This window comes from Pinus tabuliformis, chromosome 1_2 (genome assembly GCF_031772625.1).
Source record: "Pinus tabuliformis cultivar Carrire ecotype Pingquan chromosome 1_2, CPIR1, whole genome shotgun sequence".
Classification (NCBI taxonomy): Eukaryota; Viridiplantae; Streptophyta; class Pinopsida; order Pinales; family Pinaceae; genus Pinus; species Pinus tabuliformis.
In genome coordinates, this window is record NC_142298.1 from 371,131,457 (window position 1) to 371,203,545 (window position 72,089).

Here is a 72,089-nt window from a genome sequence, read left to right on the forward strand (position 1 = left end):
TGGGACTTTTAAATATCAGAATATTTGTATCAGGAGCCTCTCTTTTTTATAGGAAGGAAGGAGGTGAGGTGGAGTGGGGTTCACTTGGAGTGGAATTAAAAATTCTACAAAATGAACTACAACCACTTTGCAATTTCAAGATTTTAGATCTCATAATTTCTTTTAAATTTACGAATTGGAGTAAATTACCAAGATCCCAAAAGCACATTTTTAACTGTTCTACAATTTGGCTGGGCGATTTTGTAGGATTATTAGTGAAAAATAAAAAAAAATAGTGAAAATTGACTAGGAATTAATATCTACAATGAATTATTAATTTATTTACAAAAATTAAAATAATATGCATTTTGTAAATTTTTTAATCTAGGCAGTAGAAAGTATCAAACTTCGGATGAGCACCATTTACAAAACGTGTAACCAAATGAGATGAAACAAGTACTGAGGCATATATACATGTTCCAAAGGAGAAATGAACCAAGTTGGATAGTAAATCTGAAAAGTGCATCTTTATTGGGTATAAGGATGGTTTAAAGGGTTATAAGCTTTGGAACCCAGTCATAGGAAAGGTTGTGTACAGTCGAGAGGAGGAAGAATCAGACTCTACAGTAGAGGAGGAATCAGAAGATGAAGAGCCACAAACTCTGAGTGTGAGAAGATCAGTTCGAGAAAGAAGGTAGCTAGAAAGGTATAGTCCATCTGCTTTCTGTTCAAATTTTGCTTTATCTATTACTAATGATGATCCTAGAACTGTGAAGGAAGCAGTAGATTAAGAGGATGACAAACTTTGGAAAGAGGCCATGGTTGATGAAATGGAATATTTGCACAAAAATGAGGCTTGGGATCTGCAGGAGTTTCCAGCTGGAAACAAAACCCATTGGCAGCAAATAGGTGTTCAAGAAGAAGATAAATGCACAAGGAAAGGTGGAGAAATACAAAGCTTGGTTGGTAGCAAAAGGTTATTCCCAAGTGCTGGGAATTGATTTTAGTGATATTTTTTCTCTTGTTTCTACGGTAACTTCTATTAGATTACTTTTATTTGTTCCTACTACTTTTGATTTTGAGGTAGAACAGATGGATGTGGAGAAAACATTTCCTCACGGGGATCTGGTAGAGGAAATATACATGAAGCAACATGAATGCTTTGCAGCGAAGGGTAAGAAAGAACTAGTATGCAAGTTAAAGAAGTCTTTGTATGGGTTAAAACAGTCACCAAGAATGTGGTATCAAAAATTTGATACATTTATACTGGGACTTGGCTTCACCAGAAGCAAAGCAGATCACTGTGCGTATTTTAAATTAATTGGTGATCGTGTTATTTATCTGGCCTTGTATGTGGATGATGTGTTGCTGGTTGGAAATGACAAAGAAATTATCTAGGATTTGAAGACGCAATTGTCTTTCAAATTCAACATGAAATATCTTGCTGCTGCAAACTATATGTTGGGCATGGAAATTAAAAGAGATCAGGCAAAGAGGAAGCTGGTTAAACGAGAGGAAGTATGTCAAGACAATATTGCATAGGTTTAATATGGAGGATAGTAAACCGGTGAAGGTTCCTATTCCTATAGGTGTGAGGTTATCTGTTGAATAGTATCCCAAGACATAAGAAGAGGAATAGGACATGTCCCGTGTTCCATATGCAAGTGTAGTCAGTATCCTAATGTATGCAATGGTTTGTACTAGACCAGACATTGCACATGCAGTGGGAGTATTGAGCAGGTTTATGTCAAAACCAGGGAAGGAGCACTGGATGGAAGTGAAGCGGGTTTTCAGGTATTTGCGTGGCACTAGTGATTATGGTTTATGCTATCAAGGAAGATCAGGATTGGATAGAATGTTGGATATTCATGGCCTTTTTGATGCAGACTGGGCTGGAGATCTGGATGAGAGAAGATCTACAATTGGGTATGTGTTTAACCTATTTGGAGGTGCAATCAGTTGGATGAGTAAGAAATAATCTATAGTGGCACTATCAACTATAGAGGCAGAATACATGGCAACCACTCATGCAAACAAGGAAGCAGTTTGGTTGCAGAGATTGTGTTCAAGTATGGGGTTAGTACAGGGAGCTATAAGGATAGACTGTGACAGCCAAAGTGCATTTTTCTTGGCAAAGAACCTCGCATATCATTCAAATACAAAGCACATTGATGTTCAGTATCACTTTGTGAGGGATTTGATAGAAGACAAAAAGGTGTTGCTGGTAAAGGTGGACACTTTGAAGAATGCTGTAGATGCATTGAAAAAATCTTTGATCTCTGAGAAGTTCTCTTGGTGTAGAGAGACAATGGGCATCTCAGGGCTCGAAAAATGACTAAGCTCTCTTGTGGCCGCCTATGGAAAGAAAACAACAAGTGGGAGAATGTTGGGTTGTGTTATATTCCTTCCACAACTAGCCCATGTAGTTAACCAGGGGCTTAGAGGGGGGGCGGAGCCCCCCTTTGTTGCGCAAAATGTGTAGCGGGGAAGGGGGGGGGGGGGGCGGCGGGGGGTTGAGGTGTACCCATAACCCCACTTTATGGGTTCTGAGGCAGCGCCCCGGAAAATTTTGGTTTTGGACCCTATGTTAGGATGGGCAGACCCACCTATTGTTTTGTGCATGATTTTCACACATGTTTTTGGACGCAATGGTTTTCGGTTCATGGTATTGGACGTGATGGTTTTTGGTCCATGGTATTGGATGCTTTGGCATGTATAAATATGCATTATAACATTGAAAGGAACATAATAAAAAATCAAGTTGGTAGTCCTAGTTTTGGGATCCAGGGGAAAATCTCTTTGTATATGTGTTTTATGTGTTATGCTCTCGCATTGTTTATTTTCTATGTCTTAGAATTCATATGTAGGTAATTTTTGTATGGGTTAAAACCTACAAAAATGAGAGGAAAAAGCACTATCCACCTCACCTGAAGCGTACCTACTACCTCTCCATCTTTATTTACACCTCTGGCATCATCCTCGAGCTCCAAGCACAGAAAGAAGATGAAATTTCAAGGGTAGAAGCAGCTATAGGAGCTCTTGTAGGAATTCCTGTAGCAGCTGATCCCATAGAAATCTAGCACCAATAGTAAAAGAGTGCAAACATGAAGGTTGAACAAGCACCTGAAGCTCAAATCTAGCAAGAGAAGAACCTGCACAAGCACACAATCACACATTAGCAAGCAGAGACAACATGCGAAAAGGGAAATAAAATCATGCAACAGAGAAAGACACAACACCTCATAGCAAATACATTCGGATCACAGGTAAGTAACTAAGTCATTCCTATATTTGCGATTATGTAATTATAAGTCATGCAAAAGTAATAAGATGGTTGAGGTTGAACGAGGGAAACATGGCCAGTTAATTTGGCCACCTTCATCTAGTTGACTCCACTCATCTGAGATGTCACCCACACGTGCGCACAGTCAACTCGAGCACAAGATGCTAAGGACAGGTAGTGGAGGAAGTGTGAACTCCGATGCAATAATGGGGGATGATTACGAGGAAGGGCCATGATGACAAGGCAAGTGGGGACCAACAGTCTGAATATGGCCAACGTATACCTTGCCAGCTCAGCACTCATCACCGAAAATATCCATAAAGGGTAATAAGTACTCCTACCCGAGCGTTCTCACCACCTTTTCCTTCATTCTCTCCTCGTAACTCAGCTACAGAAGTCTCCTTGTGCCCCCACAGCCTCGCAACCACCATCCTCCATCGATCTCTCCCATATTCTTGCTCTCGGAGTTTTCTATAGGAGCACCTACAGGAAATCTACAGGAGGGAAAGAAGGCTTCTATAGGAGGGCAGTGAGTCATTTTGAAGGGAGAAAACATGATTTTTAGCACGATTTTTGGCCTGAAGAGGTAGGATTCATGCATGCCCCCTGTTGAATATCAATATATGAAAGAAGTGGTCTCAATTTGAGGAGGAAATAAGTTTTTAGGAGAGGAGAAAATACATAAAAAAATCTCACTTATTTAAAAAAAACGCAGTCTCCTCTGTTTCTATGTTTTTCTCAAAATTCTTTATCTCCACCTCCATAGTTGGTTTTACAAATGATTATAGACAATATAATAGGAGGGTTTATAAGGAAGGAGCCCACTAACTCCACTAGGCTCCAAGCACATCCTCAAGTGGTGGACCTCTTCACAAGGGCAAACTGGATAGATTTCTTTGAGAAATTTCAAGGATTTGATGAGGAAATTGCCCAAGATTTTTCTCTCTCTCTGGTCCCTCACACAAGAACTCATGCCACTGTCACCATTAGAGCTCTTTCCATGGAGATAACCCCTGAATTTATTAGTAGGGTCACTACCCTTCCTCTTGGGCTACCTTGGAGTAAAGATGAGAAACCAATTGGCTAGGCTACCAAGAAGAACTTTTTCGAAACTAATGAAACCCATGTTGAAGATAAAAATGGCATTAGAAGGGATAGCATACCATATCCCTAGGATGAGGTTAGCTATCAAATAATCAAATACATTTCCTGTGAGGGGAGTACAACATTGTTTATGGTTATCACTTTAGAATCCTCCAAGAATTAAGGTATGGGATGGACACTTCAACACCTCAGAAGCTCAGTATACCTTACTTCCTCCTTCAGTCCCTCATTGAATCTAGAACCAAGGTACAAGCAGGAAATTCAAAACAGCTAGCTCACCATGGCTTAATCAAAATCCTAGTAGAGGAAGCCCTCCATACCTTTACACTACCTATAGCATGGGAAGTTTTTCGAAACATGACAGTTGAGGATGACATAAAGGCCTTAACCTATGATGTCAGCCCTACTGGCAGTGAGGAGGAAGAAAAGCAAGGGGGAGAAGGTGGAGCCAGGGGTGACATAGTAGAACAAGAAAGGAAGGAAGAAGGAACTGAAATAGAGGAGGAGAGAGCTGAAGAGACGGAGCAGAAAGAGACAGAAAAGGAGGCAGAGAAGGCAGAACAAGGAGAAGAGTCCCCTGAGACTTTGGAAAGGGAGGTAGCAGCTGCCCTCACTACCCTCATTACACCAATCAAACCAAAGACAAAGAGGAAAAGACAAACCTCCATGTATTTTAGTGCTAGGAAGAGCACAAGAATTAAACCAGGCAAACCTCAACCCTCTTCAAAAGTGCCAATTACCATTGAATATTCACTCTCTGCTAAGGGGAAATAATCTCCTTCCAAGACACATGTAACATATGAAAGGGGGACTCCTAGATCTTCCACATGGAAGGAAAAGGAAGTACTACAGGACCCAGAAACAATCCTACAAGAGGCTCAGACTGTTCTACAGGAGACACTGTCAAAACTACAGGAGACCCAAAAGCTTGAGAAAAGGATAGAAGGACAGCCACAAGTGAAGGAGGAAGCAACAAAGATACAAGAACCTGATCACCAGCCTAGTCTTGCCTCCTATTACAATCTATGTGAGGGAGGAAGGATAATCCCACAAAAATTTGGAATTCCACTATTTTTTGAATTGGAGAAAGAAAGAGTAAGAACACATAGGTGGATGCAAATAGCCAAATACAATGGAGTTGAGGATGTTGGCCATATGGAAAACAAACTCAGGGAAATGGGTAGAGATTTGAGTGCTCTCAGAGACAGGGAAGCAATTACAAGAAGCCACCTTGAAACTGAAAATGAATTGCTAAGGAGGTAGCTGCAAGAGAAAGAGACCCATCTGGCATGCATGGCCAGCTTATCCATGGAGGCATTGCAATGCAGAACACTAGCCAAATGCTATGGCCTCTATCTGAAGGACCAATGGTAACAATTCCAAATAAATATTTTGGCACAAAGAGGCACAATGCCTTCCAAATACTACAGGAAGTTCATGGACCTATGTGACCAAAGCACCTCAGAGGATAAGGCAAATATGGTAGAATTCTACTTACACATCATGGCCCTCATAGACATGAATGTGTGGAATCCCAATGCCAAGCTAGGGGACCTACAATTAATGGCCATGGCCTCATGGATGAACCATGAAGAAATGAGGGCAACATAAATAAAAAGATTGATGATAACGAAGAAAAATGAGCCATCAATGATAAGAGCTGAGCCATCAGATCCTATGGCACTCATCAGCACACACAACCTGCTTGCTAATGACCCTCAAATTGCCCCTAGATATCTCACCAATCAGGCCCAAGCCATTACACACTTTGAGGATATGCAAAGGCTAATTGTGGATGATTGTGTGCGTGCATGCATGATGAGATGGAACACATTACCACACAGTTTGCAGATCAGGGAATTTCATTCCTCCATGAGGCTAAAGGAGGCATTGAAAAGAGTGCCAATGTACAAGCGCTCCATGCAGAGGCTGAAAGTCAACTGGATTGGCCTCAAACTAAGTCCCCCACTGCTATTAGGCATGCTAGAAGGCAGAAGAGAAGAAGAGGAGGAGGAGTAGTGGAAGGACATAGACAGGAAGGAAGGATTCTATGGCAAAGAAGCACTGACCACATCAGAAGCTTGGGATGCTAGGGAGGCCACCGGGGCTATAAAAGATGAGGAGATTGATTAGGTTGCTCAAAGGATGAGCAATACCTTTAGTAGGGGGTTGATGATGAGCCTCATAAATGGGTAATTATATGGGCTCATTTACCTACTAACCTAGTAAAATAAACCATTCTCTTAGCTTATTACGTGATTTTCTTATTATATTTATGCTTATAGAGTGAGTTGAGTTAGTTATTGTGCCATGTGGTCTAACATGTAATTAATGCAGATTATTGATGGATTTCGAGGTCAAAGTCAAGGATCCAGTGGACAAATGGCAGCAATAACTTGAAGTGGGTAGAGGAGAGGACTTATAGGAGGGAATACCCTTCATTTATTACTCCTCACTTCGAATTCCCCTTCATTTAGATCGGAGTACAAGCAGCTGAATCATGCACTAGAAGGCAACCAAGCAAGTGGAGGATGACTGACGATTATCTCGAGTTTTGGGAGCCAAGCCTCCCTGATTTTAAGGAAGTTGTCAGTAGATTCATTTGTATAAGTAGAGAGGCCTAGGGCCTCACTAGGGTCGGATTTTTGCTGATGTAAACTCTGCTCAAATTTTGAGCTTATAATTTTGTGACAGTTTCATGTAATCTTGCTATTGTTTTGAAAATAAAGATGGAATCCTTTTTGAGCCAGCACTGAGTTACCTTAGAGGGTTGAAACTCTTGGTTTAGGGCCCAATCCAAGCAGCCAAGCTCCTCTTTACTTGCATTTGTATGCTTTGTTTCAATTTGTAGATTAGTTTGCTATTAGATGTATTTCTCTTATGGTTAATAATAGGTTGCTTTTCATGATTTAGTAGTTTGCGTCCATTTGTGATTTTTGTAGTAGGTTAAGAAATGATCAAAAAAGATTTAAAAGGCTAGCAATAGTGACTTGGCCTCTCTTCCTCCCTCTGGGACCATTATTTGTGGAAAAACTCTCTTGTTGCCCTAAAGCCACAGATTTTCCTCCTTCATAGGACTTCTAGTGTTTGCAGCTTTTTAGTGGGTTAATAGTCCAGCTTTGCTTTGCTTTAGATCTTCTTCATCATGCTCATTTCTTGATTTGCAATAGTCTTCTTTCATTCTTTCCTTTCCTACAACATTTCTCAACATTTCCTTTCATAGATCATCGTTTAGATCATTTTTATGCAAAACTCTGTTTTCCCTAAATGCACTCATTTCACTTGTTGCTTAATTTCCTTGGTTGACTGTCAGTTTCTATGCAGCAGATCTCTTCCAAAAGTAGGCCAGCTTATAAACAGTCACACCCTCCATCTGATCCATGCCTTATAGATCTCCCAAATCTCACCTCAATTCTACCCTAGTTTCTTTCATTTTTCCATAGAACTTCTTCCTCTCTCCTTGACAAAAGTCAATCATATTTCTCTCTGCTGGTGGTTCATGGTAGACTATAGTCACCCTAACACCTCCTTCCAACCTTAATCCACCTTTTTCACCCACTCTCACACCCTCAAAACAGTGAAAACGTCTCTCGGCCTCCTCCTATAGGCCTCTTGTAGTTTCCCTGTTTTCCTCTTGTAGATTTCCTACGTCCTCCTGTAGATTTTACTGTAGGCTTTCTCTTGAAGGTCGAGTGTGGGAAAAGCCTACAGAAGGCCACCTGAGACCTCCTAGGACCCATCCACATCATCCTACATCCTCTCAATTCCAAAAACCGCATTTAAATGCCACTTATTCGCTGCCACACTCACACATAATAAATTACATGCATGTCAAATTCACATAAAAATACATAAAAATCCAAAAATATGTTTTTATGTTTAATTACTTCCAGAAATAGCATAGTTAGATGTTGTTTACTTCCTTGAGTAGGTAATGGCATTTCTTTCATGGTTTTCATAGTGCTTTCTACAAAAGTAGAATTAGTTGGTTAATTAGGGTTTACTAGGTTGCTTTACATTTCAGTCTTTCTCCTTTCTACAATTAGAATAGCATATGTAGAGTAATATTTCATTCCTCTCATCACATATAGAGCTTCTTCTCGAATCCATAGAAGTTGGCTTGAGCTCCTAGTGATCTTGCATCGACTGAACAAGTGACAACCTGCAGTGAGAACTAGTACTTGTACATACAACACTGACGCTTCTAAGTTTGTTACAAATTACCGGGTTGATAAGAGTAAAGTAGGCAGCCCATGAGTTGCATCATTATTGCTGCAATAGTGGTGCTCACCACTTGGGCTAGTGGCTCTTTCTGTGTTAATTCCTTCTCCAACTTTTGTATCCTTTCATTCAACCTATTTGTCTTTTGAACTTCATTCTTATGCATAATTTGAGCCAGTTTCTTCTCATCCTATAGATTTTTCATTTGTTCCTTAAACCTATTTATTTCAGTGGTTTGGATGGACATATCCTACATGGCCTTGACTAGTTTAGTTGCTTCGTCACTAGGATGAGTTGCTGCTTTTGTTAAACTTGTTGCTGAAGTAGTTGTTGATGTAGTTGGAAGTGTTGTAACTAGTGGAGCTGCTGGGGCTAATGAAGCTGCCAAAGTAGAAGGAACTGTTGTAGTAACTGTAGGAATAGTAGTAGCAATAGCTGTCTCAATGCTGGCCCATTTCAATTATATTAAATTGTCCAATTCATTCTCCATTTCTTTTAATTGAGAATTTAGTTGGAGAATGAGATCCATCATCTCATCTTTCTGGTTTTTGCTCTCTAGGACCTCCTTGGTCTGTGGATGTTCAGAAGAAAGTAACTTCAGTTGTTTCTTCAAAGCAACAATATCTTCATTTTTCTTATTTATTATTTTTTCTGCAGCCTTGATATCCTTTGGATTATATCCAATTTCAATAACCAAGTCTTCTAGTGACTTGATTCTATTATCCTTTCCCTGTGATGATGCTTTCTCTAGCTTAAACTGTGTTGTGATGTTGTCTAGAGAGTTTTGAAGTTTCTGAACACTCATGGCCTTATTGTTCGTTGTTGAGTATATCATTTCACCTGCCTGCTTATGAAATTCAATTTGATCAATAGGGTGAACATCCATAGCCAAAAATTCAAATTTCGTCTTCCTACAATCTGCTAATGATTTAGGCTGTTGGATTGTAGGTTGCAAAAAGGTCATTTTCATTTTACTAGTTTTAATGTCAAAAGCTGACATCAATAAATTCTGATTGCTAGGAGTCTATTTGAAGTATTGGACATATGTTTCAACTTTTAATGCCTCATTTATTAATTTGATCTCCTTATACTTCTCCTTTATGTCTTTTTCATTATCTATTGGTTTTCTTGATGATGAAACCTCTATGCTAAGTTGTTTCTGAATGCTCTGAGTATTAGAGGTGGACGGTTCATGAGTTTCCTCTGAAACTAATGGAGTTGTATTTTCTCTAACTCCTGTATATGTATCCATTATTTGAAGTGTATTTAGTGTCTCAATGACCTCTTCTTGCTATTTTTGTTCGTTTACAGGATTTAGCTTGGGATTTTTCCTGTATATGATTTCAAATATGTCATTTGTTGTATCTATGCTTGAGCATCAACCTTCTTCCCTGGTCCTTTTTATACTTTTGTCCTACAGGGTTGGAGTATGCAGAATGGAACTAGTATCCATCTGTTTCTCCATATATATCAATGTATTTTCCAACCACTCTGACTCGTTGGCATATTTTGTCAATGTCCACCCTGGACTCATGCATAAAACGGCTTAATTTGAATTTGAGCCTTAGTTTGTTTATGACTCCTAAAGGGTCATACTGCCATTTAAAACTGCTACTGAACTTCATTTCCTGTAAACACTTCTCTGCTTCTTCTCCAGCCTCCCTATTATTACAGATAAAAGGACCAAGCTAGTTTTTTATCTTGAATTGTGTTTTCTTCCTAGCTAATAGGAAATTCACATCATCTGAGTTTATAATTTGCCTGATATATTCTAATGAAAATATCCTCATGGGAAGATATTTGGGAAGCTTATAGGGAGTGAGCTGGCATCCATATATTCTAATTTTAGTCTGATCCTGGTATAGATATCAGTCTCCTATTCTAATGTTATTTGACAACTACAAAACTCTCTTTATCTCATCACCGATCTTGGGTTGATTGCTACTACTTAGCATATTTATAACTGGATGAAAAAAGGAATCAATGAACTCTTTGTAACTGAAAATAGTGGAGTACTTTTGGATTAAGGGTTTCCAAAAGATGACTGAACTGGGATGGCCCTTAGTTTCCAACTTCTGGATATTGACTGGAAACTTATCTGACTAGATATATAAGAAGATGTGGAACAATACTGAAGATAATTTAAATACTCTTTCATTTGGTAATCTGATCATTGATCATGGATTCTGTCTGCCAAGAACTGGCCAAAATTGAAGACTGTTGCTAGAGGCTTTCCTGGGAAAACGATGGAGAGGAAAGAAAGTATAGGCTCATACACATGCTCATCAGTGGTATATTCTAGAATTCAAGAGAGCATGGTCACAATTTGTCTAGCCCTCGGAGTGAAAATGGTAGCAGAGTATGCAGGACTATCTGTAGGGGTATGAGACTCTTCTAGGATGAATGTCTAAAAGATTTGAGCCCTATTTGGAAGGTCCATCTTCAAATAGAGTTCAAGTAGGTTTTCAATGGAAAATGGGGTTTCGTTTGGGTTTGGTTGGATCTACAACATTTTCTTTATTGAATATGCAGTGATTGTAAACAATATCTAGTGATTGGGAGAGACTATGGCTCTTTGGTTTTGGATATAATAGTTTTGGCATAGATGGATGATTTTAGGGGACTGGTATACCTGTGGGAACAAGTATTTGGGAAAATTTGATTCCCATAGATGAATGTCATCATTTTGGTTCAGGAATTTGTCTTTACTCCAGCAATGGATTTTCAATAGATCGCTGGGGGAAACTATGTCTTTGATTTGGAAATCTCTGTCAACCAATGGGAGTTGGTCAACATCTAGGTGACAGGTTTGCAGAGGTTTCTCATTTAGAATGTTTGGGAAACCATAATTTGGTTTATTCTATTGAATTACTCTTTCTCTGGCTTTAGGAGTAGGTTAGGAGCTCTGGAATAGTGGGAAGGGTGAATATATTCTGCAGAAAAGGGTTTCTTCAGATGCACAGTGGGTTTGTTCGGATTGGCAAAGTTTTTAATTAATTCAATTAATTAACCTTTTAAAATTATCGTGCAAAGCTTAAGTAGAGGGTCATTCTGGTTCCTTCAGGAATACCTGGAAAAATAGTGATTTGGTGTGCAGACAGGGTTCTGTGATAGCAGCAGAGGTTTCTGAGGCTTCAATTGTTTGTGTGCTGCTTCAATTTGGAGTCTACAGGGTCTTCTGGTTGTAAAATTGGTTAGAATGGTTGAGCTGAGCTTTGGGGTTTAGAGTTTGTCTGCAGAGGTCGCTTGGTAGCAGGATAATAGTGCAAAGGGTAAAAGGGTGGATTTTTGGCTTTTAACTAACAATGATTAAAGGGTAAAAGAGTGGCTTTTTGGCATGAGATGATTAAAGTATGAATAGTGAGCAGTTTCATGCTATGCGGGGAGGCATTTTTATAGCATATTGCATCACTCTTGAGTGGAGGGCATTATTTTTTAAGAGCACACGATAAAACATGGGGCTGCCATGTAGCAAAAGGGCGCTCGGGCAAAACCATGAATCTCACTTGCTTTTGGGATTTTAATTGTCAGACAATGGTGGCACGTGATATGAGTATGGGCTATTAGATCTGGAGGTGAGCGATCAGAGGGCTATCACATGATGGAGTTGCGAGGGCAGAGTCAGGGTGTGGCTGGCGGGGCCCGGGGAATAATAATGCAGCAAGTTACATATAATCTAAGGTTTAGTGAGGGTCGTGGATTTATGCAATGGGGGGTTAATATACATAAAGCAGGACTATAGGTTAGGAAATAACTGAGGATAAGGGGGTTTAATTGGTTTTTAAGGGAAAAGGGGAAATTAATAAGGGGAAAATGGTTTTTCAAAGGGTAATGTCTAGGGAAAAGTGTGAAATCAAGGGGGGAAATGGTTAAAATGAAGGGAAAGGGTTTTTCCAATAGGAATGTCTTAAAATAAGAGGAAGTGAAAGGGAAGGGTCCTTTGGAATCAGGAAGGGGAAATTAATGAATGAAAAGTAATGAAGGGTTAATGGATGGAAATTAATAAATTTGACATGTAAGGTGTTTAGTGAAATGAGAGGACATTAGTGAATGAGCTTTAGTACTTAGGCCTAAAATCATATAAAAGTTTTTAGGGTAAATATCGAAAGTAATATACAACTTTTGTGAATGTCCTCTTTCCTTTGATAGTTCCTCCTGCACATGAAACATATGATCAAGCATGATAAAGGTGCATTTGAGCTTGCAACCTTGTGCACTCCAAAACCTCTTATACCTACCCTTTATTTACCCTAGCATTTTCTCTTCATTTATTGGGTGCATTTGAGCTTGCTGACCCTTTATTTCTTTTTATTTGATAAGAAAACTATCTAATTCTAACCTTATAACTTTTTAGGGCTCAGATTAAACTGATGAGCTCCTTATTATTCTCTACCTAACTAGTGATCTGCCAAGATTAAACAGTTTCACTAGATCTTTCTTCTCTATCTATCAACATGAAATTTAAAGCATGAATGAATCAAGATTAAACTATTTGACCATCATGGATTGTGACATTTTTGACAAGCTGCACATAATCTTATTCTTGCAAGGCAAAGTAAAAAGTAGTGGCATTTGAATTTGCATTACTTTCAGAATCTACTTTTTATCTCTTTTTGGTGGGGTTCATATCTTATTTTCTTTCAGATCCTTTTCTTTTAGTCCTTTGATTTTTCTTTTAGGACTTACCCTCTTTACACTTTTTATTTTTAATATGGGAAAACATTTTGCAAAAAGAAAAAGTATGTACAATATTACAAGACTAATCATAGCCAGGTCAAAATTATGAATCCTATTATTATAGGACCCTAACGGAAGGATCCTTCTAATTTCAAGAGAAATTCTATGGATTAGATCACTATTAAGTAAACAGGAAATTGTGTGTAAAAACTTATCTGTGTAGTCACTGAAAGAGAATTCATTTGTATATTCCCTAACTAGTGAGGTCTAACGAATCAAAGATTGTGGGTTTCCCTATTCATCTAACTTTTTCATTGGAATTGAAAACCTATCTGACTAATAGAAAAAAACAAATATACAAGGATTGATGCATGTTTGAGGGCCCCTTCTGTAGAAAACTTCATGAACTGATCATGGATATTATGTGCTAAGAACTCACTATAATTGAAGATAATAGAAGGTTTCTCATCTTTAGAAAATACTGACAAAACCCTAAGATGATGTCATTGTTGAGTTACGAAATGGGTATGTATTTACTATTAAGTTCATCATCGTTTTCCTTGATTCTTATCTTTTTCATATCTTAATACGCTAATATATTGAGGAATTATAGTAAGAAATGAAGGAATTATTTGTAGTTACGATTTAGCTAACTTTTACCCTTCTTTGTGCAGGAAAGCGACAAAAGGAACGACTGTTGTTCCCTAATGTTGGAACAGCAGAATCCGACAAGCAAAGGAAGGAATGCATTGTTTGCGGACAAGGCTGAGAGCAAATTAGAGGGATCAGCGTGGAATAGGAAAGTTGTTTGAAGTTAGAAATCAATTGCAAATCCCTCAGGATCGGGAGATCCTGAAGGATCACATTTACCATTTATTCTTTACCCCTTTCTGATTATAAAAGAAAACGATTGTAGGAAGAAAGGGGAGGAATCTCTATTATTTTTCACGTGTAAATTTAATTACAGACTTGCACTTTTGGAGAACGTGATTATATTGTAATGCTACTTAAGTTCGATGATTAATATATAATAGAAGTTGTCGTTCCCTTGCATTATCTGAAGTAGCTTGGCAGTGTTCGTTGGTGGCTAAGGGCCTGGCCTCTGGTGGATTTAACTACTTTCTTGTGTTATATTCTAGTTTTTCTAAAGTTTGGTTGGTTTTATAATTTCTTGTTTCTGTGAGTTTACTTTATTATTTGTTCATTACTTTCTTGTATTGAAATAATGTATGTTTTGTTTATAATTTACGGCACTATCATTTGATTTGAGTTTTTTTATTACAGCGTGAGTTATCTAGATAGTGAATTGCATTGATTTAATCATTTGTAAGAGTTTGCTTATTGCTATTAGACTCTCAGAATTGATATCATTCCTATCTTTCTTGCTTTATAGAGATTGAGTATAGTTTATATTGAATCAACTAAGAAGAGGTGAGTTATTGTTACTGTGCTCTCAGCTAATGATGTTGTTACTTGAATTGTTGTAAGATTTGATTTCAGTGGAGGATTGAGCTTTTATATTTCATTTAATAATTACAATTGGAGTTTATTAGATGCATCCATTTATTCTTGTGTCAAGATCTATACTAAAACCTAGGAAACATTACTCTCTAAATTAATAGTAGCCACATATTGTGTACACTCTTGAAATAAGAGGACTTTCCTGGATTGATGATTAATGTGGGATACTTAGGAGTTTTAAAGAGCACCTTTTATCAACCAACATTTTGGTGTCATTGCTGGGAGAGCGTAGCCATTTACAAAGAGTGATGTATATTTGATAATTTCTCTCGAGGAAGAATAGGGTATTGAAAATGGAAGGTAAGAACCTACGTAATAAGCAAGTAAAGCGCTTTCTCCTCCACCTGCTTTTTAGCACAATTATAGAAAAGTGAAGTAGGTGGTTGATGTTTTTCTATTGAGAGAGAACTGGGTATTAAAAATGGAAGGTAAGAACTTGCGTATGGATAAAGTAAAATTCTTGCTCCCCCGCCTGCTTTCCAGCAAAATTCTTAGGGACTTAAGATAGAAATAAACATTTGAATTTTTTTTTTTTGCATGTATGACTAAGAAGAAAAGAGCTGAAAACAATCCAATTCCACATCCCAAACCAGAAAAATCTAAGGTACTGGTGACCCTTGGATGATCAATTTTCATCGATGACATCTTAAAGAAAGTTGAATCTTAGCCATCAGTAGGTCCCCAAACCATTGCTTCCAGACAACCTAGTGTCTCCCTTCGAGCCATAGGCTCACCATCTGTAGCCTACGCTAAGGTCCACAATAAAATAGAAGGAACTGAGTAGAGTTTTCAAGATGTTGAAAATTCACGCCCAAGTCCCTCACAAGAAGGGAATTCTTGTAATATTCGTGAAGGAGGAGGAGAAACAGGGGAAACAGAGGAACCAAGCTACCCTCAGGTAGTAATTGAGAAAAGGACACCTAGTATCCCAGACCAAGGGAGTACTGTTAAGATCATTCCCACCCCTTCTAGTCATCCTAGGAATAACTCTCTAGCTCCATAGATCCTGGAAGGGTACTGGCATATATTTTATTAAATGGCCAATAATCTGCAAGAACCCTAGACCTCTACATTATAGTATCCTATCGTTGACACAGTTGTCAACGCACCCATGAAAGCTATCCCTTAACAAAATATTCCCACCTTTCATGGACTCACATCAGAGGATCCAGATGCATTTATGTTTGAATTTGATGTATTATGTCGGGGTTATGATTACACCATCGACCCCTAAAAATTGAAGCTATTTCCCTCTATGTTAAAGGGAGCAACCCTGCGTGGGTTTATGGGACTAGGTGGGGGCACCATAAATGATTGGAATCAAATGAAAACTGCTTTCCTTAAAAAATATCAGGACTATTGCAGATCTAGGGAACTAAAAGAAGAAATATTCCAAATGGTAGCAAGACCTAGTGAAACGTTGGAAGAGTATGTGGAGCGTTTTCATTATAACCTCCAACGGTCTCCCTACGCAACTCTACCTTTGCCTGATAATGTGCTAAAAACTACACCTAGAGACATTAAATATTATGGGTAAAGGTGATATATATCAATAAGATTATGCTAACATTATTAATTTGTGTATCAGGTGCTCAAGAGGCAGTACAAGATTGAAACCAACACAACACGATATGACCACCAGGGACAGCAAAATCTCTAGTGGAAGCATTACTCATGTGGAAATCAACAACCTACTGGAGGATTTCAAAACAGATATCTTGGGAACTTTGACGACACAATTAGACATCATGCAAGCCAAGCAGAAGCAGGCTGAAGCAGAATAGAACTTGGTAATCTTTTGCCCTCGATGCACGAAGAAGCATAGTCATAAAGAATGTATGTTGGATATGGTACAGACCCGTACCATATGTACTAAAGATCATGCTACAGAAAACTGCCCATCGCTTCCAGTGTTAAAAGTAGTTTTGAAGGAGGTAGAGGAAGAAACAGAACCAATCTACCTGCTAAATCAGCGTCGCTAATGGCAAGCATGACAAACAGGTATCCCTACTGACCCATATTCTTTCTTTGAGCCCTCACAATACAATTCTCAACAATATCCAGGAGCTACGTGGCAGAACCAACCACCTTTTCCTAGTTGGGCACAACAACCATTCTCTATGCCACCTTGGTCCAATCAATCAAATCAAAACAACAATTGGCCAAATTCCTCTTACTTTCCACCATTTTGGCAGAACAATACATATCCATCCCAATGGCCACCCTCCATGTCGCAAAACCAGAATTGGCAGTCAAGTTGGAAAATACCTACAAACCAGCCAGTAGGAAAAATCCCCCTACCTCAACCTACACTACCAACACCTTACACATTGCAATAGAACCCTCAACCCAATCTACAACAATAGCTCCCAGTCTAGCCCAACCCGAATCCCAACAATAGTCCAGTCAAATCTGTAGAAATTATTGAAGGACCGAAGCCAGAAACTGAGTTGAGGGAGTGTAATGAACTCAAATTAAGGTCTGGTCAGATAACTGAACTAGAGGGGGATAAAAATATACAATTAGAAGATTCGTTACCTGTAGAACAAACACCTCAAGTGGAGAATATGGTTAAATAGAAAAGTCATGATCAAACTATTACCTCTTCTCCACCATTCCCAGAGAGATTGATTATACCCTGCCCAATAGAATATCCTGATTTCAATCTTTTGGGAGAATTAAAGAATCTATGTGTAAAAATACCCCTCTTCTAGGCTATTCAGGACATTCCAATTTATGCAAAAACTATTAATGAATTGTGTACTAAAAAGCCTAAGAGGAAAATAAAAACAACCCCAACTGTCCACATAGTCGAAACTTTGTCTGATTTATTGTCAGGAAAAGAAAAACCGGTGAAATATGAGGACCCAAGAAACCCTATAGTCATAGTACAAATAAATGGATGTTCCTTCCCCAATTCATTAGTTGATATAGGATCAACCATTAATATTCTCACAACAACAACCTATCAAAAACTTGGCATTATAGCCTTGGATCCAACTATGACCATGCTGGAACTTGCTAACTGATTGGTCGTCAAACTAGAAGGGACATTACAAGATGTAATGGTGTCTGTAGATTATTGGGAATACCCAACAGATTTCTTGATTAGCAATCTTAGAAACCGGCTAGATGGACATCCCCTAATTCTAGGAAGACCTTGGCTGGCAACCGTAGACGCTTACATAAGCTATCGAACAGGCAGTATGACTATAGCAAGAGGAAGTAATGTGAAGAATATAGCTTTATATCCTCTAGCTTAGACAAGAATAACAATAGTAAAAACCAGAAAACAACCTGTATCATATTTAACTGAAAACATTCGATCACCACTAACTGTAGAAGATGCTCTTGAATTTAAGAACCAAACAGAAGACAACATTATTAAAACTTAAATTAACCAACCAGATGCTGTATCCAATCTAAAATGTCACATGATCAAAGTAGCCCTGGATAACGAAATTGAAGAAGATCCCGTAAAAGATATTAATGACCAACAATACCAACAACAACTATTTACAATGGCAAACCCATTGAAATTGAGCCAGGGAAAGTCCTAAACATTAACAAAAAACTGACTGATGACTAGGAGCAGAGGCTTGTTCAACTCCTTAGAAAATATAAAGAGGCTTTCACTTGGGATTATCCAGATATGAAAGGGATTGATCCCCAATTATGCATGCACCACATCTATATAGAGAAAGATGTGAGGCCCATTCAGCAACCTCAACAGAGGTTAAAGCCTCACCTTAAAGATGGTGTTAAAGATGAACTACAAAAACTATTAGATGTAAATTTAATCTATCCTATATCTGATAGCAATTGGGTTTCTCCATTAATGGTGGTGCCTAAAAAGAATGGGAAGTGGCGTATATGTGTCGATTAGAGAGAGCTTAATAAAGCAACCCAAAAAGATCATTTTCCTCTCCCATTCATCGACTAGGCCTTGGACACATTGGTAGGAAAAAAATTCTTCTCTTTCCTAGATGGCTTCAATGGCTACAACCAAATATAAATTGCCCTTGAAGACCAAGATATGACTACCTTCACCTACCCCTGGGGGACATTTGCTTATAGGGTATTACCTTTTGGACTGTGAAATGCACCTACCACATTCCAAAGAGCCATACTTGGAATTTTTCTAGACTTGATAAATGAGGGACTCAAGGTGTACATGGATGACTTTACACCCTATGGAGATGACTTCAAGCTGGCATTACAAACGCTAGAGAAAGTCCTGCAAAGACGCATTGCTACCAGGCTCTTCTTAAGCCATGAGAAATGCCACATGATGATGACCGAGGGCCTCATCCTGGGTGACTACATCTCAACAACTGGAATTTAGGTAGATCCATCAAAAATTCAAATAATCCTCTTAATTCCTACCCCCTGCACACAAACTGAGGTACGTAGTTTTTTGGGATTTTCTGGATATTATATAAGATTTATAAAGAATTTCTCCCAAATTGCTACACCATTATATGCTTTAACAGGAAATATCAATTTTTTATGGACTGACAAATGTGACACTGCTTTTGAAGATTTAAAACGGCTAGTATCAACAACCCCAATATTACGGGGCCCAAACTGGGATTTTCCATTTCAGATTTCATCTGATGCATCAGATACAACCATTGGAGCAGTTCTCAGCTAGGAGGAAGATAAGAAGCCTTATGCGATATACTACATCAGCAAAAATTTAACTCCTACTGAGTTGAATTACACCGTAATTGAGAAAGAATTTCTAGTTGTAATCTATGTTATTAACCAATTCAGACACCATATAACAGGATACCCTGTGGTTTTGTATACTGATCACTCTACTATTAAATATTTAGCTAATAAACCTGTTACGAATGGAAGAGTGACACGATGGTTGATCCTTTTATAGGAATTCGACATAACAATCAAAGATCAACCAGGAAAGGAAAACCCGGTACCAGACTTCCTCTCACGTGTGCCAAAGACAGACGACTCGGCACAATAGAAGACCAATTCCCTGATGAGCACTTATTTCCTGTAACTGTGAAAACACTGTGGTACGCGGATGTCATGAAATACCTAGCAGTGGGAAAATTACCCAAGCACCTAACGCCGAGTGAAAGAAAACTAATAGTACAACGTAGCATTTGGTTCTCCTGGATTGAAGGATATCTCATTCATATAGGAGCCGATATACATATTCGAGGGTGTGTCAGGGAAGACGAAATCTTTGACATCCTAAAAGATTTCCATGATGGGCCTTGTGATGGACATTTTGCAGACTGCAGAACTCAGCATAAAGTCTTACAGATGGGATATTATTGGCCCACAATTTTTAAGGACGCTAGTAAGATTTTCCAGGCATGCGAGAGCTGCCAAAGAATGGGCCGCCCTGGATAGTCTAACGAGATGCCCCTGCATCCACAGTTAGTCATTGAACCTTTTGAATGATGGGCATTAGATTTCATTGGCCCAATAAACCCATCATCTAATGAAAAGACATATATACTGGTTGCAACAGAATATGTGACTAAATGGGTGGAGGCAGAAGCATTACCAAGGGTAATGGAGGACTCAGTAATCCACTTCCTTTCCCAAATTTTCGTGTAGTATGGCTTGCCTAGATAAATAATCACAAATGGAGGGCCACAATTTGTAGGCCATAAGATTGCTGCTACATTAAAAAATCATCATATCATGCACAGAATCACATCTCCATACCACCCACAGGCAAATGGCTAGGTAGAAAGTACCAATAAAGTAATCGATGCTATACTAACAAAGGCAGTCGCATCACATAGACGTGACTAGGTTACCCAATTGCCAGAAGCCCTGTGGGCATATCGCACGACATGGGGAAATACCACGGGATACTCCCCATATCAGCCAGTGTTTGGAAAAGAACCTATCTTCCCAATAGAATTTGAAATTCAAACATTGACGATAATTCAAGAAGTAGGTTTGGACTTGAAGGAAGCACAGGTTAACAGGCTACTTCAAATCAATGAATTGGATGAAATCTGGTTATCATCTCTTCAACATACTGCACTGATCCAACAACAAAGAGCGAAATGGCATGATGCCCTTATCAAGAAGAAGATTTTACATGAAGGTGATTGGGCACTTCTGTATGATTCTAGGTTCCAAGATTTCCCGGGAAAACTCTAGAGCAGATGGTTAGGCCCCTATGAGATACAAGAGGTGCATGATAATGGCACCCTTACATTGGCCACCATTGATGGGTCTAGCTACTCTTTTAAAGAAAATGGACATCAAGTACGCCTTTATCACAAACCGCTTACAAGGGAGTCCTTTTGCCAACAATTATAGGAAGATTCCACTATACAAATTATTGTTGAGGAGGGAAACCCTTCCAAAACACTAGTCCAGTGAAGAATTTACTTTTTTTTTTAAATTTGTACATAAATTTGCCTTTCTGTTTGATTAAATTTGCTTGGATAATAAATTTTATATTAGTTTTTCTCTATTTTTCTCTTCTTGTTCCCTAAGGGAACAACTGTAGTTCCCTCTAAGGAACAACAATGTTCGTGTGTATTTTCCCTTGCTATTCCCTATAGGGAACATCAATTTTTGTGTGTATTTTGCTTTGATGTTCCCTACAGGGAACAAAAAATTTTGTTTGTATTTGGCTTTACTGTTCCCTACAAGGAATAGCTATTGTTCCCTCTAAGGAACAACAATTTTTGCGTGCATTTGTTTCTTGTTGTTCCCTACAGGGAACAACAATTATTGTGTGTAGCTTGCTTTGTTGTTCCCTATAAGGAACAACAATTTTTGCGTGAATTTTCTCTTGTTGTTCCCTACAAGGAACAAGAATTTTTAGCATGTATTTCCTTTGTTGTTCCCTACAGGGAACAATTGTTATTCCCTATAGGGAACAATTGTTATTCCCTATAGGGAACAATTGTTGTTCCCTCTAGGGAGAAACAATTTTTGTATGTGTTCTCTTCATTGTTCCCTATAGGGAACAACATTGTTTTGCGATTGTTTTCTTTGTTGTTCCTTACAGGGAACAACTGTTGTTCCCTTTAAGGAACAACACTTTTTGTGTGGGTTTTTCTTTTGCTATTCCTTTCAAAGAACAACACTTTGTGAATATTTTTGAGAACATCCTCTTTCTCTTCCTTGCATAATCATCCCTAGACCACCCCAGTTTCACTCTTTATGATCCTCTTAATGGCATGAAAGGTACAATACATATTTAAGGACAAAAAATATGGAGGTCTAGTGGAACAGGCAAATACCATGAATACTATCATCTTTAACAAGATTGCTTTGTGATGATCAAAAAAAAAGAAAAGGACACAATTATCTATCTCACTTTACTATCCTCATTTCCACTATAAACCAAACTGATTGATTATCTGTACCATGCTGGTTCCCCCTTTCCTGTATAACTCTCTCTGTGTAATATCAATAGGATTATGGGTATATTTTTTATATATATTGATATGTCAAACTTCCTCCGCCAGCCCTACTCTTAAGGAGTGATGAGCCACCCTCTATGTATAAAATGGGGACTGTAAAAATAAAAAAATAAAATAAAATAATATATATATATATATATATATATATATATATATATATATATATATTCACTAATAGTTTTATGATTATTTTCCACGGATGGGGGATAGGGGGTCTTGTCACGAGCTAGCCTACCATGATCATAAGGAAGGAGTGAAATGGAATTCCCACTACGACCACCACACCAGGGATATGATCCAATGGGTGCATAAAAGAATAAAATCCTTGGAAACAAGAGGTCTCATCATGAGCCGGCCTGACCACTTTCGCTACTCCCCAGTGAATGACAATGTGTTCACCTAGTTATGAAGCCATCACATTGGTCTCTACTATGGACATCCTAAGACACTTCCCCAATTATACAAAGAGGACCATGGTTCCCAAGGGTTAGAAAGCAACTCTATCGAGGCTATGGACGCCTGTAGGCAACAGAAGCTCTGCTGATGGTATTGAAGCTTTATTTTACATCAATAACTATTATAATACCCTCTTCTTATAATCTTTTCTACGGAGAGATTATGGTCCTAACATACCTTGAACCTTTATGCATGAATAATTTTTTTAAATCAATCACAATAGTTTTAAGTGGAATAATGGTACTAAAGTATTATTTCTTGCACATGCCGTCCCTTTTCCTTTATCATGTCACATCACGACATCCTATCACTTATTGATAATTCTCGGTACAAGCCTTGATTTCACCACTCCAATATCCTTTATGATCCTTTCATTAATAAGGGAACCTTGCAATCCATCACCCCTGTACTTCACTGCCAGCACTTTACCCTTTCATTCATTCGGTCGTAGGTGACCTATTATTTCAATGGGGGGTGGGGAAATCCAATGTACTTATGAATGTGATGTCATTTTTTCATTGGATTTTGTAGAATGATACGAAATTCCATGATCATGGAGCATGTGGTATGATAACAGCCCTCAATAATGGTATTTATATTTATAAAGTATCACCTGATAAAGCTATCACAACAAGTTTTTGTTCCTTCACTCAGCTCTGTTCATCGCTGTGTTTTCCCTACTACACTTATCATTTGCAAAATTCAAGGATTATGGGAGTAAGAAGAGTGCACGGAGAACCACTAATACTGGTTGTTTCTGATGTAGCCAGGGAAATTTTAGCTCGAGCCAGGTGGATAGCATACTTTACAAGATTTCAACCATCCGACAAGGAAATTGCCATCGAATTCTTACGAAATCTACAGAATGGACAATCCATGGTAAGGGGAAGGCAAACCACTGTATCAGACGCAGTGATAGCGTAGGTATCTAGGTTACTGGCAGAAGGACCAGTGTTGGCTGGTAAGAGGTTGAAGTTGCAGGACACTATCGAGGCTTTCAGGGATGAAGGACATGAGTTGATCAAAAAGGGAAAAGGCTTTCAACCATGTTCTCTTGGAGAACCATGGGGAGAACTAGCAAGAATTGTCCATAACTACATTACATGCGATGGGCGCAAAGACGTGGTAAGGCCGTGTCAACTAAAACTCTTAGTAGTTAATGAAAGTGCTCTATCAATTTATCTGCATTATTAAATTCTTCACTGCATGACACCGCTGAGAGGCTAAGACGCTCCCAACATATAGAAACCGTAGTAAGCCACCATTGTATGATTAGACTAATAGTCAGCTATAACCTCACCCAACAACAATCAAGCTGGGATGATTTAATTTTATCTCTCGAAGGAGGTTTAGCTTTGCCTACACCTAACCCTGTTCCAAAAAGGAAGAGGACTACCCTTTCAAGGAACATACCTCAAAAGCGCAGACAATCCACAAGGTTGAGGTCAAGATTAGGAGTGGCTGAAAATCCTCAAGGCAGTATCAGTCAACCTATAGAATTATCTAGCCCAGTAAGTGAACAATACCTGCAGCTAGAGTTAGAAGGCTAGGATAACCCTGAATCAGACCATGAGGAAGAAATAGGGCATTTTGGAGAAGAACAAAGAAACTAATCAAGACTTCTCTCAACACCAAACATGAGCCCCTAAGGTGATTTGTTGCACGATTTTGAATTGGCACAAGTCCTGGCCAACATGAATGGTTACATGGAGATTGAAATCCCACTCAATCTTAATATAGGAGCAGTCCAATCTCCTGGGAATGTTGGTGACACCAGAATTCTATCTCCCTTAAAATATGCAAGCCATGAAGCAGAAACCGATGTAGAGGCCATTCAGGAAGTAGAGCACCAATCCAGTGACATGCTTCCAGTAGAAAATAGCCAGGTAGGCCTAAGTACAGAGAACATAGGCCAAGGAGAAGAAGTAGAGACAGAGATGCTTCGGAATCTAATATTCAATCAGGAGACACGGTCCTCTTAGAACAGAGCCAAGGTGAGAAACCAGGTTCTTTAGAAGCAGAAACTATTAATGAGACTATCAGCAGAATAGTTGTTCCTCTGTAAAGGTATAGAGCCAAATTGAAAAAGTTTAGGAAAGAACAGCAGAATCTTCGAAAAACAATAAAAAGGCTCAGAAGAAAAATAAAGGAAATCACAACGGGAAAGGTCCTAGACAAAACCTAGAGACAACAAAACCGACTGTACAGACAGAATCACATGAAGAGAGGGATACAGGGATGCAAACTGAGCCCATACTCACTCAACCAGTCATCATTCAAGAAGAACAACATGCAATTTTTGTATATATAGCTACTCAGACATAGGATGTACCCTCTCATAGCATGGCTACTCAGACAAGGATGTACCCTCTCATAGCATGGCTACTCAAACAGAGGCTTGGACCTCCCATAATAAAGAGACTCAGACAAAACACATCCTTTCTCATAGCATAAGCACTCAGACAAGCATACAAGCTAAAGACATCATGACACACAATGACCCCATTATTCTGAATCTTCAGGAAGAATTAGCACAGGCTCGGCTCGCGTTAGAACGACTTGAACAAGAAACTATTTCCCAGCAAAGATATCAAGAGTTGCAGAGGCAGCTTCAGGAAATGAATGCAACAGAGAGCGAGACCTTTGACAAATGCAGAAAAGTAGAAGAGAAAATAGAGAGAATCAAGCTCAAATTAGATAGGGTCATAGCTCGGATAGACACCATCTACTCATTATATACAAATGTCTTGGCATGTAGGGTTCCTGCCACTAATTATGCCTTGTTTTTTTTAGAACAATACTTGCTATTGAAAATTAAAGCCGTGAGAGCCGGAAGACCAATTGAATTAAAAATAGATGAATATTTTATAAATTGTTGCAAATAGCATGGTGTAAAAGTTCAAAGGTTTCTTTGTGAATTTTACTTGCACAATTTTGTATTAGAGGATGAGGTGGAAACGGACCCCAACCCCTTTTTGGGAGATGTTCAATTCCAGGTCTTTATCTCGTTTACAGTCAATCAACTTAAATGGTTCAAAGCTCATAACACATTCCAAAGACAAGATCATGGATTGGATCTTTGGGTAAGAAGTGAACCCAAGCACCCTTTGCAAATGCTTGCCAACCATAAGAATCTGATGACAAGGGAAGGGGTGATTAAAATTTTAGGTCCTATTCATAAAGATATTGTACAAAATGGAGTATCATATTTTCGATCCATTCAAGAAAGCTCTCTGGCTGCATCCAAGCTTAGGTGGATGGTCTCCACCAGTAGTGTGCAGGATAGGGAGCCATTTAATCACAAAAATTTTAAAGCAGCTACAACCCATTTTGTCACCTATAGCAACCTGATTTTAAGAGGACCCTATTCGTTAGGATGTCGGTTTTGTAGCCCTATCATTTGGTATCCTCCTAAAGATTACAGGGCCATCTATGAATTGCCTGAAGGAAAGGAAGGACCTGCTTTTGCACTCTTAGCTCAACATCATGGTTTTAGACTAGTTTTTGATGCCCTTTCTCTAGCATACTCCTTGATTTCACTCCATCAGAATTACTTGCTTTTTATGAGGACATGAAACAGGGTAAGGAGGGGAGTATGTTGAGTTACGAAATGGGTATGTATTTACTATTAAGCTCATCATCGATTTCCTTGATTCTTATCTTTTTCATATCTTAATATGCTAATATATTGAGTAATTATGGTAAGAAATGAAGGAATTATTTGCAGTTACGATTTAGCTAACTTTTATCCTTCTTTTTGCAGGAAAGTGACAAAAGGAACGATTTTTATTCCCTAATGTTGGAACAACAGAATCCTACAATCAAAGGAAGGAACACGTCGGTTGCAAACAAGGTTGAGAGAAAATAAGAGGGATCAATGCAGAATAGGAAAGATGTTTGAAGTTAGAAATCAGTTGTGAATCCCTCAGGATTGGGAGATCCTGAGGGATTGCATTTACCATTTAATCTTTACCCCTTTCTGATTATAAAAGAAAGCAATTGTAGGAAGAAAGGGGAGGAATCTCTGTTATTTTTCAAGTGTTAATTTAATTACAGACTTGCACTATTGGAGAACGTGATTATATTGTAATGCTACTTAAGTTCGATGATTAATATAGAATTGAAGTTTTTGTTCCCTCGCATTATCTGAAGTAGCTTAGCAATGTTCGCTAGTGGCTAAGGGCCCGTTAACTACTTTCTTTTGTTATATTTATGGTTCTTCTAAAGTTTGGTTGGATTGATAATTTCCTACTTCTGTGAGTTTACTTTATTAGTTGTTCATTACTTTCTTGTATTGAAATAGTGTATGTTCTATTTATAATTTATATTGTTATCATTTGATTTGAGTTTTCTTTATTACAACGTGAATTATCTAGATAGTGCATTACATTGATTTAATCATCTGTAAGAGTTTTATTATTGCTATTAGACTCTCAGAATTGATATCATTCCTATCTTTCATTCTTTATAGAGATTGAGTATAGTTTAGATTGAATCAGCTAAGAAGAGGTGAGTTATTGTTACTATGCTCTCGGCTGATGATGTTGTTACTTGAATGCTATCAGATTTGATTTCAGTAGAGGATTGAGCTTTGATATTTCCTTTAATAATTACAATTGGATTTTATTAGATGCATCCATTCATTCTTGTGTCAAGATCTATACTACAATTCAGGAAACATTACTCTCTGAATTAATAGCAGCCACATATTATGTACACTCTTGAAATAAGAGGACTTGCCAGATTGATGATTAATGTGGGATAATTAGGAGTTTTAAAAGGCACCTTTTATCATCTAACAGTCATCAACCCATCGGTCAGATTGATAACCTAGCAAAGATGAAATTATTGAAATTATTTGTTTGGTCATCTTTGGAAACATTTTAGCTGGGTAAGGTGTATTAGTTATAGGCAATTCATCATTTTCATGTAGAAAAATCTCAAAAATCTTAGCTCGTTGAGGGAAGGTAAGATTATTTTAGAGATCCATGAGGGATTCTAAATAGAAAAGATTTGGTAGAATTGAGGATCCAATCTGTAACATTTGACAAATGGATTGGGCTATAACTGTAAATGTAATGTTGTTATTTTGTGCAACAACAACCCTTTGAATGGGAATATACCTAAAATGACACCATGACACAATTTAGGGAAGGGGTGAATCTATGGGAATGTGAATTGAGGTAGGAAATAATCCCACATGCTTAATTCATCATCGAGGTCAACAAATTTTTGTTTCATCCAGTTATGTAACTCATACAAATCAAATTCACATTGTGTCTCTGAAATCTTGTACTCTTGGTCCACTAATGGAAAATGGTCCAGGTCTATCATAGGCGGGAGCATGGGGTTTTCCTCAGTCATTCTGGATTTTCCATTCGAAGAAGACATTGGAAACAATACAAGGACATGAAATGATGTTTACTAGGTAATTGGCTGGCTTGCAGGTGTTGAATGCTGGGTTGTTCTGCTGAGGTTGTACTGGAGCTTAGTACACAACTTTCCTTAACATAATGTGTAAAGGGATAATTTGAAAAATGGGGGTTTATTATATAGAGAGAGAAATTAACCGTTTATGAGATTTGATATGGGTGTGGGGTATTTATGGTGGCAACGACTATGATTGGGTAATGGTTTTCAAAATATGTAATGGGAAGTGGACAGGTGGAGTAGTGCACTGGATATGGCAGGAGCGGAAACAACCAAAATAACCATGGACAGTTTCAGCAACGGCTATTGCAAGATTTCGATGGGGGGTGGTGGTAAGTTATTTTCAAGGGGGGGGGGGGGGGGGGGGGGGTTCAAACTACCTCCACACTCGACATGTTGCAATAATGGTTTGAGTTAAAATTATTTTTTGGACCCCCCCTCCCCCCCATGAGTTAAAGGTTTGAGAGGCAAGGGGGCGCGAACTACCTTCTCCACCATTGATCAGGCAGAGAAGATCGTGGCGGTCAATTGTTGTGCCCACGATATCACACCACGACAATGATTTCATTTCAATTTAAAACTTTATTACAACTTGATAACCATGGTCTAATTTCAATCAAGATAATTAAAATCCATTAATTAACTACCTAATATGTCATTTAGCCTGGCACATATATTTTGAATTTTCTTAGGGATTTCATATTTTTTTATCAATATTTTTCATTTTTTTCAATTTCATTTTTTTTTATCCCTTTTCATTTTTATTTCTTTCTTTCTTTTTCATTTTTTGACATATAAATGTAATAATGCAGAATAATGTTAGAACAAGGATGATCAAGATCCTTCCTTGGAATCTTCATCGAAAGGTTCACCTACTAGAAGAACCAAGCATCTCACTGAGAATTCCACCTTGTATGGGATTCATGGAATGATGGTATGATGTCAAAAGAAGTTAAGCAGGTCAAGGTGATTGAAGTTATTTCAATCAAGGAATTTGTTGAAGGAAGTCTAGATGAAAAAAGGAAGATATGAGGTATGTATTCTTATATTCGATGAAATTGGTTCATGTCATATAGTTGCAGATAGCATGGATAAATGCTCCACCTCATGAGCATGATCAAGAGAAAGATATATCCTCCTTTGGAAGGATGCATGAAAGAACTATGATTCGAAGTTACTGGGAGGAAATGTGTGAATAAACAAAGGACGAGATCATGAAAAATGAAACTATGGAGAAGGAAATCAACATCAAAGGACTAGAATATGTGACTATGATATCTCCATGGGAAAGATATGAAGATCATGAAAAAGTCTAAAAATGAAAGAGATCCTTGACATTGTATAATTTTTTGGAGATGTGTCAATATATATTCAGGATGCTTATGCAAATAAGAAGATGTCATGATGAAGTACCATCAGAAAGGTATTTTGATTTAATGTTCATTTTCTATTCTTCAACAATATATGGATGGGCTAGTGCAGACCTACCAAAGGAAGAGTTGTAGATTTCATCTAAAACTAACACTCATGTGGTAGGATGAAATATCTTGAAGGAAACATGGCACGATGAAGGTACAAAGGTGTGAAGGAAGGACCATATATGGACTAATGGATCACTTTCCAATGAAAGAAATGATGACATTACTGACATGATTCATGAATGAAATTGATGGATAGCCAATTCCCTACAAATAAGTCCCAAAAATATGAAGACTCATGAATAAAGAAAAAGAAGTTCATGACATTGGAAGGAGGAGCTCTTCAAGTAGTTGGTTGTCCCATGATTTCCACCTAAAGAGTTTCTAGAAGCAAGTCCTTAGTCAAGAGGGAGCTTGGTCAAGTCCTTGATTAAGAGGGAGCTTGGGTACATTCCTTTTATAGGAATGGGTAAATTCGTTCACTAGAATGGAAATATCCTCCCTAATTGAGAGGGAGAGATAGACACATAATTCTTGTCTTCACCTAGGAAGATAGAATGGAGGATTGGGTAAGCATCTAACATCTGATACTCTTTGAGGATGTGGTAAGGTATCCAAGATAAGAGTAGTTGTAAAGGACCGATATTCTTTGAGGACTACGAATCCAAGATAAGAAGAGTCTTGGTGGATCATACCCTGAGAGAACTTGCGTGGGATATGTTTCAAGAGAGACAGTGATGAGGGGGTCTATAAATCAATGGTCTCACCAGCATTGTGCTCTGATCTTGTAGAGAGATAGAAATGTTAGTCAAGTTCATGTTATGTGAAAATTTTGGATGATATCATGGTACATATAGGAGTTACCAATCTGAATCTTCTTATGAGAATTCTTCAGATTGAGAATTTCCAAGTACCTTGTATGGATTATGAATACATCCTTAGTTAAGAGGGAGCGTTGACAAATGTAACTAGGTTCAGTCTTCATAATGGAATATGTAATCCTGATTTTATGTATTTAATGAAAAGAGAAAAATAAATTTATTATTTGTTTCATGCTCAAGGCAAATTTATTTTTAGGTCAAGTACCCATTAATTGTTTCTAGGTTTGTCATAAAGTCAATTGAGTCATTTTAATGTATTTAAGACCAATTTGGGCATGTTACATATTGTAAATAAGAATTTATTGAGTCAAAATAGATTCAAAATACCCTCCAAGGCCTCATCATGGCACAAAGATCAAGTCGGACTACATGGAGGGAAAATTTGGCCTCAAGATAGGAATTCGTACTCCTCACAAGCATATATATAAGAAGGAATTCAACCTCGTTTTCACACACACTCAAGCAAGTTCAATCTCCTCAATATAGAAGATGGAAAAGGATGAAGAAGAAGAAGATCAAGATAAAAGTTTTTGGGCCTCTCTCTCTCTCTGTCTTTCTCTCTCTCTCTATTTCACTAGGTTTTCTACAATTTCTGGGCTAAACAAAATTCTGAAGCTGCATCAAAGTTGTGAAGCTGCAAGGTCAAAGTTGTGAAGCTACAAGGTCAAAGCTCTGACGCTGCAAGGTCGAATCAGTGAAGTTGCATCAAGATAAAATTTATGAAGTTGTTAGGTCAAAGTTGTTGAAGCTACATCAAGGTCAAAGTTATGAAGCTACTAGGCTAAAGTTACAGAAGCTACTAGGTGGAATATGCAAAAATTGTTGCTCGGGTTGAAGTTGCTAGAGAAGTTGATGGAAGGTTGAAGTTTGTTGCTGGAATTTGTAAAAGGAAATATCATCAAGAATGAAGGATGAATTGGTCTTAGAGGGTCTTGGTCAAGGGTCATAGGTCTTGGAATTCATCAATTGATGTTCTATAAGAAGAGAAGGATTCTGGTCGGTTTTCCTCTTAGTTGGAGAGGTTTTGGCCCTAGTTGATTGCCTATATATTATGTCCTATTGTCTCATTGTTATTTATGATTTGGTAGTTGTTTCATGATAGATAACACTAATAATAATAAAAAAATAAAAGGTTAATCAAGTAATGTAAAAATACATCACAAGCAGTTAAGAGAAATCGCCCACACTTGTTGCCCCCTAGATTTCTCAATGCCCCCCCTCCCTCTCCCTCCTTCCGTCACTTTCTTTTCATCTCACTCTCATCTTCTCTCCCACTCTCTCTCTCTCTTTCACCACCCTCCCTCTATTTATTCCTCCTCTCTCATATCTACCCTTCTATCCACATTCCTCCCTATATTACCCCCTCTCTCTACCTTCTCTCTCTTCCCCCCTCTCTTTCTTCCCCTTCTATTGTCGCTACCCTTCTATCCACATTCATGTCTACATTTTTCTCCCCTCTCTCCCCACCCTCCCCCCCTCTCTCTCTTTAACCCTCTATAGAAATCACCCACCCTAGATCGAAAGGTTTCCATTCCCAAGGTAATTGGGGTTTCCACTTAATAAATTGAAGTGATGGTGAACTATATAAATTGAAGTTGTCATGTGATGGAATGTGCACATTGAGTATACAAATATAAAATATGGTTGATATATCTTGTGGGTAGGAGCACCTTGGGTATGCAACATGCCAAGAAGATACCCACTGAGATATAGTGGGCATGTTATGCACAATTGTGAGGATATCTTGTGATGCATGCAAATCAAGCATATTTTTTATTACGATAATTGGCATGGCATGATGAGAGTGGATGGAATTGTAGGAAAGTGAGTGGAAATGCATTAACACAATACTAAATGATGTAATATGGGTCGGTATGATGTGCGTTGAGGAGATAGATGGGAAACTTCGTAAGCCAAGTGGAAACAACAATTTGGGTCATGGGTTGACTTGGCAACTTATGTAGACATGTGCATGATGGTACAATGATAACTCATTTTGTGTGGATAGACTAAGTAATGGGATGATTTCATATAAGTACATGATAGAAGCGAAAACCAAGGGTAACGAAGGAATCTGTGCAATATACAAGGAGAATGGGCAAGAGAATAAGCATGAACTTTTGTAGGATGAGTTTAGGTAGAGTAATAGAACTAATCGAGGGCTCCCCATGATAGAAATAAAAATTGATTATCTTCTTTGATCAATAATATTGAATGTTTTATTTGTCATAACTATGGACACATTGTAGTCAATTGCAGAAGCATATTGTTTAGATATCAAGAAAATAGTTAGTCCATAGGAAGATCATTAGCTACTAGGTACTCAAGTTTCTTTCAAAGGTATTGTTTCACATGCAATGTATTTGGTCACAAAGTTATTGATTGCAATAGGAGAAATATGAAGCAAAAATATTATGATTCTCTTGCTCCCTTCTCTGGTCATGTAAGGTGTTATACATGTAATAAGTTGGACATGTAGAAAAATAATGCAAGAACAAGAAAATGAATTCATACTGAAAAAAACTAAACTCCTTGCAAAGAAAGCAACCAAATATGAATGTTGTTATTAGAGGACCTGAAAAATATGGATCCACCAATGCTACTCACGTTAAGAGCAAGTAAGGTGTGGTCTTGCTCTGTGCACATTTGAAGAATAAGATCAATAGTACGTAGATAACAGATGTTGTCACACATGTCTGGAAATAAGAGAAAATTTGGAAGGTTATTATTATAAATAATACACTGGTAAAGGTATTAGGAATGTGTAATATTGATATTGATGTTAAGAATAGAAAAGAAGCTAATCTATTATTGGTTGAAGGGATTAAGAGAAACATTGAAAGTGTGGGCGAAATAACAAATAAAGTGCATGTAATTATATTTACATCAATTGGAAGCAAGATTGTAGAAGAAGACACTGGAGAAGTTATAGAAAAATGACATGGAAATGAAAATAAATTATATATACTAAAGAATAATCATAATGGAAATAAGATATCTCTCTCCTCTTCTTCATATTCAAAGAAAAGAAAATAGTCCCCACTCCTGTTTTTTATATCTGATGTTATTTTGCAAAGGAATATAGAAGTGCATATGGAGCAATTAGGTCCACAGGATCTGTAGTGCATGATCTCAGGGGGAGCCTTGCATTAATGATAATTTCATATGTTGATATTTTGGCGATGATTTATGCTTCTAATATTGAATCTGTGAAGAATAGGATAAGATATGACATGTTTAGGGGGGGATACTAATTTTCAACAACAACTCATTATTGGCATTATGATTCTAACATTGGTTTATTGCAAGCTGCTAATATGATGTTCGAGTATGATCAATATCAGTGATGAAATACCAACATAGATTTAGGAGGAGCATCGCCTATGCTTCCATTGGTTCATTATGATTATAATATGATATGATCTATGGTTATTTCTATTATGATCAGTCTTCTTATATTTTTTATTCAGTTCTTTGCTTAATATTAGAGGATAAATGTTGTAGTCACTATGCAACCATAATTGATAATTATTCCATTATTACTATTGATCGGTCTTCTTGTATCTCTTATTGTTGGTTGATAAGAAGGATATAATATGCTATTGATGTTGGTGCTATTTATTTTGTTATAGATGATATGTTATGACCTTAATTCAAAAGGGTTGTTTTAGATGATGGTTAGTTGCTAATGATGTGTTAAATATATTGAGATACTTTCTATAATGAGAAGCCCACATATGTTGAGAATAGTAATGTTCTATCATTCATTTTTTTCTATTTGTTGAGGGATGGTCCTACTCCATGGTGTAATCATTGGAAACTTCAGTCATATATGGGAATTGGATGTCAAACTTATGTTCCTAGAGATAGTATATAAGTCATGCTTATGGAAAATATGTGCTTATGAATCCTTGTATTTTTATTGCATGGTCCATTATATGCTCAGCGGAAGCAGGTTAATTGAGTTCTTTGTTTCACATTAGAATATCAAAATTATAATATTTCACATGTCAAGGGGAGTACTTTTATCATCTTGGCTCTTCCCTTTGACCTTGATGTCAAAGGGGGAGAGAGGACTTGGTATTTTGTAGGAGGTTGCCATCAATTCCAAAGGGGGAGATTATTGGCATTATGGCTAATGTGTTACCCTTGATGTCAACTTGGATGTTTGATTTGGATGTTGATGTCTCAGTATGACTAATTGGATTGATTAATGTGTCAACTTTTCCATCAATTGATGTGTCAATTTCTAGTACAGGAAGTAGATGTAAAGTGTGGGAAGAGGTTGTAGAAGGTTGGGTGAAGGTGTTCATAGGATAGTGGAGGCTATAATCAGTTGCAAAAAAGTTACAAAGAATAAATAGTATAAATATGAAGTGTGTGAAGGGTTAGCTTGAAGAAGAGAAGTGGTTTTCCTACATCAAGCCTCAGCCGCATGAAGGAAGGCTCATGAGTGTGACTAGAAAGTTATAGCTGCTAAGAAGGCTTATTAATAATGTGGTTGGGAAGGTTTCAACCGAGATTTATCTTATTTTTGCTTGTGACCATGCCTGTAGTTGGACAAAATAAAAATAAAAACCAAGTGCAAAACTAAGGTTTCACCCATTAAATCCATGTGTGTGAGCCTGGATTGATTCAGTCGACAATCACCTTATTTTTCTTGCTCGTGGTATTCTAAAAACATTGGTTTTTGGCCTGAGGTATTGGGAGGATCAAAAACTCTAAAACATGGATTGAATGGGAGAAACTATGTGCATTGATAAGTTCATTCTTTGGTTTATCTTGAACAAGAGCAACCAGGACATATGGAGATGGTCTAGTATTATGATCTACTCACTCATATGTTTGTTGCAGGTGTAATGGAATATGAATGGAGTAGATTTTTGTAGGAAGAAATGAATAAGATATATATCCTAACAATGCGCATATGTCTCTGAGTTTTATTTAGATCCACCTTGATTTTTTTGGTTATAGATATCAACAATGAGTAAGATGATTTAACAACATATATATGTATGTATAATCACTATGTGTTGCAATCGACTAATTGTAGGGTTTTTCATTGAATAAGTTTTATATCACCACTGATGTAGAGAACAATTTACAAGTCAATTTATGCATATATCTAATTGAGAAATGAACGTATGAAGTAAGTAATATTCAAGACAGAGGGTTAATGCAAATATCTTGCAAAGATTAATGTGACAAAAGGATACCTATTCTTGATTGCTCATTGACACATCCTCATTTTCTTATATTATAGAGCTTGTGATGTGTTTCCTTATTTATGTATGTAGAGATCTATGTGCAGCGAAAATAATGTGGTGCTTCTTGAGTTGAATTCCATATGCTAGAAATAAATCATTTCTATTGTTGGGATCGAGGTTGGAATTTGGATTCCTCTTTACCCATCAAACAATTTTATTTTGATGTTTTGGATCTTTATACTTCCCTTCGAGGAACATTAAGTTTAAAATTTGGCCCTTCAAGAGTGATGTTTTGATAATAAATTAACCTTCACAAATAAAGTTTTGATTAAAAAATTTCTCTTCAATAATAATTATGTTAAAAAAATTCACATATATGAAAAAAGCAAAATAACCTTAATACAGAAATGGCTTATTGAATCTTGAACCTTATTGTTCCTTTATAATTAATAATGATAACATATTTTATATTTTGAAATCTATTCTCTATATTAAAAAATTTCAATAATCAAATTAACAATCAAGTTAAGATTAAAATTAACTGTCAAAGATTAAAAGTACTTGATTGTAAGTTTTGTTCAAATAAATTATACACAGTCAACCATGCAATAGGGACTACTTTGGCAATCTTGTTATAATTTTAAAATTAAAACAAATTAGAAGAATGACTAGTTGATTTTAAATTAAAAATCGGTTTAACCCAGAGTAGAGGAGAAGTAAAGAAACTCTACATCATAGAATGATTTGTTGTAGGTTGGCTTAGGTGAAGAATGATATTAGTTGATTTCAGACTAAAATATGCCATAAAGCATAGTAGAGACAAATAATATTTACATTATATAATGATATGTTAGTGATCAAATGATGTTGTTGTCTTTGGAAATAAACTACAAATATTGTCTTCACCAAAAGACAGGATAACTAGATATACATTACCTAAGCATGTCATAAGAGCTAACACATCATTGTATTATCATTATTACTTTTGCATATGAGGAGGTAACTCAGAGAAAGAAAACATAAAAATATTTTTTTGTTGAACGTAGGTTGGGGTCACTTAGTCTATTGGATGGAAGTACTTAGTTAACATGATAGGATAAGATTTGATTCGTTTGGGAGCTTGATAGATCCATATTTCAAATAGATCTAGGCTGGTTTAATTATTAATAATTGTAGTTATTATTATTATTTTATTATTATTTTTATCTAATTTGACTGAGTCCAAATATTTTAGTCTATTATTATTATTATTATGATTATGATTATTATTATTATTATTATTATTATTATTATTATTATTATTTATGTAATTTAACTGTGTCAAAATGTTTACATAACATAACATAACATTACAACATCTCTTCCATATTGGGTTAGAGAGATCCTCTTGGTGCAACTAGGATTGTGTGAAGCTCCATTGAACTTGGATGCCCTTGCAATAATTTAATTCCCCAAAAAGTGGCTTCCATCCTCAACTAGTACCATAAAATTTGAACTAAAATATGGTGTGATCTAAACCCCACTCAAACCAATAAGTTTAGTCTTCATGATAAATTTAAATTACTAATCAATAAAAGTACAACCAATAACTTTGATCGACTTTTACCATGGCTTAAATATGCAATTTACTCCCCCCAAGGGGTAGGTGTCGGGACCACCAGGTGCTCATAAATTGCAAGTATCCTAGATTTTCCTAACGACCAATATCAAATTACTCCAACTACTATTACACTCAAATCCATATGATTCAACCAACCACCTTTTTTTTGGTAGCTAGGTTTAGCCTGGGTTGGAGCTAACCCATTTATTGGATGGAAGAAGACCGATCCAACCACAATGGGATGTTTATCACCATGATCATGTGAGGCTTTGGCAAGCTTGGACACCCTTTGGGAATTTAATTCTCCGAAAGTGGCTTCCATCCTCAACCCCTCACCATAAGGTTTCAACCTATGACGTGGTTGGGACTAAACCCCATGTAAACCAATTGGTTTACACCTCATGGGTTAATCACCTAATATCACCCAATATCAAATGGTGATCTAGAACTTATAGAGAGAACAAAGCAAGCACCTCCTAGCCATCAAATCTCATATGAAGGAGCAACCTGCCACCACAATAAGTGCATAACATTAGTTGCCAATGGGTTGTTGTATATATGAAAAATAGAGAATGCTAGTATTTGCATACTACTTACAAAAATAGCCAAAACAAAGTTTTGATGAGTTTCCCAAAAAAATAAAATTGAAAAATAATACAATTCTAAAATACAGTTAATTATCAAGTGCACTACTCCTAATGCTCACTGACCTATGAATGGATTTTCACACTATTAGTTTACTTTCATAGAAATAAATTTAAATACTAAAAAAATATATAAGGTTTCTAATTTTATAAAATTAAAAAGTTTGAAAAAATAATTACATTTATTTTTCAATGAATAAATAAAATAATTATCAATTCTTCTTTTTAAGAATTTATAATGTATTTTTTTATAATTGAGTTGTAAGTTTATATAATTTACATACATTTTAATTTTAAACTTATAAAAAATAATAATTTATAATTAACTCTGAGAGCTTCGAAGCATATTGAGGCTGGTACAATAATAATAATAATAAACTCTAAGAGATTCAATGCATATTGATAAGCCTGTAATATACAAGAACTCTTTTCTATGAAATACAAAAATTCAAGAAGTGCATGACCCATGACCCAGTAGTACCTGGCACAAAAATTCAAAATGTACCTGACCAATAAGAGGGCTAAGTAGAATAGTTTCCATAGGTAACATGTTGACCAACCCCAACCCAACCCAGCCCCAGCCCAACCCAACCCAAACACAAATTTACATAGAGTATTATAGTATTAATAACAATTTTAAAAAATAACATCCTGTCAAAAATATGTTTCGTAAACTTCACAACATATCACAGTAAATGGTTATGAAAAATATTTAAACATAAAAAACAGGCAAAAGACGCCGTGACGGGAATTTTGCCCATCAAATTCCAACTCTGGTTGGGATATATGATTCAGTCAGTGGTGATTGAATGTAATGTGTTAGGGATTGCATGTGATTTGAATGGTTCATTGTGACATATATTATATTCAATGCACAACTCAATTATCTATATGTTTCGGCAATATGTGTGTGTGTGTGTTGCAGAGATAAAAATATGGATGTCTTTACTCCTCTTATTGTGCAGATATTTGTGTGGTACCTTGGCTATGTATGCAGTGATAAGACAATGCTTTGAAGGGTAGAAATATAAACAATTGGGTTTGTGTGATTGATGACAATAAGACTATATGTTGAATCCAGACATGCATGTTTGATGACAATGATTTATGCCTTGTCTAGGACACAGAAAGATTAGATTTATGCAATAAGTGAATGGTATTTAAGAGATATGAATGGAATAAACCTAGTGATCTATGAATTATTATTGAATTTTTCACTTTAATCTCAAGGTCAATGAATAATGTTCATGATATCAATATAGAAAGGGTTGTAAGTAATCGATATAATTCTTTTTTTCTCTATTTGAAGTTGGTTTCTCTAGGCTTATGAGCATGGCGATGGTACTTTGAGAAACTAGATTTTGCATTGCATTTCATAAATCTTGTTGGGTTTTGCTACTACTTATTTATGATAGTATTGGGTGCTATTAGTATTATGACTTGATGAGCACTTGAGTTGGTTTGGAGAGGGTTTATGATAATTTTAGCTTGATATAGTATCTTGTTGATTGATTTCCATCATACTATGAATTTGATGGATGATTAGTGTGATGAGTATTTGACAGTATATGGCTTGGCATTTGAAAATGATGATCAATTAGGGTTTGATATGGTTATTGACATGAATTGACATGGTATGGCTCAATAGTGTTATGGATTGATTGACTTAGTACTGGTAGTGTTTTTGAACGTTTGTTTGGCATATTGCTTTGACATCGTTGCATTGGGTTAATTTGTATTCAGTGGTTCATATTCAATGATTCAGTAATTTAGTGACTCAGTGATTCAATGATTCATTTATTCAGTTATTCAGTGATTCAGTTATTCATTGATTAAATTATTTAGTATTCAGTGATTCAATGTTTGATATTTTGGTATATGGTTAATGTAGGTGGTGGCCTACATGTTTTGATGGTTATCTAAGATAGGTGGATCTAGAATGAAAATTTTTGAAATGTGGTCCATGAAGGTGTTGAGGGTCATAGCCTTCAATTAGGGAGTTAGAGATTCCTTCCGCTACGAGCCAGTAAACATGATTAGGGGGTAGTATCTCCTTTCGAGTATGAGCTGGAGAATGAGTGGAGGTTGTAGCCTCCTCTAGGTAGGAGCTTGCGGGTTGACAAGAGTCTGCGTCAATACAAAATGTAAGAATATTTTCTTTATAATAAAAGAATAAGACATAATGACAACAATGATGGTTTTCGCTCACACTTTGTTTCCACCTAAAATTTTGGGGTGCATATGTGATTGTTGTGTCGATGTGTTTTATGGTTTTCATGCTCTTACACTTAATATTTCTCATGGTTTACTAAATAAGCTATAATCTATAACACTGTGATCTGATAATGAAATAAATGAATGAGGAATCTTTGGAAATGAATTTATAAGTTAAGTAAATTTGAATTGGGAATGAAATACTGATTCACCAGCCCTCGACATAGTATTTCTAACATGGAATAGTCTGGTGATGTGACAGAAATTGGGGTGAGGGGATAAACCATAAAAAAAGGTGTTGGAATCCTATGATATAATTTGACACAATGACATGTAGGTGAGATGCAATAGGTATTATAATGCCATGGATAGGAGGGAAAGATGGTTCAATAGTTTGGATAGTGCACATAAGGCCACAGTTCAGAGTAAGAGATGAGTTTAGATGATGGATCATATGGTGGTCAAATGGGTGATCTCATTTGGAACAAATTGGCACATCCTAGTGTGATGAAAACAATTTGGGTGAGGAGATAGACCATTGAAAAAGGTTGTGACAATGGAAATTATGTAAAGTTTTCATTGTATCATTTGATATGAGCCATGTGCTCTTGTATTGTTATATTTGTAGTGACGAGTCATTAACTCTCATATTTGTAACACATTGTAACAATAAAAGGTGTTAGGATGAGATGGGACCCCTGTCCATATATATTACATGTGTTTCATTTTCCAATCCAAGTAAAATATGACCAAACTATGAATACACTCTAAGTTTCTTTCATTCTAACATTTGAGATTGTTCAATACTTAGTAATTTGTTCCATACTATCATGTAATAATGCATGTAAAATTAAATACAAGTAATATATATGGATGAGTGGCCCAAATCGATTTAAAACTTGTGTATGTTATAATGTGTTACAAATCTGAGAGTGCTTAGCTTGTTACAATGTATACAATAATACAAGAGTGCATGGCTCATATCTATATATATATATATATATATATATATATATATATATATATATATATATATATAACCCCTATGTCTGCCATTATCACAACACCTTTGTTGATGGTTTGTATCCTCATCCTAGTTGTTGTTGTTTTACTGAGCCATGCCAAACTATTTCAAACGACAACATGCCCCTTTCCCACTATATTTGTCATCATCCAAAATTATCTCTCATTCTGAGTTATTGTTGTCTAGACACTATCCAAAATATTGGGCCAACTTTACCTCCAATCTGCATTGTGCTAAGATGCATCATAGCCCAGTGATACACCATTCTATCGAATTTTATGGGAGCATTCCAATCGATAGCCTAGTCCATTCCTTTATTTGATAAGACCACATGACATTCCATTAAATGGACATGCTCCCACCCTCATACACAATATTTCCAAATGAAAAAATAAAATAAAAACAAAACAAAAATAAAATAAAATAAATATAAATAAATAAATAAATATAAATATAAAAAAATTAAAGTTAAATTAAATTAAATTAACAAATTAATATATATATATATATATATATATATATATATATATATATATATATATATATATATTAAAAATCAATAAAAATAAAAATAAATAAATGTACCAAACTCCAATTGAACTATGAACTCAACTTGCCTCATCACTTGAAACCTTTATCTTTGAATACTCTCACATTTCTCAAATTGAAACAACACAACTTTTCACTTGTTCATTTATCCAGTTGTTTATATTGCAGCTTTTACTTTCCTCCTTCATTGTGCCTTGGTTTGTTACCTATTTGTATACTTATACACAATCACCCTATTCCTCTTGGTTCTTCACATCATTCAACATGGAATGAGACAACCATTCCATTTTTGTGCTTTTCCGCAAAACTCACCAAGCCAAAATGTCAATTAACTTGGTTTTCCCACTTAACGCATTAATCCAACCTGTGTGTCTCATCACCACATGTTTCATTGATTCATGTCTCATGTAATATGTGTTATGTCAACATACCTCATATCATATTGGGTGGAATCGACCTCTATGGTCACTCACTTTACCACAACCCATCCACTTATGTTGTGCCATTTCATGGCTCCATATGCTCAACTCATTTCCATTGTAAGTTAGACTTGCATTTGTGCATAACGTGTCTATTATGCCTTGGCAAGGGTCTCCTTGGTTTGTTTGGATGCCCAAGGAACCCAATCCACCTGCCATATATCCAACTCATCACACACTTATGTTAAATGATACCTTATGGCATCATGTAAAATCATGTGTTGTCATCCTAACCCTAGGGGTCATACATCCTCCGCCACCTAAACTATTATTTTCCACAACAATGTCTAAGAAAATAAGTGTTATAATAGTAATAATGAAGGGTTATTTACTTATTTAATGCAATATTCAGGAACTCATACATTCTATCCTTGATAAAAAAGATTAGTTCCATATCCCAAAACTAGGTGAATCACTTGAATATCCATAACTAGCTGGAAATTGTCAAACATTGGGAACAACTCATGAAGGACCTTTAAGACCACATGCAACATTTCCATGATTCAGGTTGTAAAAGGAATTAAAATAAAGGAAATAAATGAAATTAACCACACACAAATAAATATGTCAGAATTTACAATGATATAAATGCCCAACTTCTATTAACAAATGAAATAGTTGAATATTGTATAACATAAACTGGGTAGAATGGTGGTAGTTATCTCTAAACAAAGAGAGATGGTGGCTACACAAATTCACAAAATATATTACAAGAGGTCAAAAGTATGTCCATTTAACATAAATAAACAACCATAGAGGTCTCAAATCCTATCCATAGAAGATGGAAAACCAAAAGATTTGTGGGCCCCAAGGTGGTTAGTTAGTACACCAACTTCCTAGGGATGCAACTTTTGTATAAAATATTTGTTTTGGTTGCACAATAGATCATTTAAAAGTGTTATCTGAGGACTAAAATTTTTGACAAGGGATATGGATTCCATGATAACAATCACTCCATAAATTTCCAAAAAACATCATTTAGGGCCTCAAAATGACCTTGGCAGTTTGGGATCCAAAAATCATACAAAAGCTACCAAGAAGATAGTGAATTGTTGAGAGAGTGGAAAAGGTGGGAGGCCATTGATATCCACCTATATCAATCCTCCACCATTAACAATACATGATATATATTATGTCAAGTTAACTCATCAAATGGGGAAACCTCTACAAAATTTGGCTCTTATTGAGCCACTTGCCATGGTGAAGAAGTTACCCTTCTTTGACAAGTTGATAGGGTTGTATGTGATGCTCACAAGTATCCTTGGTCTTGGTGTCTAGGATCCAATCCACTATATCCTATTAATGTATTCAATATTGAGTTATGTTTGGGCCAATCACCTGAATTCCTCTTAGGTGTCCAACAAAGGTGAATAATATGGTCAAATCAGCTCCACATTAAATATGTATGCAAGCAAAAGAAAGGGGGAATACTCAAAATTCATTTTCACACAACCTTTATGATTGTATAAGGAACATATTGGAGTATTTTTAGCTTCTAAAGCTATTTGTGAGGCACACTTTCTATAAATGTAGCCACATGTTATTACTAACTTCAAACTTGTATGGAACCTTTTGTTGGTCATGTTGCTACTTGTACTTGGAATTAGCTTTCTAAAGGATGTCATAAACTTTTTATTGGAGGTGTTGGATTTGTTCAACAAATTTGGGTACTTTGCTTTCCTTAACCTAAGTATCGGATGACTTTGTTAGTGAAGATGCAATGTAGTTATATCAATTGGCACTAATGATTGAAACCCCAAGTACACCAAAAAAGGATTATGGCCAATAGAGTTGTAGATGGGTCTATTTTATCCATGTTGAACATATGGGAAGATTTTTTTGCATGTAAATGGATGCTTCGAGTTGTAGATGTGCAAGGTATGTACAATCATTGTGTTGACCAATTTTTTTTTTTTCCATCTAAATGAGGATGGCAGGCTATTGATTTTCTCAACTTGGTATCCATTAGAGACCATAAGTTGGAGAAAACAGTGTTGAGGACCTAGCTATCCCTATCTAAAATAATGGTCTGAGGTAGCTCAAAATGAACTCAAAAACACTTAAGAGTTTAGTAGTGGTTTCAACTATGAGACTCTCTTTTCATTGTGCCAAAATGGTCTTAGAGAACCAATCAACAACAATAAATATACAATTGTTACCATGCTTGGTGGATGGAAAAACTGACATGTAATCCATGGAGACTCTCCCAAGGCTTGTCTAGGGTAAGTAGAGGAGTCTACAAGCCCTTCAGTTTCTTGATGGTTAATTTAGCAATGACATAGGTAATGTCCAGAATGATATACTAGTGGACATCATGTTGAAGGTTTTGCTAGTAGAAATACTTCTGAAGTACTACTGCATTCTTATCCACACCAAAGTTCCTTGCCACCTCATTGCAATGTATCTTCCAAATGAGCTTGGCTTGCTTTCTTGAAGAAACATAAAGGTGGCCAAGATAGCACTAGAGTGCATCCTAGAGGTCTCATACTCACAAGATTTAACAACTACGGTGAGCCACAATTTGGGTCAATTAAGGAAATTTATGACAAGATTGGTGCTACCCTTGTTATATTTTATGTTTAATTGGAAATGTTGTAGGTAGGACCATTTTTAATGGTTTTCATTATGTAACTTTCCTTGTATATACATAAATTATAGAGGCTCATAATTAATGTGAATGATTGTCTCCTTCCCCAAAATATAATGATTCCATTTTCAACATGCTTATATGATGGAGTACATTGTTAGATAAAAATTGATTTGGTTAAAGAGTCAAAGTTTCTTGGTGAAACATTGGTGGTTTTGGGAACATGGTTTTAGTTTCCAATGGTTTTGTGCCGATGGATTGTGTGTAATCAAGCCTTTGAAAGGTTTGCAAATACTTCATTATAATGGGCTAGGGATGTGAGCAGTGAAGGATAAGGTACACCAAAAGAATATTTTGTTAGTTGGGATTTCCCTAGATTCGGATCTTCTAGGATAAACATTGTGTTTAGGTGTGTTTTTTGTTGTTGGTAAATTTATCTCTTTTATTTAATTTCTCTTCGTAATTTTAACATAGTATCAAATACAGGTTAGCTTTGACACTACAAGGAGAGTGGTTTAATGTAGGAAGCTAGGAAGAGCTTTATGGGAATGAGGATAATCATCGATAGTTGTTGTGGTGTTGGGAAATTTCATAAATAGGAAACGCACCTACACGATGAGTTCTTCGAAGACCTATGATTCCTAAATTTATGAGAAGAATAATTGTGTGAATTTTTTATAGTAGTGGTTAATAAAATATTTTTTAGAAGCCTACGTAGTGGAGGTCCTTTCCTCTTTAATGGATGATGGCATGATCATTGGTTGATTAGGCGACATCAAAGGAACCATATGACTAGGTAAAGTATGCCAAGGATACATGGGAATTTTTTTAATGGAATTCTTTAATGGGATGGTTTATCATGGATTCATAGAATGTGAGTGTAGTCACGTGAGAAGAGAATAAGGTTCTCCAAGTTAAGAGGATGACAACATAAGTGTCGAGATAGAAACAAGAATAACAATAAATTATAATGGAGTAAAAAGAAATTAATTGTATGTAAATGGGCATACAATTGTAAGGCCTGGTAAGACATGTGCACCCCTAGGAAATTACCAGTAAATTATAGAGTTAGACCTAGGTGAAAGGGGGTACCATGAATTACTAGATACCCTGGATATAAAATTTGAGGACGGAAGGGCCCGAAGGTGAGTGGTGTTAGCTCACTTGGATAGTTTGGCAAAATTTAGTCAAGGGAAACCTAATTTCAGGGTTTAAGTGGGGATTGTTAGGTAAAACATGAGTCATTGAAGGAGTTAAAGTTTCCCAGTGAAATAGTGGTGGCATTCGGTACATGGTTTTTGTTTCCCATGTTTTTTCCCCTGTGGAATGTATGTAATGGAGCATTTAAAAGGCTTGGGAATACTTAATTGTAATGGGTCAAGAATGTGAGCAATGAGAACTCAATTGGTTGGCTTAACAAGGTTTGTCTAAGGGACACTACTAGAATATATTAATAGTTGTGTTTCCCCCAAATTAGAGTTTTCCAAGATAAACATTATATTTATATGTGTTACTTTATCATGGAAAATTTATCTCTCTTATTTAATTTCTCTTGTTAATTTTAACATACATCTCCTTGCCATAGGTGGGGAATCCAGGCAAAATATCAAAGAGTGTTGTCATAAACACACTCACAACCCCTTGTCCTCTCTTTGGCTCTGGAAAGTGTTACCTATTTACTTTAACACTAAACCCAAAGTTTTTTATCGAAATGGGGTTACAAAATACCCCCTACCTCAGGGTCTTGCAAAATTTAATTATGATACCATCATAGAGATCAACTCGTTAGGATATTTCCGATGATATAATTGTTATGTCAATCTAAATCCTGGATCAAAGGTTATGCTCATTAAAAATGTTTCTTATTAAAAGGATCAAGGCATCCCTGTTGTCCGTATGGAATTCATGTATCCCCCTTCCTACTCACGCAAAACTACCATGCCATAAATGATGGGTCTACAAGGTAACTACACTATGGAAGGTTAGTAACACAATGTGTAAATTGTTTACAAGAGAAAACCAGTGACTAGGACCAACCACCCGAGGTGGGCGCTCAGGAGTCCCTATCATATTGACATTGAACTCTAAAATTTCCCTCTACCCCAACCTTAGTTGAAGATGTCTAAGACTCAAAGGAACAAGAATTGCCACCTATGGTAGAGCCCACTCCCAAGCCACGTCAACCTGACATTAGGTGTATTGGTCTACTCATTGATTAATACACTCAAATCTTCTAAGAGTATGAAGGCTTGAGAATATAATATGGCTCACCTATTTATGAAACTATAGCCTGACATAAATCATCTTGACATCATATTCATAAGCATCCTTGCACGTGAATGTTTTGTGGCTGATGGCCAATGGCCGATATCATCATCTGGTCTCTCCATATATTGGTTCTTTCATCTACCTCAAGGTCTAAAAACCCAATGATAACTTTCCAATACTCATGGTTCCACTACGATTCCACTATCTTCCCTTTGTGCATTTGATTTGTATCCTATATGTGCTGACGTTCTCCACATGGGTACTCACTCAATCATTCCAAGGCTTGCTGGTAAGGTTCCATTGGGTCAAGTTCCACCATCATCTCAACCCTCCTTCCCTCACAAAGATATTTTAGATAATATCTTAGATCAATTGGATAATGACCAAAGGCTAGTGTGCGGACCACACATCACAGTTCCACTAGGGCGGAACTCCACTATTGGTCCCTTGATGTCAACTCTTCCTATGATGGTGGTATTATGACAATATGACCTACAAGACTCAACAACCAATCTAACACCACACCAGTCACTCTAATTCTAGTCATTTCTTCCATGTTGTTTAAACATGCTCAACAACATATGTTTAGTAACTTTACTAAGTGCAAGCATACAAGTATGGAAAAGATTACCAGGGGTACTACATACCCTCTAGTAAAATGAAAAATTTCTCTACAGAAATGAGTCATTACATTCTCAAGCATGACATTCTAATGATTGAATGCAATCACATAATTTTTCACGTCAACCATGCATTAGGTGTTGGACAACGAAGTCCATAATTTCATTAAATTCATAGCATAAAAGAGGTCATGCAAATCATGGGCATAATGAGGATTTTCATAATTAAGGCACACCATAACGTTTAAAAATATATGATAGTTCATTCTAAACATATGTGATTGATATAACATCACAATCTAGAACTCAAATATATAATTCCAATAGACTTATCTAAGTATATTCTGATGGTTAGAAACTAAAGGAGAGACTTCCACTCTCTACCCAACCATAGGCCAGCTACACTGCAACTTTCTTATAGCTAACTGCCCCTCAGCCATATCCAAATTATGAGGGGACGCTTGCTAAGGGATATTTCACACCAATGACTAGTAAAAACTCATGAGATAGATTCCATTGTCTAGGTTGTTTATCAACCACCTTTCATTAGTAAGCACCACAGTGACTCACTTACTCTCTAAGCTCATCCAAATGGCTTAAACCAAGCTCCACATGGGGCATTTCTTAGTCGAGAAGATTGAATCCATTGTCAAGGAGGTTTATCAGTTTTATTTTCATAGAAAGAACCACAGTGGTTCGTGGACCACTATCTAGGTGGTTAATCAACTGTATTTTCATAGAAAGCACCATGGGGATCTATAGTCTATTATCCAAATGGTTTATCAACTCTCCAACAAGCACCACAATGACTTATATTTCCCTATATAGGTGTCTTATCAATTATATAGGAAGCAATAAAATGACTTAGATTTCACTATATAGGTATTTTATCACCTATATAGCAAGCAACATAGTGAATAACTATCCAATAATCCTCTGACTAACCACTAAGTCATAGAAACATAGTATAGTGACCTCAAACAAAAAATTCATTGGGATATCACCCAAATCCACATGTCTTTTTATGATGCCAAAAGCTCTACATCCCATTTCCATCATTGATTTTTATTTTTTAGCCACCCTTCCAACACTTCCATGTACTCCAACACTAATAATGAGTGCCCTATCCTAGTTCTAGAAGGAGGTATACAAAAATAAGACTAAGAGAAAAGCAGAGATGTCATGTGCCCTCTAACTATGTGATATTATTATGTTGCGCTTCCTTCCTCATTCACTCTCCATCTCCTTAATTTATTTTATATAAATTGTTATGAGGATTCCATCCTACCTTGATTGACGAGGGGAAATGGGAATGGGAATGTTGTAATGGCTGCAAAATGCTCCAAAATTTTTACCTACATCTAATTTTGGAGCCTTCCTTGGGTTTTTCCTTAATCTTTTCAAACACTCTGGCTCATCCCGTGAGCTTGCGTTTAGTTTTTTCACCCTCATCACTTGACCATTCATCAGACATATTTTGGCATGTTGGTCACAACGTCATGCTTGTAGCCATGTTATCGCTATGCACAAGCTCCCTCTTCATGTGTACTAGTTGTATTTACTAGGTAAACATCTGTCACAGACACACACGTCGTTTTATGCACTATCGTGCAAGTGTCATCACGATTGTTCAATGATCTATTACAATTCTCGTGTTTGTTGCTCGCACCATCGATCAGTCACACTAAGTGTATGTTGTCTTCATGGTTCAAGGCGTATTTTGGTCAATTCATCTTGAGTGTGTGTTCGCAAGATCATGCATGTATGAAGTGAATCATTCAAACACTTAGTCATTTTTCTAAAGCAATGTCGACCATACCTAAAGAAATGTCGACCATACCAACCCCAACAACTGGACCTCCATTGAGCTGCACTGCGCAGTTTCAGCCCTCAGTGAACATGAATTGTTGTTTAGAATTGTGCAGAGCTTGAGGCTACCTCCCAAGCAGTATGCATTGCACAATCCTAGAATCAACTCGACTGACTGTCACCTAAAACAGCATAGAATTTTCCTAGAAATCCATCTCAATCTGCGTTTCTCGCAAGAAAAACCAACAAGCTCAAGTTGGTTAGCCAAAGAGTTGACTAGACAGTGACCCCGGGCCTCACTCCTCCAAAAAATTGGGCAGAAGCTGCCAACCATGCTCACTACCACTGACTGAAGACACTGTGACACCCATTGCTTGTCTCTGCACTGCCCTAAAAGTTTGCGTAATTTTTCCAACCAGTCACCGTATAAGCCAGCCTGCTCATCTTGAAAAAATGTGCATTTTTCATGAGTAGTCTCACAGTTGTCCATCATCCTACTCAGCTCAGAAATTGCGCAAGGATGTCTAGCAGACCAGCCTCCCAGCTCTGCATAGCTTTTTTCCAGTAGCCTCTCGCAACCCGCTGCCAGCTCCCAAAAAACATTGCGCAATTTTCCCAGTAGCCTCCTACAGCTCGCTGCCAGCTCCCCAAACAAATTTCACAGTTTTCACAGCCAGTCTCCCTCTACTACCTGCATTTTCTCCCAGAAAAAATTGCATAGATCTACCCTCCAGTTGAGCTGGATCCCACAAACAGTCACTGCTAATCCAGATTGCCCATCTCAGTCTCCCAGTCACCTTTATGAAATTTTCACCAACAGTGTCGGGAGCCCACATCCCGACTTGAAATGTACTTTGCATAGTTTCAGAGCCTTGTCTTCTCTCCCTGTCACCTGCATCCAAATGTGAAAGATAATGCATCATGGTAAACTAGAAGATTTCTGGATTTGATGTCGTCTCATCACGAGTGATTGCAGATACAGGTATGTGGATGAGACATGACACAACGATGAATGAGATGAACAAGGAGCACATGCGAGGATATTGGTTCACGAACGAATGAACAAGGAGAGCATGCAAGGAGATTTGTTCATGAACGAATCGACACATGAAGCATGTCAAAATACAAGAAAAGGAGCAACGTGCACATGCAACATCAAGCAAACACTAAGACCATCGAAGACTCTGCAAACCTTGCCATGTGGAGGTGAAGCTATGATACACCAAGAGCACATCCATCATTCAGTATCACTGCACCTCGACATGGACACCTCCAAAAACATGAACATACCATCACTATCTTATCGAGCTGTTTCATGAGTCATCTCAACCACATCACTTTTATGGGCTAGACTATTGTAATCAATGTAATGTAACGTGGAGGTCCAAGAGGCCCACATGTAAATATGAAGATTCATGTAAAGTGAAACAGTTATGAGGGAAGTCGAACAGTCACAAGGGCCAGTTTCACCCTTGGTTATAAATACTCTTCTTTTGTACATGCAAAAGACTTTTCACCTTGGCTCTTCCCACATAGCCTTGAGAGTGTGTAGTCTATAGCCCCACTATGAGGGTTAGTGATGTAATGGTATACCGATGTGTCTTAGAGATTTCACTTAATTTAAAAGCCTGAAAATAAGCCAACACATTTGCACACACGTATTGTATTTGTTTGTAAGACTATTCTTTGGACACTTGTAATGCATGTTTCTTTAACCTATGTTAAGACAAATGAATTATTTCGGTTGTTCTAATACATATGCTTACGAAAATTTGTTGTATAAGTTGTTAATGATGTCTTGCTTGTGTGGCCTATCCTGTTGGACACTTGACAGAACCATTCCCATAAACTTGTTATAACAGCCGTCACACTCATGTGGACAACTCTGTCGGGTGTTGTACGTGTTATCCATTCATTCTATGCTTGTGATTGCTACATCCATGTGGACTACTCCGACAGAAGTTGTGCATGTCCTGCTGTGTTGTGTGTCTCTCACAGAGTTGGGACTATTCCCTTCCGACATGAGACTCACTTACCTCATCTCTGTCTGCCATGAAAGAACCTTGAAACAAGTAACACTAAGAAATCACCAGGAACATGAACCTCATTGTTCGAGGACAACGAAGACCACTCTCCTGTGTCAAAAAGTAAGAGCTAAGGAAAACCTTTAAGATAATGGAAACCGAGCCATCGTACTGGATGGGACTCCTACACGAAACAGTGTGAGGTATAGTTGGGACTTCATACCGGGAAGATCCCCTGAATTTTGGTGGGTCCAGCACTGTCAACACTTCTGGAGCTAGAAGGATAGTCACTAGTTGTTTATGGATGAACTTCCTCTCACTCCCCCTCATCAATCATCTGGTGAAAGTAGTATCTCGCACTCTCTCTCACCTACCCACGACTCCCATGTTGGTTACTCCTCACCTCCCATAAGTGAACATGAAATTTCACATCAGCACCTTCACTCTGTCTGTCCCATCACCTGTCATTTCACGAAAACTGTCGAAGTGACCCTAGGAATACGAGATCTTCCATAGGCATCAAGAAAGCCAAATACCGCTCCCATAGGAGTTGTTGTATCATCATTGGAAGAAGTTCTTTCCACACTCGAAGTTCTAGCAGAGGTTGTTGAGAATGGATAGGAACCTCTAGTCTTTTGACAGGTAGAACGAGACACCCTCATGATCGTGGGCTCAGATTCTAGTATAGGAGGTGAAAGGGAAGGCAGCGGGGGAGGTAGAGGATGAGACAAACAAACAGACTCAGATTCGGAATAGTTATATTCTAAAGAAGAGGAGGAGGAAGAAGGAGAAGAAGCCACGGCTGACCAAAACTTGGAACGGATGACTCAAGGATGATTAGCTCTCATGGGTGCTTTGCATAGGATTTGAAAGCATTCAGAGAGAATGCTCACAAATTTTGACCCTGACAACATAGTGAAGGTAGAAGATCACTTGGACAACTTCTACCTACAACTACAGAAATTCGAGGTATGGTACGACGACGTTGCATGAAAAGTTTTCCCATGTACCTTGGATGGTCTCACAGCAATATGGTATCATAGCCTTCATGTCAACTCTATCCATAACCGGGCTATGTGCAAATGGATATTTTTGGAAAAACATTCCGATGACAAGACCCTGACCATGTTGCTTAAAGAGTTGGGAAATTTGAAGTTGGAGTTGAAAGAAAAGATAAAATACTTCAATCAACAGTTTTTTCGCATATTGAATAAGTTTGCAATGGACACGGAACCTCATGACTCCATCACTGTTGACTACTACATGTCTTCACTGCCAACCAATATTGCGTAGTTCATTAAGAGAGCTACGAAACCGACATTACTAGAAAATTGTGAAGAGGCAATCACTATGGAGAAAGACCTGCATGAAATTGGAGTCATCAACAATGATGAACCAACAAAGGACTCTAGAGATGTGAGCAGAAAGCCCCAGGCTACAGTGAGCAAGGGTAAAGATAAGGAAGAAAGTGACATCGAAACCCTTACTCACCTTGTGAAGAACTTGACAACAGAAGTGTCTGAGCTCCAACAATGAAGGATCGAAACATTTGTGAGCAGCCAGCTACCCAGACAACAAAAAGGAAGCATTTTATCAGGCAGCAACCGCTTCCTTGCTAAAACCGTGTAGAGCTCTAGCTTAGTGTTCCAGATAGAATGGTGCGCGAACGATGAATTTTTCTCATTCCATGAAGATGATCACGAAGAAGGCTCTTTTTTGGATTGGAAATGAGTTGGAGGCTTAGTATGCAATCATGCATTAAACATAGTGAGAAGTACATAGGGCCAACCAAGAGACACAGATGATAATGAAGATGCTACACCTGATGAGACATCAAGCACTGGGTAGGTGATCAACATGTGTCAGTGCTCGGGAGAAGTGCAGAAGACAAACACTAAGAAGCAACCCCAAAAGAAAAATGGTCGATACAATCTCAAAAGTTAAGGGCCTCCCCTTACAATTAGCGAAATGCGAGAAAATCTAAAATTTCTAGTGAGGAAGGTTGATCCATGAGCTGTCCCAAAGTAGAAAAACATAAAGCAAGCTCGAGAAGACATCAACGAACAAAAGTATGTCCATGAGCAGTAAACTGCAGAGCACTCCGCCAAAAAGTACAAACACTAGTTTGACCATAGACATCTCGCTGAGTCTACCCACTCTTAACTACAAGATCATGGAAGAAATGAAGAAAAGTCATGCAAACATCATTTTTTTCGAGTTGGCCAAGATTCAGAGTCAGCGGGATATTTTGTTGGGAGCACTGGGGCAGACATTTATAGACAGTGAAACCTCTACTAGCAAGGGAGAAAGCACATTTCCCGATTCACTCACAACTATTCTCAACACACTCCGGATGGAAGAAGCAAACTTTGTTTTCCCTACATTCTTTCTTTCATTCAAAATTTAACTGCAATGTTCACAACTATTTGGTTGATTCCGGAGTATCGGCCAATGTCATGCTACTCTCCATTGCCAAGAAGGTCAATGCGCAATGGAGCAAGAAATCTACGGAGATCATCCAAATCAATCATACATGCATACCAGCCATTAGTGAACGTGAGGATGTGATCATCTGACTATCTCATGATGGACAAATTCACCAGTGCATAAACATCATTGTTGTGGACATGCTAGAAGCATATGGCCTACTACTCAACAGAGATAGGTCTAGCAAGTTGAATGGATACTTTGTTACAGATTGGTCACACTTATGGCTTCTGTATATGGGAAAAATAAATCAAATTCGGGTGTTAACGAAGAGATACATGAGGCATAACATCACTCCCATCAATGGTAAGAATGAATCATTGGCCTTCACAGAGCTCATGTTCGGCAACTGCCTCTTGGAAACAACACTAGGGTGTTATCTCGCACAACTAGCTTCAACCCCACCAGATATGCAGTTGGGTCTCCATCGTTTCCCAACTGATGGAAATGAAACCTATACAGAACATTGTAACATTAGTAGCAGTAGCAGTAGTAGTAGTAGTAGTAGTAGTAGTACAAGCACATCAAACGATTCGTGTATAGATTAGTTATGGACAATGTATTTTGATGGATAAAAGAAACATGATGGCTCTAGAGCCGAGTGTGTTTTGATTGACCCAAATCACATGAAACACTTGACCTCAAGTCGCTTGGAGTTTGAGTGCACAAACAACATTATTGAATATGAAGCACTTGAATTGGGCTTGCAAAAGGCCATTAACCTCAACATTGTTACGGTTAAATTGGTAGGTGATGCACAAATCATGAAACTGCAAGTACGTAACACCATACATTGTGTATCACATCATCTCAAACATTACCAGTAAGAGGTATGGCGACTAATCTATAACTTCCAAGCATTCAATATCATTGTTGTGCTAAGAACATGTAATGCAGTTGTTGATACCTTAGCAAATGTAGTTGCTAGCATCTCATCACTTAGGGATAGATTTACTGTTGAAATTTTGTACAAGCCTTCTATTCGTGATAACATAACTAATCTATCTGCTTTTGATGATGATCAACAATGCAGTAGTTGATGAAGATGAGCACAAGCAGTCTCTGCACACTGCAGTTGATGAAAGGAAAGAGAACCTCATCCCTAAGGATGTGGTTTCTTCCAATAGGTTCTATGACTTGCAGAACTGCTTTCAAGGGTCAAGAAGTAGAAGAACCCACCATTACACCATGATGAGCGAACAGATCCACCTGGGAACAAACCACGGTCCAAAGTTCATTAGTCCCGGTACATGCTGCACACCACAGGAGCAACAAGTTTTTGTCTTCTTGTTCAAATAGTACTGGGATGTGTTCATGTGGGAATATGATGAACTGCGTACATACAACATGTTAATAATCCAACACGGGATTCCAATCAAAGAAGGAGTCAAGCCATTGTAATAAAAACTGAGTAAAGCACATCTATCACTTGAACCCCTTATACAAAAAGAACTGACTAAGTTGTTGGATACTCAGATCACTTACAAGCTTCGTTATTTTACATGGGTTTCTAATTTAAGTTCTAGACATAAGAAATCTGGGGAATCCGCTTATGCATAGATTTCCAAGACTTGAATCACTCCAAAACAAAAACAACTACCTCATGCCATCATCGAAACCTATGTTACACGTAGTATCTGGAGCAAGAATGTTGTCTTCGCTTAATGGTCTTTTGGGATACCGCCAGGTTCCAGTAGCGGAACCTGATAGTATGATACCGATTTAGGGGAAGGTTGTCCCACACACATACCATCTGCAATAACTTGACAGGAGAGTTGAAAACCTTCTTGAAAATGACCAAGATCTGAAGGTCATTTTTAGTAAGCTGGTTCGAGCCCCGCGCCATGTACATTGTCTATTTACTGCTTGTTGTTTTTCCTCTTTGCTTACTATTTTTTTTTCATTTTGTTTTCTTCGCTTAATATCATGTTATTTTTGTTTTTGTAAATAAATGTTGCCTTCTACTGATTTTTTTCTTTTGAATGAGTACGTGGTTGAGATCTAAAGAGTCTTCTAGCACTACAACACTAGGTTAGTCCTACCTCCATCTTTTCTGTGCTTGGTTATAACCTTTTACTGATGAAGTCTTGATAGGAAATATGACCCATCTACAAGGGAAGCTTGGGTCCAACAATGAACCTCTGTCCACACCAGGAAAGCCCATGCCTATACTCAGCCTTCTGCTCTGTGTGATCAAGCTCATACAACTAGTAGAAAAGGAGAAGGGAAAAATCTAAATGAGAAAACCTATGTCAAAGATCTTACATGCTTCTCTGAAGGAACAACCTCTTCTTCTCTCAATAATTCAGGATCCCTCTTTCGCCCCAAAAATAAATAAGTGCCTATGCACAATCCTCTTTAAGAAATACAAAGGTGAAAGAAGAGAAAGGCTTTTTGCACAGAGAGATGAAGCATGCAACTCCACTGTGGTACTGACCAGGCTCACTCACAGTGGAGAAATGTGTGTGTTCCTGTGTGACTCAGATGCGGTATTTTCCAGGCCAGCTGGTACCGGAGAAACACCAAAGATGAAAACTTATACTCTGAAATTTTTTGACTCGCGAGCCAAACAACCCTTCCTGATTTTGAAACACTACAATTAAGTTGAAACTTGTTGTTGTCTTTGAATGAGTTGGAAAAATGTGAACCATGTTTGTCCATGGGGTAAGTGGGAAAGAAGAAGTAACCTACACAATGATTCAATACTCCCTGAAAGACCAAGGCCCTGTGCAATCAATGGAACAAAACAAAGAAGCAAGAATTCAACCACTGTGTCGCCAAGTGTTGTAGCAGCTGCAACACCCTCCAAACTTTTGGCCTACATCCAATTTCGGAGCCTTCCTTATGTTTTTCCTTGATTTTTTCTAACACTTGGGCTCATCCCTTGAGATCGTGTTGATTCTTTACACCCTCCTCGCTTGACCATTCATCAGACATCTTTTTGCATATTGGTCTCAATGTCATGCTTGTAACTATGTTCTGTCTATGCACAAGGTCCCTCTTTGTGTGCACAATTTGTATTAACTATGTAAACATCCATTGCACACACACACATGAAATTGTATGCATTTGTACTCAAGTTTTATCACAATCGTTCAATGATTTATTACAAGTGTCGTGCTTGTCGTTCACACCTTCGGTCAGTCACACTGAGTGTATGTTGTCTTGATGGTACGAGGAAGCTTGTCGTCAAGTCATGTTGAGTGTGTGTTCGCAAGGTCATGCATATATGAAGTCACTCGTTCATGCACTTAGTTATTTTGCTAGAGCTATGTCGACCAGACCAACCCCAACAACTAGACCTCCACTGAGCTACACTGTGCAATTTTAGCCCTCGGTGAACATGTACTACTGCCCAAAATTGTGCATAGCTTGAGGTTGCCTCCTAGGTAGTATGCACTGCGCAATCCTAGAATTGACTCAACTGATTGTCACCCATAACAATACAGAATTTTCCTAGCAAGCTATCTCAATCTGCATTGTTGACAAGAAAAACCACCAAGCTCTAGCTAGTCAACCAGAGAGTTGATAGGGCAGTGACCTCGGGCCTCACTCCTCCAAAAAATTGCGCAGAAGCTACCAAGCATGCCCGCTATCACTAACTAAAGAAACTATGTAGACATGCTGTAAAAACACCCGCTACTTGTCTCTGCACTATCCTAAAAAAAGGCGCAATTTTTCCAACTAGACAACCTTTCAGCCGACCTCATCCTGAAAACTATGCAATTTTCATGAGCAGTCTCCCAGTTGCCCAACATCCTTCTCAACTCAGAAAATATGCTAGTATGTCTAGTAGGCTAGCCTCCCAGCTCTAGGTAGTGTTTTCCAGCTACCTCTCGTAGCCTGTTGCCAGCTGCCCAAAAAAATTGAGCAATTTTTCCTAGCAGCGTCGTGTAGCCCGCTACTAGCTTCCTGAAGAAATTGTGTGGTTTTCACAACCAATCTCCCATTGATGCCTGTATTGTCTCCTTGAAAAAATTGTGCAGATATGCCCTCCAGCCAAGCCTAATCTTGAAGATAGTCACTTCTCATCTAGATTTCCCATCTCAGCCTCCCAGTGACCTCTACGCAATTTTCACCAACAGTGCCCGAAGCCTTCATCCCGGCTCAAAATATGTTGTATGTAGTTTCAGAGCCTTGTCCTCTCTCCCAGTCTTCTACATACGAAAGCGAAAGATAATGCATCATGGTAGACTAGGATATTTCTGGATTTGATGTCATCTTGTCATGATTGATTGCAGATACAAGTACATCGATGAGACATGACGCGATGATGAACAGGTTGAGCAAGGAGCACATGTGAGGAGATTGGTTTCCAAATGGATGAACAAAGAGCACATATGAGTAGATTGGTTCACAAATGGAAGAACAAGGAATGCATGCAAGGAGATTTGTTTGTGAATGGATGAACACATGAAGCATGCCAAAGTACAAGCGAAGGAGTGACATGCACATGCAATATCAAGCAAACACAAAGACCATCTAAGACTTCACACACCTTTCTATGCAGAGGTGAAGCTATGATACACCAAGAGCACATCCTTCACTTAGCAGCACTGCAGCTTGACATGGACACCACCACCAGCATGAACACACTGCATTGTCTTGTCAAGTTGTGTCATGAATCATCTTGGCCACATCAATATTATGGGCCATACTGTTGTAATCAATGTAATGTGGAAGTCCAAGAGACCCACATGTAAATCTAAATAGTCATGTAAAGTCAAACAGTCATGACGAAAGTCAAATAGTCACAAGGGCTAGTTTCACCCTTGGCTATAAATACCCCTCATTCGTACATGTAAAATAATTTTCACCTTAGCTCCTCCCACATAGCCTTGAGAGTTTGTAGTATTTTCTTTGATGAGCGAGAAGTGGCTCCAATGCCCCTCTATCAGGGTTAGTGATGTAATGGCGTACAAATGTGTCTTGGAACTTTCGCTTAATTTAGAAGCCTGGCAACAAGGCAACACGTTTTGACATATGTATTGTATTTGTTTGTAAGACTATTCTTTGGACACTTGTAATGCATGTTGCTTTAACCTCTGTTAAGACAGTTGAACTATTCTGGTTTTTCTAATACATATGCTTACAAAAATGTGTTGTATAAGTTGTTAACGTTGTCTCGCCCGTGTGGGCTATCCCGTTGGACACTCGCCAAAACCATTCCCATAAACTTGTTATAACGACCACCACACTCGTGTGGAATACTCTACTGGGTGTTGTACATTCTATCCATTCACTATGTTCTTGTGACTGCCGTATCATTGTGGAATACTCTGCCAGAAGTTGCTCATGTCCTACTATGTTGTGTGTCTCTCACAGAGTCGGGACTATTCCTTTTCCACCTGAGACTCACTTCCACCGTCCCCCTTTGCAGTGAAATAACCTTGACACAAGTAACACTAATCGCTTACCAAGCATGTGAACCTCGTTGTTCGAAGACAAAGAAGACCACTCTCATGTGTTGAAAAGCAAGAGCTAAGGAAACCTTTAAGATAATGGCAAGCAGGCCATCGTACTAGATGGGAATCCTACACCAAATTGTGTGAGGTCTAGTTGGGACTTCATATCGAGGATATCACTTGAATTTTGGCAAGTCTAGCACTATGAACATGGAACTATGATGTGCCCACAATGCCTAATCCCATCTCATCAATCCATTTCAGGAAGAGTTGGTCGACTGGCTACCAACTAGCCTCACACCATTTAACTCACTTGAATGTTGATTTCAAGAATTTAAGGCAAGTTTGTTTTTAGTTTTGAAGGAATGCAACTACCATCTCCTTATATTGTGGGTCCATGTTGTGCCTCCCTTTAGGCCAGTGATAAAATTGACTTTCATTTTTAAATGTTTACAATGTTTTTCTTCGACCAACCATGGCTCTCATGCTAACAATACTCTTTTATTTTTACAAGCATGTGGGTGAAATAAAAAGGCTTCAATAGACCCCACCCTCTTAAGGGAATACTATCCTTGGTGTTTTATAACAAGAGAAAAACAAATAAAAATTATGTTTATAATTACAACTTTTACATCTTTCTTATACTTTAAACAAAAATGGGTATAGTACCCTCATTTGATTTGTAATCTCCTAGGTGGCTTCATCAAATCCAAAGTGCTTCCATTACACCTTAACTTGCTCTATTAATTGATTCTAGAATGTTATCTATATTTGGTCCATGATGCATATTTGTCATGGTTAGAATTCTTCCATGGATTCCACCTATATCACAAACCTATCAACCACATGATTAGTTTCACGTAAATACTTTTTAAGAAATTAAATCTGAAATAATTTTTTTTCTTTCACTATGGGTGGTAAGGCCAGTCTATAAGTCATTGGTCCCACTCTTTCCAAAATATGAAATATTCCATAAAATATGGGTGCTAATATATCACAAGATCCCACTTTTAGTGAGTTTTTCCTTAGTCTGATGTGAATATACACATGTTTTCTCACTTGGAATTATTTGTGCATCCTCTACTAGTCTACATAGTTCTTTTTCCTATCTAGGACTACCTTCAATATTTTCCTAATATTGAGCCCTTCTTGCTCCATTTGTCTTAGCATGTTAGGTTTAAGAACCACTATGTTCATTGGGTCATTCAAGCTAACAGTTCAAGTGTTGCATTTTTTGCCTTAAAATGCCTCGAAAGGGCTCATCTTTAGTGACTTTTAGTACCCATTTTTGTATTTAAATTAAACTAATGGAAGGAACTCTTCCTACATCTTTAGTTGATTCATGGAATACATCCTCAACATTTCCTCTAAAATATTATTCACTTTTTCGGTTTGGCCATCTATCTGAGGATGATATGTTATACTAAATGGTAGCTTAGTTCCAAAACCAACAAACAATTACTTCCAAAAACTTGATGTGAACTTGTAATCATGATCTAATATTATATTCTTGGGTATGCAATGAAACTTAAATATTTCATTTGTGAAAATCTAAGTTATATCAATGCCATTGTGGGTGGACTTGACAACTACAAAGTGAATTTCCTTGCTCAACTTGTCTACTATCACAATAATGGAATCATGTTGCTTGGATGACATTGGAAATATCGTGATGAAGGTCATAGATACAACATCCCACTTCCCTTAGGAATTTGGATTGGTTGAATAAAACTCATTGGGTGCCTACATTCTATTTCAACTTGTTGACATTCCAAGCACATGACAATGTATTAAACAAATTCCTTCTTCATTCCTAGCCAATAATATGATTTCTTTATGGTTTTTATCAGTTTATGATAACAAAGATGACTTGAGTAAGGTATTTTATGAAACTCATCCATTATCAACTTCTTCAAGTTGATCACACAAGGCATATAATATCTATCCTTGAATGTCAACATACCATCATTAGTGAGATTATAACTCTTGCTTAGGGTTTCCCCTAGTTTTTGTTGTAAAAATTATTTCACATTTTGAAAATTCTCATCATGTTGTAATGCTTCTTTGACCCTTTATTTTATGTCAATTTCATAACTTCTCATGGCTACCAAGTGAGATACTTGTAGAATTATACTTAGTGCATCTGCTACCTTTTTTTCCTTGCCTTTAATGTGTTCTATTCAAAATAAAATTCACTAATCAAATCCAACCATATGGCTTGTCTAGCATTTAATTTGGGTTGATCAAACAAATATCTCAACCCTCTATGACTTGACATCGACATGAACCTACTTCCAAGAAGATAGTGAATCTACTTTCAATAATGCATGAACTATCATTGCTAGGTCCAAGTCATTAGTAACATGGTTCTTCTAATGCTCACTTAATTTATTTGATTCATAAAAAATTATGCGCTCTTCTTGCATCAAGACTCAACCTATTCCTTCTTTGAGGGTGTAAGTAAAAATTAGGAAATACTTTTCTAGATTTTTGTTGATGGTGTTGGACCTGTCAACATTCAGGGGATCTCCCCAATATGAAGTCCCAACTAGACCTCACACCATTTAGAGTAGGAGTCCTAGCAGTGGGTGTTCATGTTATGACTTGACTGCGGAGACGCGTAGAGGAAAGTATGATAACTTTGGGTGAGAGCAAGTGTGTGACCCTATGACGAGTCAAGTGTGATGCATGAAGGTTCCATCACACAAAGGGAAAATGAAGTGCTCCCCTTGAAACCATGTAATAGTACACAACTTGAAAGGAACACACGAGAAAAATGACATCATAAGATAAGATGTGGAATAGTCCACTAGTTAAAGTGATCAGTTAATCCAACAATACGCATTCAACAAGATTCATACAAATGAAAACAAAATAGTTCATAATCATATGCATAATTTAAATAACATACATTACCAATACACCAAGAATAGTCCTACTATATTAACAACATATGCATGAAAGCATGTTGGCTCTAATTTTATTATTATAAGTGAATGTTCCATCCATACATACACTAGCGATGACCACTAGCCCCAATAGTGGAACATTACAGTCAAGAACACCTTCTCCTCCAAAGACGTACACTCACTCTATGCTATGGAGAAGCCAAGGCTCTTCACAATACTCCTAATCTATTTCTACGCCTAAGCCTAACCAAAATTTTGGTTCCCAAAATCTTGTTACATGAGTTATGAGGTTCTACTTATAACAAGAGGGGGTGACTCTTCAACTCCCCAGTGTGACCTTTGGACTACCCTCATGACTCTTCAACTTCTTCATAAAATGACACATTACATTACATGTTGACTTTCATATTCCAATATTGACACTTGGAATTTCACTTACATCATAATAAAAAATAGTATTACATTTTCCACTTCTACCCATGTAAGACAAAATAGGGTAGGGATAGCGTCACGTGACACAACACTATGAATTTGGAGTTTGAGTGAAGTCCATCTTAATGCCCTCCAGTTGCTACTTCTCGGTCACAGATTGGTGCAAAGCTTGGTACTATGCCATGTTGTCCCCATACTGCTTAACTATGTCATGTTAGAAGCGGACTCTATCCTCCATGGCAACCAGGTACACTGTCTTGGAACCTATGTCCAACTTGTTCTAAACCATGAGAAAAATTGTTTTGACTTTGACAAGACCACCGATGAGATTTTGCAGGTTGTGTGAGCTCAACTCCAAGTCTTCCCTAGTGGCATTGTGTCTTAGTTGCTCCAAATACTCTTCGACCTCCTTCCAAACTTGCTTCCTGTGTTTAGATTCAGTGAGTGAGCTGATTGATGGGATCTTGTGGGTTCTCACCATGAAGTCCAAGCTATTATACAACCGTACATATGGGGCCTAAATGTTTCCAATGAACAAGGTGAGTTGCTTTTTGTTTTGAATCAACATTCAAACTCTTTCTTTCTCCAATTCTATCAACAACTTCATCTTGTTTACCAAACTAAGCATTTGATTAGGAGATCAAATTTTATCTCAAAAATTAAAATGCCTGGAAAGTCTTGGAACTAGCATAAGTTTTAAGTACTCATCATTTTGAATCCAACAACATTCATTTCACCTTAATCTAACACCATATTCTCAAGTTATCGCGTGCTCACCATTTGGCCCAAGAACAAAAATTTTAGCAAGTCTATTGACTGGGTAGTTAACTGGGTGATCATATAGTTGAGTTAGCAAGGTGACTATGCAGGCATGAGGCAACCAGGTGTTGACATTTTTTCTTCTTTGGTTCATCAATTCGAGATTGATTTTTATTGGCTGCTGGTTTTTCTATGGTGGACCAGTAATATGGTGCCATGTGGCTGAGTCATGAGCTGCAACATGGCACGTTGGGATAGTATTTTTTTTTGCCAATGGTTGGCTAGAGGCTCAGCGAGATTCAAACCCTTGGCCTCTAGCTCATCAACATATCACTCTACCAACTGTTCTATTAGCGGGTCTTAACATATGTAGTTGAGAACTACTATTTAAAGTTTATATGATGCTATTTAGGAGGAGGGGCCAGGTTATCAGCCCCGAACCCCAGTCACACCCACACCACAGGACCGAAGTGCATAGAGAAAGGTGCTAATCAGAGGTCGCTTACAGAGTGGGGGTGAGCCCCAGGTCTTATGACCATCGATGTGATCGGCGTGCAAGAGATTTGGGGCCCGACAAAAAGGGTGAGAAATTAACCTAACCCTTCATCCCGTGGCACTCTATGTGATCACACACTCGTTGTTCAAGGGCTAGGTAAGTGGGGGTAGGTATTAAGGCCTAGCTCGAGGCCTTATGTGGCCTATATGACCATATTTTTAGCCATAAGGGGTCATCGGCAAATTTATGTTTCCTACAAAATGCACCAGTGGAGGGAAAAAATGTTGCTCGATTAGCGAAAAGCAGGGAATATTTGTAGGATAGTTAGACTGTTGGTCCGATTTGTAGGACAATTAATATTAAAACTTAGGGGAGATCTTGGAGAGCCATATATTTTTGAGTTTCAGACAAAATTGAGCTCATAAAGAGTCCATTTAGGGGTTTTTGGATGCAATGGCGATCTCTAATTTCTTATTTGAGCACATCTAAGGAGTACTTTTGCAAGTTGAAGACCAAGGGTGTATGGATCAATCAGGTTTTTGAAGTAGCTTTGGAAGGTGTTTGAGCATGGAGAAGGCCTTGTAGGGGTTTTCTCACCTTCATTTCAGTTGGAGTATGGGGCCTTTGTAGGAGATGCCTCGTGTTGGTGTTTTATGTGAGAGGTCTTTGGAGGAGAAAAATACCTTGTAGGGGTAATAGCCACATGTTTCCATCAACACAATTTTATGTACTCCCTTTTATACTGAATGTATGGAGCGGTCTAACTATGTTGGTAGGCCTGAAGATGTAGCCCAGGAGGGGTGAACTCTATCAAAAAATATTTTTTTATGATCTTCATTATGATTGTATGAGTTATGTGCTATCATGTTTCTTATGATGAGTTTACACATGAATACTAGCTCATAACTTGAAGAGACATTGGAAAAATGTGTTTTGTGACAAGACCCATTTTACCTTACAAACCATCAAAATGGTACTATTTTATTTTGTTTGATTATGGCGAATAGGAAAGTGAACACATCCTCCATTTTTAGATTGGCGGGGCTACTATGTATCACATTGTCCATTATTTCATGGTGGGGATGGTAGTTCACACATTCCTAAGAGTCTTGAAAAATTCCTTACTCTACTACTGCAAGCTATGAAAGTGGACAACGACCTTATGTATGGTCATGATCTCTTCATATAGGTCGTGTATGGTTTCTTTAAGTGTTGATAACTCACAAAGTACCATTGCTCTCAATTCCCCCAAGCAGACCTATGTGGGAGTTACATTCTATGCTACTCTGCGGAGCTGTTCTATCCCTTGTCGAGAAAACTATATATTCTATAACAATTTCTTATTATCAGTCATCAAATATTGTATTTGATCTTGTCGTTCCTGTGAATTTCAGGTTGGATTCAACAATGGCATTTGGAAATTCCTATTGGTGTCCACTACTATCACCCTTTCTCTAATGAATGCAGGTGATGTATAATCATTTCTCGAGGTTAATTATGTGGCTAGAGGTGGTAGAGGTTGAATGATGACCTATGGGGCATTCAACATCAGATAAATATCTGCATCCTATGTTTCAGTCCCAATTCCATGTCCGCAGCTTTAATCAAATCTTTGATTCGCTGAGAAAGATCGTGATCCTGCATCTGTTCTCTCTTTCCCTCTACTTCTATCCAGTTTTGTTCTTGAATCATCATTGTTTCTTCTATCATTGTTCCTTGCCTTTATTCTTCTTCCTACTTCTACTTCTCTTCCCGTTCTTTCCTCCCAAGCTCTCATTCTTCCTTCAGTTCTTATTCCACTTGCTTTGATCTCAATTCTACTACCTGCAATCTTTGTTTCTCTCTCTTCCTCTGCTTTGCTCTTTGTATCATTTTATTCCTTTTTCTTCTACTACCAAAGATGCATACATAAAGATTGAATCCACTTTCACTCCACAGCTTTGTTCTCCCTCTATTATATTAGTAACTTTCTCTTTCCCTGATATTTTACTGGATTATTGCCTTCTGCTACTGCTACTAGACTTGCTACCATGTTAGTGTTGACTCCTTTTCTATGAACAGTTGAGTTTCTGCATATATTAGCAAGTTAACTCGCACTTTCTCAACATCTTCCCTGGTACTACCTTTGGTGGTCTCTCTTGAAGAAACTCTCTATGGTGCCATGGTAACAATGATTGTTGGAGAGAATTTCTTCATGAGTGTGTTACCCGTGGGATAGAAATGACACTCATGGAAAGCAAACATTAGCTCTCTCAAATCTAACTTCACAGCATGATCAAGCAGCAATCCAACAATATGATGAGAGGGATTGCACAATTTTCACCTACAAGAGGGACTGAAAACCTGTGGGAACTATGCATTATGTAGTCCTAGCAGTGAAGGGTGTAGCCTAAGGCTTGAGACTACACAATTCGTTGTTTAGCCTGGGCAGAGCCTAGGAGAGACTGTGCATTGCTTAGTCTCAGTGGCCAAGGTTGACAAGATTAGCGTTAGAACTACACAATATGCAGCTGGGGCCAGCCTATACTACGCACTACATAGTTCCCAAGGCCAAGCTTGGAGCTTGAGCCTTAGGATTACGTAGTGCCCAACTGGGCAAGGAAAAAGCTGACCAAGGGAAGTGCATATATATCTGACAGAGGTGTGAAAAATGAGCAGAACTTAGTCATAATGTGATCTTGAGTGCATATTTGAATAAGTGAGGATAAATAGATGAAAAAAATTACAGAAACTCAACAAAAAGAAAGAAACTCAAGAATGTGAGGAGAGTTGCCAAGATGGAAACGGTTGGTGAAAAAAGAAAAAAAACCACAATATAAAGAAATTTAAAACGTCAGTAACCAAGAAGAGAAACAAGTAAAACAACACTCACACAAGCCAAATGACAAAAATTTACAGAAAAGTGACAAAAAGTGATAAAAGAAAAACTCACTCAGAAAAGTGATGACAATGCTCTGAAGGCTCCTTGATCTCCTCAAGAATGCCAGAGCTTGATGATCAAATGTACAAATGAGCCCACAATATAAAGAAATTTAAAACGTCAGTAACCAAGAAGAGAAACAAGTAAAGCAACACTCACACAAGCCAAATGACAAAAAGTTACAAAAAGGTGACAAAAAGTGATAAAAGAAAAACTTACTCGGAAAAGCGACGACAATGCTCTGAAGGTTCCTTGATCTCCTCAAGAATGCTAGAGCTTGATGATCAAATGTACAAATGAGCTCTAGAGGCATCCATTACATAGAATTGAACAAATTGGAATTTATAATGCACATGCCCAAAGCCAAGGAAAATGTGACACTTGGCGAAAGTTTCTAAAAATAACGAAAGTGCCTCCTTCAAGATACTAAAAAATAGATCCCTATTTCGTAGGGATGAATTTTGCCATCTAGTCTTATTTCTTTTCCAAGGGGAAACTTTCCATGCACATTATCGAGAAAGACTTCACAGTTCTAGGGAAATGGGAAACTTTCTGGCTCAGTGTGCACTGTGCAGTTTCTAAGCTTAGTGAGGGTTACATAGTTTCTAGGCTCAATGTTGGGTTGCCTTCCATGACTACAATTTTTCTGATCTCAAGGTTGACTCCTAGTCTAATCTGTACAATTCCAATCATCAAGGTTGACTACCTTCCATGACTACACAATTCCAATCATCAAAGTTGATTGCCTTCAAGGATTGCACAGTTTGTGGAGGCAAGTCCATAAATTTTGTGTCACCAAGTTGGGAGATCAACTTGTGACTTAGAAGAATTGGCTATGTTAGCAACCACATGTGAAAATGAAAAGATAATTCTCAATTGAAGCATGAATACCTGGATCAGTGCTAGATGAGTTTTTGTGGTTAACAAGGAAGGCTCCAAAATCGAAGCATAGGAAAAATTTTGGACAGTGGTTGTAGCTACTACAACAATTTTTTATTCTCAAGATAGGTTCATGTGTGAGCAATTTCTTGAGTTGCTTAAAACTAGTTGTGCACTCTGATGTGCACTAGAAATTGATTCCCTTCCTCTATAAATATTATATTAGATGTCCAATATTTTAAAAATGTGTTGGAAATTAGTTAATGAGCAATGAAATACAAAAAATATTGTGGAAACACAAAAACAGAAACACATAAAACAAGAGAGACATAGATATACATGGTTCACCGAATTTGGGCTACATCCAAGGAGAAAAAACCAACCCTTCCTTTTATATTATCCAACAAAATGAAGAGATACAACCTACAACAAATCCGTTGTAATTTCCTCTTTTTCTCATGCAATCTCCTCTCTCTCTCTCTCTCTCGCTTGGAATAATAATACACAAATTCAATACAATTTCTTCATATAAACGTAGTGTTTCCTTCTAGGGTAAAAAACCATAATTTAACATAACTCCTAAGGCGTGAAGCATGGGAAGTTACTAAGTTTTAATGAAATATTAAATGGTTTGATGGAACTTTAGCAGCTCGAGGAGAGAAATTGATGTTTTCAAGTTATGGCTAGTTAACATAGAAATCACATTCAAAATCTTCCCATGATTCAAAGTCATTTCAAAGAGCTATTATCCTTAATTTCCCTCTATTGTGTGTGCTGATATATCTCTCTTTTATTTCAGGGAAGCTTCAAAAGAGATGTCATTACTGATGGTAATGAAAAAGAAAAATCAACAAAGTGTTTCAGAGTCTGAGCTTTCAGAGATGTCACCCATATTTGTTGATATAGCTTGCAGTGCTGATGGAGGAGCAATGGCTTGGGAAGTCATCTACAACAAACTTGAAGATGAGAGGCCTAAAATTGCTATCACCAAGGCAACAACAGACTCAATAAAAACCTCAGGAGTTCAATTCAAAGATGTTTCTTACTCTTTTCTTCACAGAATAGGATAACGATCCAAGATACTACCATACAAGGATATGGTTATATGGGTGGTGGAAAATTTCAATATTGAAGACAGGCAATTCAAGAACTCAAAGATGGAGCTGAAGGGATCATTCAAAGTTGAAGATTTGAAACAAATGTATCATCTTCCTGACCCTCAGGATATATATGACAAATCATTCATGGCCAAGTTCGCAAAGCAGAATAAAGAACCCTTCAAGATGATTCAATTTTGGAGAGTCCTAGAAAACAAATTCAAATATGATAAGATGGGTATGTACCCCATAGCTTCTTTAGAAAATCCCCATAACTATGCAACTTCTATGTTATGTAGATTATATGGATTGCCTAATAATACCAAGTTCTCTATAGAATGGGTCCCTTTAATCGATGCTTCTGTAAATTCTCATATAATGAATTGGGCCACTATCCTATTCGATAACCTAGCTACTGCTATTTCCGAATATCATCAGAAGAGATCCACCTTCACAGAGAACCTTCCTCCATTTTATATGAGTGCCTATATCATGGATGCCATCTATTTTTGTACTAAGTTTCAAATTATGGGTTGGAAATGGACTTTGCAAGACCCCTACCCCATCCATCTCAGTCACAAACAGATGTGGGAATTCCATTTTATACCCCATTTTTACAAAATATGCCATGGTGTTATTTTACCATTACATCAATTTATTTTTGATAAGAAGGCCCCCATATTTTTTAAGGAAGCCACTACAAACCTTCTCATAGTAGGCAAGTACTTTGCTGAACAGTGGTTCACATATATTAGAGTTTACGATATTACAGTAGACCCACATGTACTCCCTTTGTATGACTCTGACAAGTTGTTAGCAAGAGAAATATCTCACCAAACTATTGGGAAAGGCTTAACCAAGACCTTGAAAGATAGCAAAAAATCACTATGGCCACCCTTTCCCATCCAGTGCGGTTCTTTTTCATTGCCAAACTTTAAACATGAAAATAAATAATTACTAAACCTAGAGAGCCTCAAGCTCCATACTCTACCAAAGAGGCAATTTGACCCAGAGAAAGTAGCACAAAATGTTACTACAACACTAAAGGTCAAACCCTTTGTCCATGAAACTCATGAATTCAAAGATATTTTACAATCAGCTAAATCATTCGATCAAGCATTTGATTGGGCGAAGGTGAATTTGAATCCTTATGACTTCAAATGAAAGGTTTCAAGAATTTAGAAATCAGAGGCTTGAAAAAATCCCATTGTATTTGTTAAGAATTGATGACAAACCTATGCCCAATGTAACTATTAACAGTGAAGGACCAAATTCTTGTATAGAATCTCAGGTGAATACAACCCAGGATATAGGGAAGACACAGGAAACAAAGACTACAGTGGAATCTAGTAGAAAGTCAGCCGAGAAACATGTCAAGAGTGACCTAACTAAGGATATCGCTCCCGAAGTAAAAAGCAGCAATTTGGAGTAGGAATGGGACCAGTTTAATAAAAAACTCCAAGATACTCCCAAGACAACAAATGTCCAAGAACCATAGAATATCATACTCCATAACAAACTCAAAAAATTTTAGAGTCTGAGCCAATGAATGAGCAAGGGACAAGTTCACAAAACACAAAAATCATTCCTACATTTCGGACATCTGAGATTATCCTAAAGGTTATAGAAATACCTCCTTTAGATGTATTCTACAACCCACTCCATAAGGATGTAGTAAGAATACAGAGGAAAAGAAAGAGAGTGGAAACACTTGAAATCCCACCAGGGAAGGAACTAATGGATATAGTCTGGAGGGATATTACTTCAAATCCAGTTGAAAATTTAACCAGGTTATGGCAATTTACTAGGGAAAATGCTACTGCTACCATGGATAAATCCATTGAAGTATCTATTTTGTTAAGGGAAAGGGAAGAAAGGATAGCACAACTTGGGCAACAACTGGAAATCAAGAAAGTAAATGTGAACAAGCAAGCCTCTAAACAAATATTCCAAGTGTAGCAGAGTATGGAAGTACTTAGGATAAGCCATGAAGCAGACATCTCTGCAAAGAACATGCAAATCCAAGAGTTGCAAGAAGCCATGGTGAAATATAAATATGTCCCTACTGTTGATGAATTCATCAAAGAGGAATTGGAGCTAAACACCATTCTGTCAAAACAATAAGATCTATTCTTCTAGAGAATGTCCCATATCATCCCTTATCTCATTACCAATGATCAATTAACAGATAAGGCAATTGATCAAAGAACCAAGTTTAATGATTGAAATACTAAGATCTCTGACTACATTAAATGGAAAGAATCTGAAGCAGGAAGAAGCGCTAATCTTCCAGAAAAAGAAGAAACACACAAAGACATATTATTCACACATTGGGATGCGTAGACCAAGCAGGAACAATTGGCAGTAGCAAGAGTAGCAGGAGTGGAAAGAAATATAATAAAATCAGTCAATCACACATTGCAGACTACAAATGTGATGAAAGAAGGTAACCCAAAGTCACTGCCATATTTGAATGAGTTGGAAAAGAACTAGAAAGAAAAGATGGAAATCCAAAGGGAGGAGATCACAAAATTATGAAAGACCGATTGGGAGGCATATTGGAAAATTCTTTTCAAACCTCACAGCCAAATTATGACGTTGAATTGTTCACTCAATTGAACACAAAAGATGTTACCACCTCTTACAAATTCCATCTTCATAGGATAGGTAAGAACGCAAGTTGGGGCACCTCCTCAAGTGAAACCAATCTCTGATATATGCAACCTAAAGGAAAAGTTGGCAGACATCAAGACATATTTATGACCTTTGGTCATCAAATCACTTTTATTTTTAGAGTTAGTTGCTAGTTAAGAGTAATGTTATTTGAAACCTCCTCAGATATTTTGTATAATATATTTTTGAACTTTAGTTAGATAGTATTTATACTCTTCTCATGCATTTAGAGAAGGGCCCACAATTTTATCAAAATCATTTCCAAAGAATGCACTTATATAAGTTTGTGAATGCCTTGATGAAATTATGGAACATGGTCATTACTTTTGAATATCAAACTGCTTTGCTTTGTTGATGCAATATTGTATGCTTGCAGAATAATTTGATCTGAAGAAAGGCGCTGATCTATGTCACTAGCCAAATGAGTAGAACCTCACACATATGGTACTTTTATCATGAATGATCAGTTATGTTTTATTAAATTAGTGATAACATTTCATTTTCATGAATTATATAAGGAGTAAGTTATTTTTTTTATGTGTTCATTTCACTACTGTATGATGTCTCGCTGAAAGTATTTATTTTCGTACATGATCAATAAATATAT